Source organism: Falco peregrinus, chromosome 13 (genome assembly GCF_023634155.1).
Source record: "Falco peregrinus isolate bFalPer1 chromosome 13, bFalPer1.pri, whole genome shotgun sequence".
NCBI lineage: Eukaryota > Metazoa > Chordata > Aves > Falconiformes > Falconidae > Falco > Falco peregrinus.
The window spans coordinates 22,039,614-22,100,561 of record NC_073733.1 but is presented as its reverse complement, the minus strand read 5'-3'; the positions used below and the strand labels follow the sequence as shown (position 1 = coordinate 22,100,561).

General features: G+C 41.6%; 1 long non-coding RNA gene across 1 annotated transcript; it reads right to left on the bottom strand.

Annotated features, from left to right (window-relative positions):
• Positions 1 to 2,780: 2,780 nt before the first annotated feature.
• LOC129785614 (uncharacterized) lies at positions 2,781 to 23,528 on the bottom strand. Its single transcript, XR_008749755.1, has 4 exons — positions 23,456 to 23,528; positions 7,866 to 8,162; positions 5,173 to 7,744; positions 2,781 to 5,028 (listed from the first exon to the last, which is right to left on the bottom strand). It is a non-coding gene; the product is annotated as an uncharacterized LOC129785614 (long non-coding RNA).
• Positions 23,529 to 60,948: the final 37,420 nt, after the last annotated feature.

The following is a 60,948-nucleotide window of genomic DNA, read 5'->3' as shown; positions in this document are numbered from 1 at the left end:
AAAGTGGGATACAAGCGACTGCGGGTGGGGGGTGGGGGTGTCCTGACTATAATGTTTCTTTGAGCAAATAATTTGAGAGTAGTTATTGTGATTTCGAAATGATCATAGATTTTGAATACAAATATGGCTTCATAAAATTCCTTTTAAAACTTTTGACAGTTTCTCTCTGCTCCAAGCTCAGGCTTTTCCTTGTAGCTCCTTCTGGTGCCTGGTTATTTGGATGCTGTCTCCTCTTACACAAGATCTCTGCTTCATATTTGTGGGGAAAAAATCAGCGGCTGTTTTCTTGACCTTCCGATAAAATTATCCATATGAGGTCTCAGTTTTGATGAACAATTTTAGTGTAACATCCCTTCTGCTTGCTGGAAGCAGCATCCAAACTATCTCAGAAATCTCCATGCTTCCCATCCTTCCGCCACACCAACCTGTCCAGCATACGGTCCTATTCCCATCGCATTTTATCCAAAAGAAAGGGTGGAGAATTGTTTCCTAAAGGAAAAAAAAAAAAAAAGCATAAAAATATGAACTGCCAATGCCCTGCTCTTTCTTCAGCTCTGCTTCCACGCTGAGGCCAAAGACAACTCTTGAATCAAGTCACGCAGACAGGGACGTTTCCGTCGGTCAGAGCAGTGCCGCAGGGTGCATGCCGCGCTGAGCCTGGGTGAGCCGCAGCACCCAACCTGCTGAGCTCTGCTCCTTGGGCTCCACGCAAAAGCAGCCAGCCGCATTGCGCTGTGTCTTGCAGATCATTTCAGACCGATTAAAACAGTTATTTAAGCCCTTCGTACCAACTGATACGGAATTTCCCTTTGCCTCTTGCCCACCGTGCAGCGCTGCTGGGCATCTGTGCTTGCAGCTGGGGTGACCGCAGGACAGCCCCCTCCCAAGTGGCATCACCATCGCCCTGCCTGCAGCTTGCCCGCCAGCCCAGGGGGAGCCCAGGCAGCGACAGCACCTGCCAAGCACCTCAGGAGTCCTCGGAGTTTCAAAGATGTTTTTTAATTATAGATTTGGGCATTCAGTAGCCGACAGGCTGATCCAGACACCCACATCTCTAAGGACTTGTTAAGACTGGAAATCTCAAGCCCCCCCCTGACTGTTACCACATGTGCCACTGCTTCAGGGGCATCCCTGCTTCTTGTGAAAATGGTACCTCAACACCGCAGTCAGCGGTGGAGTTAGGAGCACAAGGAACACAGGCTCAGGTAAATTTTGCCTTTCAAATTCTAATAATAACACATTTTAATATATTTTTTTTTAATTTCACCTTCTGAGAAACTGCACAGAAAAGAAAGTCCAGGACTACAACAGAAAATATTCATAACATGATCCTCTGGAATGTACCAGGTTAGAAACTCTGTCAGTGTTTTTAACCATCCCAGAAAATTCCTTAAAAGAAACACAATTTTTGTTAAGTCTCATGGAACAACCTAAACCACAAGTAAAAAATGGAAGTTCTGGTGGATTAACACTGAAGACATGATTCTAACTTTATACATTTAGTTTATCAGAAGTACGATACCTTTTCTAGCCAATTCATCAGCACACTGGGAAGGTGCCACGGTGCTGCGGGCAGAACACAGCCACATTCCCCAACACCCCGTTAATCTTGCTATTTGCAGGGTAGCAACACCTGCTGTGAAGAGCAGGAGAGTGATGGCTCTGGATGTTCAGCTTTGCATCCTGGCTCCTGGCTGGTTCTGGACCAAACACAACCATCAGGGCATCCAAAGGATGGAGAAGAAATGAAGAAATGAAAAAGGAAGAAATTAGAAAAAAAAAAAAAAAAAGAAAAAGAAAAAGAAAAAAAAAAAAAGGTGGTGTATGAATGAGAAATGTCATAATTAAGAAAAGCCAGTTAACCAGGGACTGGTTTAACGAATATAGAGTAGTTCTACATCTCAGGAGGGAATAATACTGTTACAACCTCAGACAGGGCCTGAGGCCCCAGTCACGAGGAGTTTACAGGCTTCAGTCCCACCACAGACAATTGGACTTAAGCACATATTTAAGTACATGGCTGAGCGGGGATGGTTTGCGAGATCTCTATAAAAGCACAACCTTCCATTCTCCCAAACCATATGGGTTTGACTTCCCATATGGAGTGACAAAATAAAAATATATTCTAAAAATAGCTCTCAAAAAATGCACTGGCTGAAGGCTGCTTCCTGTGCTACAATTTGATTAGCCTTGTGTTTTATTTCTTCAGCAGCGATTTCAATTTATCTCTGATTTGGAGCATGAAAAGCTGCTTTTATAGTTGTAAGCGGAGGAGAAAAAGGCATCCGGGAAGCAAATATAGAGAGCTCTTCTGGCTTTATAGTAGCTGCAGGAACAAGTAAAATGATTTTAGAGCAACAGAAAACAAAGTGATGCTGGGAGATGATCTATCTTTGCAGTCTGTATTTAAGTTCCCTGTCAGCCCCTCCGCGAGTGCAGAACATTACATATTCTGTGCAGCTCCAAAGTAACCTAAAGGAGCCAAAAATTGTCAGTGCAGAAATCCCCTCCGTGGAAGGGATCTCTGCCAGCATGGCTCCTGCCCCGCTCGGCGCGGCGGCCGCACGCAGCTCCCTGACAGCTCCTTCTGTCCACCGCAACGAGAGGAGCTGGAGGAGCTGCTCCCTCAGTGTCGCACCGTTGATGGATGGTATCGAACACGAAAGTTCCCACTTGGGCTCTGCTGTAAGGTGCCTTCTGAAAAATCCTTTTTTTTTTCTTTCAGAAAAAAAAAATACTGGAAATTTTAAATCCCTTCCCACTTCAGCTTCAGGGAGCAAACCATCAACCAAGCGCCCAGGGATCTGCTGGTGGTACCTAAGACCAGACACCACTGGCTTTGGAAGGAGGGAAGATCAGCCTTGGTGGGAGTCTCCCACCACCAAGTTCCCACTTGAAGACTCAAGAAGTCTCAATCTGGGCATAAGACTCGATGCTGGAGGACAGCTGGGCGATGGCCCCACAGCACAAACACGTCAGCATCCCTCAACTGCAGCTGGATCTTGACTAGACAAAGGGCCAAGGAGCCCTGTGCTGTCCATGGGGGGGGGTTGTGTTCCTGGTTTCACACTGACACAAGGTGTCTCAACAAGGATCCTTCCTTTGGAATCTGATATGAATCTCCAGTGACTCCAGAAGTTGCCCACAAATGCCTGGGCGTTGCCGATCCCTGGTTTAGGTTGCTGCCTTAGGCTGAAGACTGGGATTTAACACCCACCGCCCCTCTGCAGCATCAGCTGTCATTTGTTTTTCTGGGCTATACAGGTCTGCCTAAACCACACCCATCCCTGTTGCCTCTGAGAACCCAAGGCGAGGTAACTGCTCCAGCTAGACAGATGTTTCTCGTTATTTGTGTCTTTTGCAAAATAAGTAAATAAATAGTTAGATAGCAGCTAGACAGATAACTAAAAACATTTGAGTTCAACTTTCCCGGATGATTGAATAAGTCATCTCTTGCTTTTCCAGCATTTCAGTTTTCCCACATCCATGAGTTTGCTTCTTTTTATGCAAATAATAACCATAGCTTTCCTGCAGGCCTCTGACACTGCTTTAACAACACACTCTGGGAGAGCTTTCTGTCCTGTTTCTGGGTTAATATTTGTTGCTGTGGTTGCAAAAGTGAAATGCAACCAACAAAAAATTGTGTTTGCGAGAAAACTGTGTCCCTCTCCTTGGCACAGGAGGGAACAGTGAGCACCGGTGGGGGGGCTGGAGGGGGAAGAGCAGCACCCGGATCCAGTTCAGCCCAGAAGGAATGAATATGCAGGGAAGGGGCAAGCCCTCCACCAGCCGCTGGCACCAAGCAATTATCTGAAGAGAGAAACCCCCCCAGACCGATGGCCAGATCCCTGCTCCAGCACTGGCCAGGCGCTCAGCACGTGCCACCGAGCCACAGCCCCAACACGTGCAGCAGGTCGAATAAAACTCTTTTTTTCCCCCCCTTGTCTTTCACTCCAGTTTATTAAAGCTTTAGGAACAACTTTTACAGTCTGAGCAAAAGCTCTAGATTTACCCGTACAAGAGACTTTTATAATATCTAAGAAATATTAAAAGCTAAACAGGGAAAATAAAAGATATCTAGAGTGGGAAGAAGCTGAGCTGTAAAAGCTTTGGAAGAGGAAGGATTAGAAGCCAGCTGTTCTCTAAAGAATTTATATATATATATATATATTAAAAAAACCCACCAAAATACTTTGGAAACAATTATTTAAAAAGTTCAAAGCATTTGGCAACCTTTGCTTTGGTAAGATAAGGGGTAACAAATAACATCCATAGTGGCAAGGAGTTAGCTCAATTACTTCTGTCAGCAACACTGATTTTACAAAAAATACATTTCTTCTAGGAAGAATACTTTTCTTGCTTCAAATTCATTTTTACATTGCTAATAAGTCTCTTAGCAGTAGATTTTAAGTGCCTCTTCAGCCAGGAACAGGCAGATCGCCCTGAGCACAGCCAGCAGTCTCTTCTCCAGAAAAAATGTGATTGCAGCCCAGGAGAATTTCACCTGAGGAGGTTCATTGCAGGTGTTTGGTCCCGTGTCTGTAACCTGCACCACTACAGAAACTGTTAATAATTAGTACACACTGCTAATCTTTAGAAGCATGATCTAGGACTGCTCTGACCTTCTAACCTCACCTTGTTTCTAGAAATGAGAGGGCATTTTTAGGGCTACATGCCCAGAGAGTAGAAGAGTCCACCTGCCTGACAGCCTGTATAAGGCCCATGAACCTTAAACATTTGTCCAAAACGATCCACAAACCACCCGAAGTATCCTAAACCTGGCACCTGCTGAGCCAGGTAAACCCTTTAAGGCAATGTAAGTCCAGAAAAATTTAACTCCAGCAAAAAAGTGATGGGTGAGAGACAAAGGTGATCAAAGCCAGCCCTCTCCAGCTGGCATTGATGGTCCCACTGCACTGAGCCTGCAGATGCAGCACGTTCCCCAGGGAGATGCTGCAAAGGACCCGGCTCTGCTCTCCAGCGCTGGGTGAGAGCGGGAGCTGCACTTCGCAGGGAGATGAGTGGTGGCTATGGGAGACAAACGGAAAAGAAAAACTTTTTGAGAGAAGAACAATCTGAAAAAAAAAAAATTTGTCTCTTTGTGGATAAATATAGTTATATTGAATCTACTTGAAGGTTGTGAGAAGCCCCAGGTTGCCCTTGGCACCTCACCTGCACAGTGGGGAGCTCATCTCTCCGACACCAAGGAGCCCCTTTGGTGCCCTCTTCTGTGCTGGAAGGGGCAGAAAAAATAAAAAGGGGTTTTAAAGCTGATAAGAATTACAGGTGGTAATGCCTGTGTGGAACAGTAAACTGTTTTCAGGGAGGTTGTGGTCAGGTATTGCCCGCTCTGCAGCACTTGGCACAGAAGAGCATCAGAAGCAGCGCACCTGGAGAACCTGCCTGCAAAATAAATGCAGTATCTTAATTCGCCCAGAGAAATACTTACCCGTGCAAAGGAAATATTTAGATGACTAAGATCAGCTTCCAGCTTTGAATATTCTGGGCAACGGCCTGTTTGGTTTGTGCATAGGCACCTCACTGAAGAACTGAGATTAGAGGTGTCAATGGCCAGTCCAGACATTACAAGAAAGCATCTGACAAAATTACAAATCAAAATACGGCACCCAGAAACAGGGCTAAATTCTTTCAATCAAGTTATTCCCTTTTAATTCCTTGCTTTCCTCAATTTTTTGTTCCAAAGGCTTTGTGGCAATTCATGTCAAAGAGCTAAGTACAAATTTTGTCGCACTGTGTGGAAGATGATGTCAGGCAGTGATGGAAGTGAAATACTGACTTTGTATAACTGTTTGTACCTCAGATAGAATTGACTCATTTTTTGAGATTATTGAAAATGCATTCTGTGATTATATATGCCCCTAGAGGCCTCGTAGAGGTGAGATTATGCATCTCACAATGTTATTTTTACCAGGAAAAAAATGGACTAAGTAAATAAAAAATCTGCAGGATGTGACTTCATCATGCACTGTTGACATCTGCTTATATGATTTAAAGGATGTTACTATGAATATCGTAGTAGCTAATGTAAATGATGAAGAAATCCTAGGTCAATCATATAATAATAAATATTAGCATAGGTTTCCCAAGGCCAGAAATGGCTGAAACAGTAATTGGAATTATGATTTTACTCTTGAATTATGTGATACTGAAAACACTTTGGTTGCTGCTGCTTTCCTGGAACTGCTCCATTAAAGCCAAGGAGGTACATTCTCCAATCTTTCTTATTCCAAGAAATAATGTCACCTTTTCATGAGGATTATTTTTCTTTCACATAGGCACCCACTTCCCCCTGCCGCCTTACGTTGTTGTGGTAGAGGAGTGTGTTGAGCTGTACGTATGTGGTCCCTATTGCCCATGCTGCTGGTCTGAGGTGCACCCCACCTCTGTCATCTGGATTAGGTACCTCGGGGTAAGGTAGAAAAAAAGGAAAAAAGCCTCATAACTGTACTGTAGGCACAAAGCCAGCATCTAACCTTGTGCGCAACCACAAGCCGCTTCCCTCTTAAACACGGAATAAAGTGCTCTCAAAATGCATTAACGCAGTAGCCAATATATTAAATTTGATGAAAGACTGGTCCAAACAATATGGTTTAAATTGACAAAATACCTGAAACTCATGGCAGTATTTATGACACCGCTGAATCACCCTGGACACACAGAAGACACAGAAAAACGTGACTACAGCTTTAGCGTCAGTCGTTTCAGAGTTATTTGGCAACATCTTGTGCAGCAAAAAATCACCCCAGCCAGCCTGTGGTTGCCGAGCATGTGCTTTCTCCCAGGGGGCGAGGGGGCCAACAGTCATTTTAAAGCACTGACGTTCTTCACCTGCTTTCCCCAGCTCCGTCCATCCCTCCCTGCGAGGAAGGCTGCATCAATTTGTCCCAGACTGGCCTCAAAGTCAGAAGCTGCTACACAAAAATATTTTAAGTAATAGGAGTTGTGGGGTGATTACTGTATTGAGAGGGGATTCCTGCCAACCGCTGCATGCGGCAGGGTTTGGAAAAGCTGCTAAATCATATTCTTACAGGGAAAAAAACCCAACCCACAAGCTAATCCTGTAATGCCACCTGAATATTGTTGGGCTGTTTTCTTTCAATGCTTGAAACTCCTTGCCGATGGGAAGCCCGTAGCTGAGCTCATGCTCTAGCTGGTGTCTAATGCTGAAACACTCTGTGAGAAGGAATCCAGATACGCCACCGGTATTTGAGCGCTGTTACACAAAAGTCTAAAATTAGGTCATAAATTATATAATCTTGCAAGGAAACAACAAACTTAATGACTGTGTCAAACCAGAGATAAAAGCTGAGGAAGGAAATAGCATCTCACCCATTAAATATTAAGGATCAGATCCTTTCAGAGGTTTTCCAGTGACGAACTCTGCGGGAGTTTGGCATCTGTATTTGTGTGTATTCTATAGAATGTGCTTATACATCATATACAAGTGCTGAATGTGATTTATGGAGCACACACACATAGTAGGTATATTTATAATGCATAAATATATTCCATCAAGAGGAGAGAAGGTGATTAGTGACAGTTTCCTGAGAGGTTTAATCAGATATTTTGAGGGCTTATTTCCAGTGCTGCTCCAAAAGCGTTTTTCATTGCAGAGCACTGAGAGGGAGCAGGTAGAGGCAGCTTTTTTTTCACACTTACAGCAGCAGCAGGTATCACAGCCTTAGAGATCAGCTCTGTGCATCCTCGGTGGGATTGAAGAACCCTGTAAAGGAAGAAAGATTATCAAGTTATAACAATGGATTTGAAAATTCCCTGCCACCTTTGCATCTCCCCCTTCATGTTCCCGTGCCCCAGCCTTTCTTCTAACCTTACACAAGACAAACCTGATTTGATCTATTTGAAATAATGCAGGGGTGAGGTCTTGTGCGTCTTCCCTTAAAAGTTTTGAGCAATTCCCCTGGGACCGATGGCCAGTGCTGATGTCCTGGGTATGTTAATGAGGGGGAAGCAGAATCTCTGATGGAATAAGCCAGACAGCGCTCCCGTCCTTGCTGTCGTCAAAGCCTCTCTGATAACCATGTCAGTTTTTTCAAAGATTTGAGTCATTTGTGGATTGACTATATAATCCTTGTGCTGAAGCCTGGGAAAACTGCTGTTGATGCCCTTGGCAAATTCTTATCCTAAAAAAAGCATGAAAAAGAGTACCAAGTAATTTCAATTCCATAAAATATATTAAATGCAGCACACAGGTATGTAAATGGGAAACTCCGTAACTGTAATTTGCCCATTTAGAACCTGATCTAAAGGCTATAAAAGTTAATTTGAAATCTTTTCATTGATTTTAATGGCCTTTAGATCAGGCCCATACTATTCACTGCATATCATGTTTGTTTCACTGCAATACTGTATTTATCTAAAATGTGAATTATAAGGATTATAACACATACAGAACTAGTGCTTCTTGTCCAAAGGCAACACTTATGAAATTTGTTGACTTTAGCAACAGATGTAAAAATCTAAAAATCAAAAGAAAGTCCCAAATAATGATTACACTTTTTAAAAATGAGATAAAAAATGAGGAGGCCTTCTCTTCATTATATACTAATACAATCTAACTGTATTTTAAGCATCATGAAATCCAAATGGAATTTCTCACAATTCCTCATTTCTGACTGCAGTGGTTCAACAAAAAATTACATGTAAATGATTCAAAACCTCTTGAAGAAACAGCATTTTTCTCTAATTTGAGGAGAAAAATAAAAATGTTTCAACCCAAGCTCAGCAAGGGATAACAGCATTACAGTTGCTGCACGGAGAATTTAGCCACTCATAATTCTAAATCCTTCTCAAACGCTTTATTGCTATAAGGTGGCTAATACCAGCCTCTACACAACAGGACTCCATAGCATTAACCATGAGAGATAGGCTTCCAGAAAGAAACTATAGCAAAGTAATTGTAAATCTCTAATGATGCATAAAACCAAGCTGAATTGGTCCTGAATTCTCAGCATAAAAGAAATGAACCATCAGAAGAACCAATTCTGGTGGCAGTATAACATACCCCAGTGTGGAAACTGTTTATGGTGGTTGTTGCAGTGAAAATATTCCTACTAATATGCAAGCAATACAAATTCATTAAAAATGCCCGAATGCTGCAACTTCTTGTGATACCACATGTGACATTAAAACCAAGCCATTAGCCAAAAAGAAAAAACAATTAACCGGCTTTCTCAGTCATAGCCAGTTTTCCATACGATAAATCCAGTGGGTTCGGTGTGTCTTCAAACCCATCTTGCAAGACTTTCAGGGTGGTTTGTCTGCCATGCCAGACCCTGCCTCACCAGGCTGGGCTGGGCGGGAGGTGCCCACCAGGACTGCACACCCCTGGGGCTCAGCTGCGCCCACACTGACTGTGTGGGCAGGAGACCGGCCCCGAGGCCCATTCCCCTCCGCTGCTTTGCTCGGGCACTGCGCTGGGACCTCCAGCGATGGCCTTCAAGGCTACAGAGCCATGGCCATGCACCGGCAGGGCAAGGCTGTCCCTGCTGGTGTGCCAACATAACCCCAAAACTTCCCATTTTCTTAGAAAATTTAGTCAATTTCCACCGGATAAGCATCCAACAAAATATTTAAATCCATAATTAATTATACCATTGCATTAGTTCATGATGCAATCCACAATCTCTAACAAGGAACCCAGCACATTCCAGAAACCTCAGTGCACAAACCTGGACATTCACCCGTTAATCCATCAGTGTCCAAAGGCAAGCTGCTCCAGAAGCAGGTCAGACTGATTATCCCAGAGACCAGAAATCACCTACTCATGCACAAACGTGGCACAGCAGGCGCGGAGGTTACGCACGTTGCCCCATGCAACCTCATCCAGGAGCTTCAGTGTGGCCATAAACACCATTTCTTTTGAGATGAGCAGGCAGTCTTACTTCTGCATGTAGAAGATCTCTAGCTTTTTTTAGACACTGCCAAAAGGTATTGCATGGGATGATGCTTTTCTAGCACCAGGGCATCTGTCCACTGAGAACTAGATTGACAAGGCTGAAATGGTTGGGTTTGTTTGTTTTATCATTTCACAACTCTAAGAGCCAGACATCTGAAAGCTCGGATACATCATTGCACAGTGTCAAAATCGGCGAAGGCACAGATTTGAAATCTGCATACATGGACAAAAATAGGGCATATCTGAAATTAATTAAAATTTCTAGGCACTACCTAGAGAACAGTATTTATCCATAGTAAGCATGCATCGATGTATATCATATTTATTGCATGAGTTTTAGTGAAGCTGCAGATTTCAGGTCTTGTCTACAGGACTCTAAAGCTTAGCAATGACTTTTCATTTTATAAAAGCATTTTAAAGCATTCCCATATAAAAAAACAAGAAGCGAATATTCCTGATTTAAAGTCAAACTGAAATAAAATGGAATGCAAGTGACCCACTGAGGCTTTCCATGATTGCAATTGCAACTACCTGCACCACATACTACATGTGCGGTATAAAACATACCATAACTACATATAGGTGTTACAGCTTTATCTATAATCCCCATGGAAATTATGGGAAGAAAGCGTAAACAATTTTGTGAGGGATTTAAGAAAAAAAAACCCACATTAATCTGTTGTGACTGTGGTTAATGACATTTTTAACACTGACAGCAGTAGAAAAAGTTAGGCTAAGGATAAAAGATGAAGAAATAAAGTTTCCCTGTTAAATATCCTCCTTGTACATATATATAACAATAAAGGAATGGAGAAACCGATGAAAGAGGGGGAAAACACTACCACGCATAAAAGAGAAATGAACTTGTTCACCCTGCCACAAACTTCACTCACACTGGCAAGGTGCTGGCACCATGAGGATCTTCTTTATTTGCTTGTGAGTGAGGGGTCTTACCCTGTAAGGAATGTTTATGGCTGCTCATTTTGGAAAAAAGTCCAAACTACTTGACCCGCTGCCCTGAGGATCTCACAGCAGTAAGTGCTATCCGAGACTCTCCATCCGACACCTCTATATTCAAAGGTACCTCCATTTTTTCCAATCAAATCAGAACAACTAATTAAATTTAAACAAGAAGCTAAAGTGAGATGAATGGTTTATAGGTGCTTCATGCTTCCCTACATTGATTAATAGACAAAGAATTCATACGTCCACCAAATTAGTTGACAAACCCTGCTGTAATTTATCCCTTGTACAAGATGATCTGTAAGCACAGTGCACTCTAGAAGGGACTGAGCTCCAGCTCCCTCAAAATATATTTTGTGCTGGTTGGATGCACCCACCAGGCATTTATGTTCCACCAATCTTGTCTTTGTATTCGAAGTTTCTCAATACGGTTTTCATTTAAAATTAAAGTAGTAGTGGTTATTCTTGCATAGAATACCATTATTTGAGAATCAGGTTTTCAATGCGGGCAGCTGCATTGGACCATGCTATTTCTCGGTGCCCAAAGAACCACTCTGTTGAGTTTTATTTTTCCCTTTGTTTTCGCTGATGTTGCCTTGCATATTACTTCGCTCTGTAAATGAGCAGCAAATGTAATTTTCTTTCCCATACGGATGAAATTTTGCTAGAGCCATGCATCTGCTGCTTCAAAATCAGGCTCTTTAACCCCGAAGCTGATCCAGGAGATGCCTGACTGCTTGCAGAGGGCAGCATCACAAGAAGGCAGCATGCCTGGGGCTGCACCAGCTATTGCCTGCCTGCCCCGGCCACCACAGACCAGGCTGGAGCCCTCCAGACATGGGCTCCCACCTTTGCAGGTGGCAGTGACTGACCTTATTTTTAAGGAGTTTACTTTTTAGAATAACGCAGTTCAGGTTAGGGTATGAGCCATCAGCTGGCAAAAGATGTATACGAGGCTTAATCTCATTCATCAATAACTTTACAGTTCAAATTGTGTAAGGGGCTTCCAGTGCTTCAGACAGATACTCCTGTGTCAGAAAAATGGAAATCAATAATCCATTCAGAAAAACGTCATTTCATTTTTCTTCTTACCCAGAAATTGAGATACAGGCATTTCTCCCTCCCCACTCTTCCCTGACTTAAATATATCCTGTTATATAAGTAATTGTTTTGAACCCACTCTAGGACACAGTCAGAGACATGACTCCAATAACACATTATCAGTAAAACAAAGCAAAACAGTTTCATGTCCCCGCTGGGTTTGTATATACACTCTTAAATGAGCAGATTCTCTCATTATTCACCCTGATCTGGTCATTGTATGCTTAGTCACAGCTGTCACAACAGGTGCCCGACCATCCTCCCCCTTCATGGCACTGTGTTTTCTCTCTAGAGTTTGTTGTCAAATTCCTCTGCTGCCTTTCTCTGGTGGCTTTGCTGTTCCCTCTCCGGCTCTTCCCAGATTCAACTATACAATCACTTCTGAAATCATCCAGGGCTGGCCAACTCTGGGCGAGACAACCCTTCATCTTAAACATCAGTTCTTCTACCCATCACATGAAACCGGTTTATTCATCAACTTTGGCCACGCTTTTCTTGCCTGGACCTTTCTCCATCTTTCTTGATGCCTCCAGTGACCACTTCTCCTAGCTGCAATGCCCAACAATGTATTGCAGACTATATTTTGGGACTATGCAGCAGCTATAGGCTGATTCCTCCGCTAGACCAGATTACTTCCCACTATGCCAAAGGACAGCAGGAGTCTCCAGTGACTTGAGGATTTCTGGGTAGGTTCTTGCCTGACATCACACTTCACATGAAAATTCTTTGAAATTAACATCTATGTCCCAAGATATCATCTATTCACTTTTGTTTCTCTCTAATGTCCTTCAGCAGTGGTTTGGGATTCCCAAAACGGAGTGCAGACCCGCTCCCCGCCTCTCCCAGCCCTCTCACTGCAGATTTATGTGCTGCATTTTCCCACTGAGTTTAGCAATCATCGGGGATCTTTTACTGCTGAAAAACCTGTGACTTCCTAAATTATCAGCATCGTGCCACTGCGCACTAACAAAGTTTATCTGATGCAACAGTATATCAAACATTTTTTAGTTCTGTAACAAAATTTTTCTTAGCTGGAAGCAAGTCTCCTCTGATATCAAAGTACCTTCAAATAAAGAGACAATTTTATATGATTTTTTTGCTATTGTCTTAAAGGAATATAGTGTAGGTTGAGAGCAAAATATACACAATTCAACCTCTTTTATGTATTGTAAACACCAGAATTTAGGGCCAGATTTCCAAAATGCTATAATCCATCAGTCCTGCTGAATTGCAAAGGCTGGTGAGGGACAAAGTAGTCGGAAAGCCAGCTATGCAACCATCAATCCCCTGCAGCACTGAAAAGATTGGACCAAAACGTTAAGGCAAAAGCTTTCTATAATTTTACTTAATAAAATTACAAAGGAGCAAGGAAGATACCCAGCTTTTGCTTCACAGAACAAATAGATTCAGTACAGCACTAATATCATTTAGTTTGTTTTCTCCCTAAAAAAACATCGCTTGGGTTAATATGTGCATTTGTATCTCAGGTTTCAGCCATTTCAGATTGAAATCTTTTTTTCCTAATTTACCCGTACAGCGCTGCCTTCCCTGTCCTACAGCACAGTATAACATCTCTACAGAAATTACAACTGCTTGCAGTTGAGAACAAAATATTACAAAAATCTTTAATGTGTTGCCACCATTTTTAATGCAATTTATTAGCTGACAACCAAAAGTAGAAGCAGTGCCATGTATTCAGCCAGGTTTCTGCTGGTCACCTGCGCTTTAAAGAATTCACCCTCTATATTACTATACTTTACAGCTCTTGGGACATATTAATTAGCATGTTGAGCTAAATTGACTTAAAGTCTTGCTGCTTGAAAATGGAACAGAGGACTCATTCCTCCCTCTCTTATTCCCCCTCTTTTCCCAGATTACTTTAAAACTGAAGTAATTATTGCTGGTGTGAGCGGCTCGACCCTTCCCAGGATGGGATTTCTCCCAGGCTTGCATTTGATCACCCGCTAAACTAGAATGGGAGCAGCTCATCTGCTCTGCTATGGTGCCAGTCTGCCTGGTTGCAGGTACATACCGATCTTAAAGAAAACATAAACCTACAACAGATGCAGGGAAATTAATAGAGATGAACAGTAAGGGGGGGGGGGGGGGGGGGGTGTGTGTGGCAGGGAACAGCAAACCGGAACTGAAAGCCAGTGCACTGCAAAAGCAGCGGTGCAGAGAATGGCGAGGGAAGGAGCTTTGCCATGGGTGGGGGTGGGAGTGGGTTGTTTTTTAACCTTGTTCTTATTGCTTTAATTTGTGGCTTAACTTATTTTCTCAAAAAATAATTGGCCAGAATAAAAGAAACCTCAATTGCTGCCAAGCTGCAGCTGACTCCAAAGGGAGGGACGCAGTCACTGCCATGGGGCAGAAAGCAGGAGTTTGGAACTGACTCTCAGCCTGACACACCATTTCTACAGCTGTAAAAGCTCCATGTTCCATATTATCAACCTCTTTCTATTCAAGGATCCGGAAAAGGTGGCTATACCAGCTACCCAACCTGAAGTTCAAGACCTTTATAGGTGAGGCAACATTTTAGAGCGTAATAACTATAGAAAACCCTTATCAGAGATCGTCAGAGAGTTGGAATTACCGGTGGTTATCAGTCAATAATCGTTAGAGTAACTGATGGCTAAGCAGTAACCCTTCACATGCAATTCTTCTGTGGGAATGAGAAAAGCAGCTGGAAGGAATTCATAACAAGAACCTCACAGAGCTCAGAGAAATGCGATGTATAAACAGATCATTATTTCCTATGGATATTGATGATAAATGAACTGGATTTGGTATGTCTGGGAAATATCACCTCACTCTAAGCCATCTGAACTACGAAAACTCGGCAAAGAGAAAGCACCAAATATCTGGGTCACTAGAAACACAAAAGCTGAACATTCCTCTTGCACACTTTTCATTTAATTAACCTTTCCTGTGGGTTTTCAGTGTAATGAGTCATTGATTATTGCAAGGGGTGCTTTATAGGGTAAATTAATTCATATAAGAGAAACAGTAAGAAGTGCTAAGTAGCCAGATAAAAAAAATAAAATGCAAAGTGTATTGGTCGTCTGGTTGCAATTCTGCCCCAGAGGACTCACATTTCTGTAAATCAGCTACTTGGTGAGCACTGCCAGCGCAGCTCCTCTGTCCTCATCTTCATCTATACCTATAGCTTTTATAAACCAGGAAAAATCCCCACAGAAAAGCAACAATAACCAAAACTGTGTTCCTTTGTTGAAAACTAGATTACCTATAATGAGATGATAGCTAATTACATGAGAAAACATATACAAAAAATGGCTTTTCCATTTAATTTAGAGAAAACTTCTATTCAGTGCATGGTTACTCCATTCAGGGTAATAAATGGCATTTCTAAGAAGAAAACAAAGCAGGAAGAGTAGAATACCTACATTTATGGTTAAAAAGAGAAAAAGTTGACGTTTGGAGAAGATAGTTGTACCTGTAAAATTAATCTTAAAGTACCTTTGTGGGCATGGGCCAGTCTAAAGATATTACCTGGCTTTTCACAGTGCTTCCAAAAAGATTAAATTCTAATGACAAAGACACTGAAACAAGAAACATGCTCAAATGCAAAGAAAGATGGAAAAGGTGCCACCTTCCTCCTTGGTTCATCTCTGTTTCTTCTTTAGCTTAAGTCACATCAGGCATATATCAGGATTTTTATGCAGCACATGGCTTACCAAACCAGTCAGCAAAGAGTAAGTTTGCAGCTGGCTTTCAAGAATTACACACGGGGGAAAACTACACTAAAGAAACAATATAATTCCTCATGACCTTACCTTGAAACTAGTCACACAGCGAACTAGCTTGGATCACAAAAGATTTTGCACCACTAAAAACATTTTGGAGATGGCGGGGTTATAGTTTACAAAGATCCCAAACTCCCTGCAGTGTTAAACTGTATAAATCCAGAATAAATGTTGCCTCGTATTTTGACTGTACATGGAGCTACAGCATACATGCGTATCTCAGCTACTTTGATGGTTTTTAACGTTGAGAAGGGTTCCCATCACGCTGTGAGGATACTTATTTGCATCGGTCTCAGTTTGTCTCTGCAAGACATGCCCTTTGTTGTCTACAGCCTTGGAAACTGAATTTTAGATGTTTGCCAGAAACATGCCATGAACATCCAAGCAAGGAAAAGTAACAACCACCTCGGTTTGCAAGTGTGTATTCCTTCAATTCATACTACAGAGAATGAGAGAAAAAATACCTCTACATGGGAAAATATTCATAGAAACCACAATCTAAGCAGGGCCAAGTGTTAAATTCAAGAAATAAACTAATCTTTTATAATATGCACTCAGATCTAGCCCGAAATGTGCTATTAACTCACTTTACAGCACAGACCTCTAGGGGCAAGAGCTACATCTTCCACTACAGGACCTGCACCGTCAAATTTAAAGCACGGTCACAGTGCTCCCCAAGCATCAGCGCCGTAAGACGGCCATGCTGAGCAAAGTCAGAGCCCTGACGGCGTAACCTCCAGTTGTGTGAGGTCCTTCTTACAGCGACCAGCAGTGATCAGGCTACGTAAAAGCTGCACTGGAACCCCCAGTTTGAAATACAGTATTTAGAAAGTAGCAAGGAGTACTTTTCCTCCCTGGAGATCACTGCTTTCCCAAACAAACAGATGGATTATAACAAGCCATTGTGTATTATTTTCTGTTTGCCACTGACCTACTTCCCATGTTGTCTGCAATACTGAGATGGGAAACGAAAGCTTGGGGGTAGATCTTCAGCTGGAGTAGTTCAGCCCTGCTCGCTGTGTCAGCACACAGCAGGCAGAGAGCATCTCCCAGTGAAGGCACAAAAATCAGGAAGTTTCGGTCCTCGGCTCCACTGAAATGAGAAGGATGCCTTCCCAACGTCAACAAACAGGTGAGTAGGGACATATTTACAAACATGACTTCAATGACAGAAATTTGCTTGTTTGACAACTCACATGGTTGGGGTGCATTTCTGAGAAGAATGCATAGATTTTAATTTTTGACCTGGGACTGATTACCTGATTAAGTTCATATGGCTGTTGACATCCAGGTTTGTTTGATGATTACAATTAATAAAAGCATGCAGTGAGAACATTCACAAGAAGAGCTGCATTCTGCCTTATTATTATCTTGGTAATTTTGGTGTTTTTTTTCTTAAAATTGCGTATGTTGCATACTGATGATACTTGCAATGCCTTACGAATAATGCATTTATACATCATTTAGATCATACATTATAATTTGTAGGTTAGTTACTTTATTTTGGTGTCAATCAAAATCGCAAGCTCTATGAAAGAGTCTCGATTAGGAGAAAGAGGTTTTTCATGGTAAGCTTTAATAAACTAATGATGATATTATAAGAGCTATCACAGAAAAACATGCCATCTAATAATAAGCTTGTTCCTGTTTATTTAAATGTTCCACCTTGCACTTGTTTGTAAAAAGTTAATAATTACAGCATAGCTAAACTTATGTAAATAGGTGAGTCCGCACTGGATAAAACCTGCAACGCTGAGCTGCAGCCTTACCTAAGCAGAGAAGACCGGAGACAGAGGTTTCAACCAGTTTTATTGCAGCACACAACATCCTTCTGAAGAGGTATTTGGTGTTTTGCCCAAATAACTCCCATAAGACTGGTGGGCTGAAGACGACCACCCAAGCCCCATCCCGGCACAGACACAGGGATGGTTTTGAACCACCGCTGTCTTTGCACAGACTTGTCTAACTGACATTGCTGGGTCAGCACAGAGAACGGCACATGCGGCAGCTGAGAGAGAAGGCAGAAAATTGCTGTAAAGTAAATTCGTCCCAGGTCTGTCTTGCCTTTACCCCACCAGGCTGGAAGATCCAGTGGATTCCAGTTGTCCACAGAGCACACATATGAGGTGTTGATGGGTCCTGCAAGGCAGCCGCCTGCTTTCTTGTCATCCGCAAGCTAAAATACATTCCAAATTTTTTTAATGAAACAGTTTTATTTACATTTCCTTTCCTGTACCTGTCACCAAGATCTTACCAAACCCCCCAGGCTGAGAAATGAGCTGCTGTCAAGAAGCTACCTTGTCCCCATAAAAAAGTTATTCCTGAGGAACCAATTCTCCCAACTCCGCAGATCCCAAAACATTCCCATGTGCTCTGACCCCAGGGGAGCACGGTCATCCTGACCGCTCCAGGCGGAAGCCTCCCAGCAAAGGCTGGGTCCAAGCGCCAGTCGACGGCTGCTGGGGACAGTACGAGCACGACGGCTGCTCTCTGCTTGCTGCCCACGCCGCCGCGATGAAACGCTGACACTGCCTGCTGCCTCCCTCCTACATGGCAGACCTCTGGCAGCTGTTGATAAATGCGATTTCAGGATGGGCCTTGTTAGATCACGGATATTTGTACTTGTAAAGCTGTCTCCTGCCGTGAACCAGCCAAGCACAGCCATATGGGCCGGTGGGAGCACCGCTGCTTACATGTGCGGGCGGCCCTGTGGGCAGGTTTGGCAGCAGCACTGCCCAGTGCCCCTCCACACTGCACAGAGCCACCTCCATAAATCACGTGCTACTGTGCACCTCTCCAGCGATCTGGAGCTTGTTCAGCTGGACCACGGGCACAGACCATCCACCTCTTGGCATTGCAGTTGTGGGCGAAGGGGCAACAGTAGCCATGCGGTTTGGGCAGCACAGGATGCTAAATGCGCTCTGTGGTGATGGGATGTTCTCAGAGAGATGCAGGGCACCAGCTCATCATCTCAAGACCTACACGAGCCCTGGTCTTTCCACTATCCTTAGAGGAAACTCAGGGGAACAAGTCCATCTCTAATAACATCAGCTTTCTGCAGAGCGAAACCCAGGTGCTTGGAAAACAAACTTTCTTCTTACAAAGAAGAAAACACCTCTCACACCCACCTCTTCCATGATTTTTGCTGCCTAGAGCAAATAGTTGTTGTTGCTCTCCTGCACCAAGGGGCAACTTAGCCTATACAACTTTGAAATATCATTTGCCTTCTTCCCGCAGTTGGCAAACTCTTTGGTTTCTGCCACCACTAAACTTACAAATAAATCAAGATATGATCTGCTAACATATTCAGAATGATGTTTGGCCTGAATTTTTTTTTTAGCTTCAAACATCAATTTCTTTTTGTAATGAATACATGCTGCATCTCATAACATTTCATTTTTCATACATTTAGCAAAATTGCTTAACTGATACTATTTTTTTCCAAAGCAGCTTTATTCCTACCCTAAAAACATGCAAATCAAAGACTCATGCACTTATATAACGTGCAGAATTCCCTACTGCTGGTTCAATCGCTAAGTTATAAAATAGTTACAGTATCTACACTTTTTTATTAAATGAATTCAGTATCCTGACTTTTTTATGAAAACCACAATAAGATACATGGACAAAATTTTATAGGCGCCTCTGTGCAGCTCTTTCCATTTTTATTTGCTCCCCTCTCCGAAGGAGAACCTCCCCAGCACCCACCACACGCTTTGCACGCTGGCAGCCTTATCGGAACCGCCGGCGAGGCACATCCAGCCCTCACTTCCTAAGCTTAATGCCCTTTGCAATTCTTGTTGGAGCAGTTGTTAGCTGAAGACAAGAAGACTTATTTCTATTCATTCCCTGCATAATCCACCTTATGAATTTACACCTCACCTACCCGCACACTCAAGGACCCAGAAATACAAAATATTTCCTACTGTGTTTTAAACCCACATCCTCCTGGATACAAGATAAGAGCTTAATAGCTTTGACACAGCGCTGTTTTCATATTCATGCATAAGTTATGGATACAGCAACAGATCAGCACTTCTTTGTGCTTCTCATTGGCTCTGGTTCGCTGCCTTAAACTGTCTGAGTCAAGGCCATGTTTTAATGCCATAGACGCTCTATTCAAATACCAGTATGACCACATTTTAAAAGCCACCCTGTACCACTTCATTGCCGCAGATGTCCTTTACATCTGGCAAGGGCCGTTTCTCTGCATGTCAACAGTAATTCAGTTTAACAGCTGTCTCTTTTGACAAGCTTAGTGTCAGACTCTAAAATGACAGGGTGACAGTTTTCCTTTTCTTTAACAGAACGTAGTGCAAATTAACCATTTGAATGCAGGATCACTGAACGCCTCCCGAATACAGTTTTCAGAGTTGACTGAATAGGATTTAGGAATTGTTGGTATTAGCAGCCAAAGCTGAAAACCTGTAGGGTCTGACAAACCAAGGCACATCTCCTGCAATCAAGTTTCTTACCTGAAATCTAAGTGTTTGACACCCAGAAAACCTTACATTGAGTTGAAATAGGTGTCAGAGGTAAACACTGGGCATTTGCAAACTGGTATGATAAGTACTTTTCCTGCATTGCATAAATACACAGGAGAATTTTCCATTTATTTAGTTAAAGTGCTCATTAATACAGTGGCTAATGGCACCGTGTGTATCAGCTTTCAAACGGCACGCTGCACACACACCTCTTCCACAAATGCCAGACGGACAAAAGCACCTCAGCACAATTTCTCTAGGACTAAAACTATGCCTGAGATAATACTGTACATCTTAATGATTGAAACCTTTAGTGCAAAACCCAGCTTGTGGACAGTAACAAAGTGCCACCATGATTTATGAACAACCAGTAAATGCTACAAAGACACCGCTTTAATCTGGTGCAAGAGTGAGCTTTATGAGGCTGGCTGTATTAGGCTCACATAAAAGTGAATTTAAAAAAATATAAACATTACACTATGGATATTTAAACTGCGTACTGATGTAAGTCGTACGGTGAGCCATTTCACTGTGCTAATATTATACCATAGCTGCCCTGGTGAGGAGGAAGGATGCCTGCCTGATTTGGTCCTTGTTCTGTTGAAACCAATGGCAAACCTCAACATAACTGCAGTGGGACTAGTCTCCAGCTCACACAATTCGTGTTATTTTAAAGAACTGTGAAAGCCTTTCTGCTGTTTGCTCCTGGGTAAGCAGTAACATCTGAAGCACTACCAAAAATACTGGGCTGAAAGGATGCTACAGAGAGCGTTACGTGCAAATGCCTTAAGTAATTGCTTTTGTTTGCTTATTTATACATTGCTGTAAGTATTTGTATGTGCTACCCATTGCCATAGCATCTGGGCATCTCATAATATTTAGAAAGATTCACACTCAAGTGCCTATTACTATCTGTAAGAGACATGCCCATTTGTATGAGCTGAAACGGAGATTTATCATTTCTCAGTCTCATAATACAACCAAGTTATTCCTCGTTCATTCAGCCCTTTTTAACACGTAATTGGCCATGACATGCTGAAGAAGTAGTCACTTATTCTCAACCACTCTGTAGCCAGGTCTCTCATACAGTAAAACTTGCATGTCCCTGCTCTGCAGAAGCTGGGACAGAGATGCTGATGGTGCTGACCTCCTTAATGGCTCCCTTCTTACCCACATACCCCGCCTGCTCCTTTCCATCTCCCAGGAATTCATACTTCCATAGCCAAAGGTGAGCCTCTGTAAAGGGAACATATCACTAGTATTTTATTAATGTATCATGAAGCTAAGTCAGCTGCAAACATGTATTTTTAGCACAACATCAGTCCCACAGGAGCGCGCAGGTTGCTGGGCTTGGAGGGGAAGGTTGCTATTAGTACTGCACGCTTAGCTCAGCTACACAAAGCATACAAAATAATTTCAAATACTCAACCTCCCCAAAAATCTATCATATGCCTGAAACACTAATAATTCTATAACTTAAGCTAAACAGAGTAGTATTCAGCTGTAAATTTTATGGCTACTCTCTCCACCTCTTATGAAGTGTGAAAAGAGTCTTCATATCTGTCAGTCTTTTCTCAGAAATGACTTTCGCTGATTACTTAAACTTTCGTTAAATAAGCTTTCCACAAGCTGTAAAAACAGAACACAGTAGGGAAAAAATTGGCTCTCTTTTAAAAGTGCTGTAAAGTCTCTTTTTGAATGAGTAATTAGAAATGTGTAAACTCTTTTATGGATATGTGAGAAGCACACACAAAAAATTTGACATTCCATGCAAGTATTTCTGTGTGCTATCAAATTTCATTGTATTTCACAGAGACCAAAACTATACAGACCCAAAATACACATACATTAGTGGACATGGGTTATTTGCCAAGAAGGAATTTACATACAGTACAAGTAAAACATCCTAATTTAAATCTCTGACAATGGATACTCACATTCTTAAAGAGAAATCAGAGTTGTTTGTCTTTCCACTCATACTTATACAGATTGCAAAGCTGTTGACAGAGCACGATTTGAGCTGGTCCTTTCCAACTGCTTACTGTTATTTTTATTGCCATTGTCAGCTATCTTTTCCGTATCAAGAATCGAGCTCAGATGAAGATGTTCCGATTCCCCCACCCCATGCACGAACACAAAGAGCCACCAGCGGCCAGGCAGGGAGCGGGCAGTGGGGAAACCTCAGCCCCCTGCTGGCCCTCGCCCCCTTGAAAACTCCCCAAAACCCTTAGGTAAACCAACACACTCCTCCGTCTTCATTTCTCCCCACACACACAAGTGGTCTGCCCCCAAACCAGACTCTGCAGATGCTCTGCAACCCCCTTGTACTTCCCTTGCTTTGGGTCCCTCTCCCTCCTCTTCAAACTCATGTTATTCGTGCTGAAAACTTGCTTTGATTTTGAGCCTCATGATCAGCTCCACAGCAGGGGGGCAAGTATCTTCATCGAAAAGGAAGGGAAAGCAGCCTATCGACATGGGGAGATGGGTGCTACCCCTGCGTGATTGCCCACCTCCCTGGGAGAGGGGACAGGGCATCTCGGGGACACCAAGATGGAAAGCCTCCCCCCTCCAAACTGGTGGGATATTTGCTTGAAAAGCCGGTGGATGTCACGCTGTGTACACGTACTGTGCACTATAAATAGTAATGTCTTCTATGCTCCTCTCCATGGAAAAATCTGCAGGAGGGGAAATAGTCTCAAATCTGTGTAGTTTTCAAGCCAAAGAGAGACAGCCTCATTCTCTCCTCGGTGGGGAAGCTGTAGGTAGGGGGTATGCCCCTCCAACCCCATAGAGTCGGAGGAGCCAGAGGAAAAAACAGGTCCCAGCTTATGCATCTGGCGGTAAAAAGCTGCCCCCTGCCCGCTCCCAGTCCCGGTGGGTCCCACTGCCATTCACCTTCCCCCTCCATGAGCAAACTCAGCCCCTCCCTGAGGAAGATGACAGTCACTGCAAAGTGTTTACATGGCATCATTAAGTAGGTGGCATGAAGTGCCACAGGGCTCCTCGCTCCCCAAAGCACCCCCGTTGGAGGGGACTGCAGGCGCCGCTCCCACTCCGAACCTTATCGATTTCCAGCATGGAAATGGTGCTGAGGACTCCCGAGGAGAGCAAAGAGCACCGCCACGTGCTCTCCCTTCTCCCAGTAAAGGTATTAGTGCCATTATTATTATTACTTTTAAGCCCCAAGACAGCGATTCAGACCCCACCTGCGAAGTTCAATAATCCTGTTGATAGCCGAGCGATGCCACCGCTCCCTCTCCCCACGACGTTGCTCCAAGCAAGTTCTCTGGCAAAGCACTCACAGGCGCAAGTCGGTGCCAAGTCTGTTATAAAACCAACCACGGTGCAAATGTTTTCGGGTAAGAGAACAAAAGTATGAGAAAGGGAAAGGCTTCACACATCTTTAGCGTGGAGAATGTATTTAGTGCTCCCAGAAGCTATTAGATCGGGTGATACAGGCAATTTATTGTTTTGTCAATACCTTTTATTTTGATTTAATAACTTACAAAAGCTACGGTCTATCTGTAGCGCAGCCTCAACTTTCTTTACACAACCCCACTTAACTTTCAAACACTTTAACTTTCAGGTCAAATCTCTGTCATATTGATAAATGGGTCTATTTAAATTTTTATCACTGCAGAATTCTCTCCAGTGTCTTTTTCACTACCAGATTTCATGCACAAAATAACAGGATACTCCTTGTTTTTGTTACCCACCACATGCAAAAAAAAGTCACTATAGAAAGCACAGATGTAGTCATGAAACGTCTATAATTTGTCTGAAATAGCATCATTCCTACTGACTTTTCATACAGAGAGAGGTACAGTACTACAAGAATAATGTGAAAAAGCGCAGGGCAGAAAAGCCTACCATGGGGTATATACACTTACACGAGCTGCAGTCCACCCCTGTGCTAGCAAGTAAACAAGACAAAGTATTTTACCCTCACGAGGCACTGCTATGCATGATAGAGAGGCCCCAAGTGGAGTTTAATCTTATTTGGCTATCTGACCATTGCTTCATTAAGGTAACTAAGAAAACTGCTGCAAGGTCAACAAATTTTTAGATACTATTGTAAATAATCACCTGGTTTCCCTGCCAATAATCAGGACCAAAAATATAAGCCTTATAGCCCTAAGTATGCTGTATATGTTTAACCTTTACTTTTAAACGGTACTAAATGCTGAAGGCTGTGGCTACTGTAAAGATAGTACAAACAGATACTGCAGGAATACAGCAGTGTTTAATGACAAGTTACAAAGAGTTCTACTGAAAGAAAAGCAAGAGCCAGAAAGGTTAAATAAACAGAAACCACAGTGCCTCCCATCTTTCGTGCATTAACTTTCAATAACTATAAAGTAAAACTTCTGCTATACGTGATTTGATTTCCCAGATCTGTGCATTAAATATTTACTTCTAACTATAAACTTATATGAGACCCAAACAAAAACTAATTTGCATTATTAATGATGCAAGAAATGTGATGCTTAGTCCCTTAAGATTCATAATACAGAAGAAAATGTTAGAGATTTACTTTCTTTTCCATTTTAAAAGGCAAGTTAAAACGATAAAACTTATTTAATTAACAGAGACTCTATTTATGAATTAGTCGTTTCTGCCAGCAAGAATGTTTAAAAAAAACAAAAACAAACCTGTCTGAAATGAGGCTGAGACTACAAAGAGTCCATTTTCAGCTTGGAACCTCAAGGGAAAAATCAAAGGGTTTCTTTCTTTCAGCGGTTTGGGTGAGATGATATTTTGAGATGTTGACAGCTGCCAAACTGCAGAACCAGTGAAGAACTACCAAATTGAAATTGTTTTTATCTTTTAGAATTCTTCTCAATATTCAGCTCAACTTCCTTTTACAGCTCACAACTGAAATTTCTACTTGGTTAAAAGGTTTTTCCCCTCCTTCAATGCTTGTGTCTACTGCTTTGGACCAAAACCAAACCCTCTCTTTTCTAACATTAACCCTAAATAATAGAGAAACATTTTTATTACCTTTAATAGTGTTTCTAGTATAGTAAAGTACTAATTGCTGTCCTTTTCTTCTGTGCTCTGTGTGGCACCAAATTTCAATGGTTAATCACCTTAATCATCTCTATCCCACCGAATGTTGTCACTATGTTTACTTATAAGATATGAGCAAAACAGAGCTAACAGTCTTTGCTCTAATAAACAAAGTAGAATTAAAAGTCAACTTTTACAACTTGTTTTCTACTTTTCTGATAGAAGCTATTGGTAAGATTCAAAACAAGCCAGCCTTTCGTTAATAATAATAATATAGTAACAACGTTTTCCATTCAGCTCATGCTACTCTTCATTTGACATTTTGTTGCTAAATCCTCTTTCCACTGCTAAAGCCATCCCTCTTTCTCTATCCACATCTTCTCTATTGGTCCCACGACCAACCTTGTGGTGGCTTCTCATCTGCTTCAGACATCTGCCTCACGCTGCCTCTTAAAGCCTTTTCCCCCACAGACAATCAGCCCGTGCATTTCTGTCTTCATCACATATTCATTAACCAAATCAAAGTCAAACAAGCCCTTTCCTCTTATTGTTCAAGCTGTCAGCCTCAGCAGCAGCCTCTGCTTCGGCTTCCTCCACCCTCCTCTGCCTCATATCTTCCCTCTTGCTGTCACATCTGTGTCTTGAAGAAGACCTCTTTAATCTTCTACCAAGCAACCATTTCTAAAACCTGTCCTTCAAGAGCCTGTCGCTGGCATCCCTCCGTTCTGTCCCCTGCCTAGCCCTGAGCACCCTGCCCTGCCTGAACTCCAGCGGTACCCGTCTCCTCTTGCTTCGCTCCTACCAAAACCAGCTCTCGCAAGGCCAGACTGCGGGAAGCCAGGAGCCATCATCCCAAAGAGGAAGGGCAGAGCCCTGCTGGGGGGCGAGCCCCTGGCACTGCTTCAGCAGATCCCATTTCTGATCCATTTTGCCATCATAGAACTGACCACGGATAAGCATCTTCCCAGCTTGTGACCCTCACCACTGTGATACAGAGGACCTTCTGGATTCCTGTAACACGGCAACTCCACACTCTGCCTTGTGAGCTCTGATGCAGATGTTTTTGGAGATAGCAAGCCTGACTTCTGCTGGCACAAACTCCTCAGAATTCAGGTTAACTGCACTTGGGGGCACTTTTTTATAAAAAAAACCTTTAAAGTTTAATTTAAAAATAATTCAAGAACAGAGGTTCAAATATTGGCCACTGCAGACATTGAACATCTTTTAAAAATACATTTTCTTATGCATTATAATGAGAGCTCAATGCCCAGCAAAGATAGTGATATGAGAAAGAGAACAATAACCCCAGCTGTACTCACAGACCTCTTCCGATAAGTGATCCAAGGACTAACTCTGAACAGATTTACATCAAATTATTTTTGTTTTCGTATTTGTTAGTGCAGAAGGCAGCACATAACTGTTTTGGGAGAGCTCCTGTCAACACTGAAAGAAAAATATTCTCCCCTTTCAAGGAGACCTATCCACACCATTATGCTCCTAAACTAGTAAGACACAATATACAAAGCCTTCCTTAAATCTGAAAATAAGACAGATATACATACAAAGATTACTGGTTCAATACTTCTAGGCTCAACAAAACACAAGAAAACTCTCAAAATGATGCCTCTTAATTCAGTAACCCCAGATCTAACTGGGCAACCCACACAAGCAAAGTGGATGTCCAGAGGATGACACAGCCTTTCACTCTCCACTCATCAACATTTCTGATATCCTGAGGGGGTGACCCTCCTGCCAGCACAGGATGGAGACACTGATGGAGAGTGCGGTGCCTGCATCCCCTCCCTGGGGCCAGCAGCACCATTGCCATGGCCAGCAGCAGGGCAGATCATGACCATCAGGTCCCAGTGATGCTGCTCCCTCACGACCAATGCTCAACATCAACAGGAGTCAAACAAGAGTTGCATTTGCCTCCCGTTATTCCCCTGCCCTCACTCTGGACATTTACATTTGAAAATAGTATCTGTCACTCCCATCAACCGGGTATTTTTCTTTTCTGTTTGAACCTAAATGAAAAAAAATCCAAATCCCTGGGTGTCTGACATCAAAGCTTGGTAGAAGGAAACTGTTGGGATGGTGTTCTGGCATTAAAGCGGCACTAGAAAGGAAGAGCAGATGGGCAGTGAGGAAACAAATCCTGTTGAAATATGATTAAGTGACACTGAAGATAAGGAAAACCATGAAAAATAAAGGGCAGGTAACAGGATTTTAAGTACAATATAAAAGGGGATTTGTGGCACATGTAATTCCTCCTTTATATGTTAATTAAACATAGATATTTTTTTGCCTCTCAATTATAGTTACAGATCACTTTGTTTCTGTCTACGTTCTCTACAAGCATCGGTGAAAGCTGAAGGTGCTCGGCACTTTTGTATCTACTGTATATTTATGTTTCATTCTTGCTCACTAAGTATATTTCCGATTAAAGATGAAAACGGGAGGCATAAAGGGAAGAATGTGCCGTAAAGCACCTCCAGCATTCTGAGAAGAAAAGCTCGGCATTTTCGGAAGACTATGGTTTCCCTGCAACCATGCTCCAAATCAAGCTTTGTCAATCGCTATTTGCAACTAGGCAAGCCTGGCTTCCGATCATGTTGTTTCTTACGTCTCATTTGCCAAAGCAGAAAGTCTGCTATAAATATTATGGGATGGAGGACCCTGATTTTATTTTTTTGGTAATTCGCGCTGATGCAATCAGTTGCATATTTCAATAAATCTCTAATTGTGAGTGAATCATCATTCTTAGCATTAACAGAAATAGTTTTTATTCTCACGCTCCTCTGCATGCCCACCTCCCTCGCTCTGCCCTGCTTTGAAGCTCATTTGCAGACCTAAGTGGACTACAAGAACCAGCCCTCCTGTTTCCCCGCTGGACAACCTGCTCAAGAGATGGCCTTTCAAAGGGTTTCGTCTCACCACTTCCATTATTTTCTCAGCCTCCCAGAGAAGAAGATTTAGTTCAGACTTTAAATTTGACAGGAGCCCTGGTGGAGGGGGAAGACCGAGAGGGAACGAGGGATGGGTGAAGAGAGGGAGGCGATATCTCATGTATCTTTTTGGGGCCAGTCCCACGCATTTTACCAAACTTTTCTGCAATCATAAATCCAAAGGGTTCCTTGCACACCTCTCCAAGCTGTGCTGCTCACTCTGCTCCAGCACAAACTCGGGATGAAGGGGGAGAAGGAGAGGCAGGAGCGGGCAGACAGAATGGTTTGCACCAGCACTGCAGAAGAGGAGATCTTCATACCAACCCTGCAAAACTGACATTATACTGAGATAAATTAAGTACCATTCTCTGGATATCGAATCCACATTTATTTTTTTCTTTGCATGGGAAATCACAGCTCGTGCCTGTGGCTGGGATTGGGCATGTGTGGTGTGCGTTCATCTAGTATTGCTTGTGGCCAGTTAGAAAAATCATATAATCCACTGCAAGTTTAAAACATAATTTAAACCTGCCAAGTCTCATAAGTTCCAAAGCAGGCAAACTTACCATAAAGAGAAAGGTTTCCACTTACTAGATTTTATATGCAGATCGCTGGCACACAGGCTTGCCACCAAAGAAGTCTGTTATGCAGGCACATAATCAACGGAAGCCTTCATTTTCACTGCGGTTAGATTTAATGTGATAATGAATATTCCAGTGTCAGACCTGGGTAAATGGTTGGGGTTTCACCTCAGATTCCCTCCTTTAAATATCTCAAGCAGGCACATGCTGGCTGAGTGGTAAATAATTCAGCAGCACCAGCAGGACACTTGAGGTGTGTTCAAGATGCAGGTGTATCTACCCTGCTCGTGTCCTGCCCTGTGTTCCTGCTCTTGTAAACAGCGCCAGTACCGCAGCGAAGAGCGTAAAGGCTTTATCACCTATTTACACCTGCACCCGCGTGCAATGGAGAGCACACGGAAAAAACGCACGGCTCCGGCAGGCTGCTGGTGGAAACATCCCTCCAGGTGCACCATGGGCACCCATGGATCACAGAACCAGTTAGGCTGGAGAACCCAGCTGGGCTCAGCGCTGCTCAGCTGGTTCAAGTGGGATGCAGAAGGTCTGGGCCAGGAGGCTTGGTGGTGGTGTCCCAGATTAACGCCAGAGCCCTGAGGAATGCACATTTCCTAATTAGCAGCATTTATTTTTATTATAATTTACAGAACTACAGATGATATTTCACATTCATTTGAAAGTCTCTCTGCAGTTTGCAAACATTTACCCACCCCACATGAGGCGAATTCTTTCATGCTCATTTTATGGACATGGAATGCGGCTGAATTAATATTACTGTGAAAATCTTCGCTGCCAGATTTCCCCGCCATATTTTGGGGCATAAAATATGTCACCGTATTTTACCCTCATTACCTAACTAGGGCTGCCTGGGAGAGCAGCTTTCCAACAGAATTGATAGGGGTCTGCTATTTCTTTGGGCTTTTCACCTATTTTGCAGTTACTGGCTGATGTTTTTCCTCTCCTTCTTCTTTTTGCCAGTTTCAAGTTTCCACTCCGACACCAAATGCTTTCCTCTTTCTCTACCGCTGTTAACACTAGGCAGATCAAACAAACACAAAAGTGTTTTCTCAAAAAATAATCATTAAGCGTATCATGTAGTTTAATTCAAGTGACAGCTGAATATTTGTTTCATTAATAAGTAATTTGCAATTAATTCATGGAGTCATTTCTAAAAGAACATTGTGATGTTTCCATGGTTTTAAAGTGGCAAAACACTACTCATTTTTTGACAAAATTTCAGTACAAATTGCTCATATGCATCCACTGGAAAAATCCAACCACTGACAAGAAGTGTCTCCATAATGTGGGAATATGGCTTCCATCACCATTAGTGGCGAGGCACCCACATACAATATGCAAATACATGCAGTATTTAGGATTTGAATTTCAGGTGCATGAGTGTTCACAACGCTCCATTCAAATAATTAGTAATGAATTATTAGAGTTAAGGTTTTTTCCATTTAAGGCTCATACACAACTCTTCTCCATGCTGGAAAAATAACAACTTCTCCCATACAAATTGTTCAGTTGATCTATTTTCAACAAAAAGGCTAGAGAAATAAACAACTGTTATCCTGCCATTGAAACCAAAGACGTTCCAGCTCACAAAGGCTCCTGAGGGTCTAAAATCATGCCAGGAGTTATGGGCCACCACTCCACTGGCTGAGCATGTCTCCTTGGAGGTCCAAGGGGCTCCATTCGCAAACCTATGAAGGTCATCTTTTGCCTGGGATGGAACAAGCACTGTTTGCACTGACATTTCATTAAGAATTAACTAGCAGTTTACCATCTTTCACAATGTTCTTTCTAACCTTAAAGACTGGCACGACTTGGGAATAAGTAACACAGGGAAGTGTCTTTAATCCAGGACACCAACACCACTTGCACTCTAAACCCCAGGACCTGATACCTGGCCAGCAAAGACTAAGGACACTTCTAAGCTGCCGAAACAATTACAACTGTTGCCGTATCACCTTCTCAATAACCTTCCCCCGAAATTATAAGGTAGAGAGTTGTCTGTTATCATTAACTGCCTGAAGGAGAGAGGCGCATTACCAAAGCAACAAACCTCTAATCAACAGAGTGGGAGCAGTGCAGAAGAGAAAAATATCTCCTAAAAAATCAAGTTGCAATAGTTAAAAAAAAGAAAAAAAAAATCTTATTTGGCACATATAGTTAGCACCCCATAGTTGCAAAATTAAAATTTTGGAACAAGTGAACATCATAAATTTGTGCCTACTTGGGAATGTAATTTGCTAGAATTACACTTTTGGTGGAAGACCTTACAGGTTTTCACATTCAGCAGCAAGAGGACCAATTATATTAACGAACTGACAGCTCTGAAGTGATGCAACAGAGAGCTGGCAGAAAAAAAAAAAGTTATCATGTTTGGTTTTCAATTAAAAATGAAGAAAAGTTTTGGTTGTTTTTTTTTTTTTTTGACTGAAACAATGCCCAGTTTCAGGATATCCTAAATGAGATTAATAGATAGCTAACTTGGTGTCCGGAAAACAAAGTTCTAGACCTTTTAAAGATTTTTGTAACTTGGAGGGGGTTTTCATTTGTCAGAAAGATCAGGTTAAAATTCCTATTTTAAAAGTTGCTGCAATGCCATAACTTATGAGCTAAAAATTAATAAAGTTGGATAAGAGAATCTATAAATTATCCAGCAAGAAAATCTGGAAACAATCAGTGATTTTGTGTCTTCCATCAATACACCATGCTTTGCGACACAATGATTTCCAGGATAAGATGTGACTTTGCCTTGAATGCAATTTGCAACCTATTAGCTTGATCCAGTTTCCACTGGAGTAAATTAAAAGATTACCATTGACTTCAATGAAAGCTGGATTAGACTCTGTTCACATTCACAGTGGGAAAAAAAAAATCTTAATGATTATTTATGCCAGAAATTCCAGTGTAAAAAGCAAAATTGGTGCAAATGTGTTGAAGAATTTGAAGAGAAAAATGAGCACAGTGGATATAAAATATCATTCCACTAAAAATTATAAGATTACTAATTACTCTGAATAAGCTTATAGAAATGCTATAGATGTAATTAAATGGCACAAATACACTTTGAAATCCAATTATAGCAATGGAGCAATGATTATGCAGTTGCATTAAGAGTTAAAATAAAATATGATACCAGATAAATGGCTATATTAGAAAGGCATTATTAGATTTTCTTGCATTTATTCACCATCGAGTGCCACCAGCCCTTCAAGCTATGGACAAACAGAAGAAAACAGATAGAGGAGAAAGATTGAGTTTGTTTGCTAAATATAGTCAGGAACAACTGAGGTATTTCTACCAGAAAAGATAAAAGGAGAGATACCAGCTACCAATACACGACTCGCACAACAAATCAGACTACCCAGTCTTGTGCACAGTCCTACAGTTCCACCAGAATTATCAACTTTTGTAAGTACCAGACGATAAAAGAAGTAAAACTTGGAAAGGATTTACTGCAGAAAGTTGAAAAATCCCCAAGAAAACACAATATACCACAAACAGCCAGTTATTGCAACCATCAATATTCAGCAGTGGGCTACCAGAGGAAAAGAGATGCAGATTCAATTAGGAAAAAATACAGTCATGCCTATCATTTGGCAGAAGAGCATTACTGACAGGAAAAGGGACACTCACTTTATTTGTAAGTTTAAATAATCATTTGACACTTTGCCCATTATGTCAAGAAATTAACATTTAGAGGAAACAAATATATGCACAGTGTCACAGTGAGTCCCTTCTTGATTTAAAACTAAATTAAGCAATCCCTTGCTTTACTCTCTCTTGTCCTTGAAATTCATATTGACTTTATATATATACATATATATAGTACATTACAGGTTTGCCAACTTTTGAAACCTAAGGGAAATATTCACCAATTACCAGAAACTTGTTAAAACCACTTACAACCTCACCTGTTTTTAAAATCCAAACATAAACCAGGCACAACTTGCATGGGGGTTTTTGTGAGAATTCCTCTCCGGTGAATTGGTAAATGCTTCTTTGGGAGGTTTCCCATTAATAGACACCTGCAGTTTGTCCCTATTTTGCAGTCTCTTGGAGAGAGCTGGCATGGGTTTCAGTTTATAAGGTCACACAGACCGTACCTGCCCCCCCAGGTACATGTTGAGCCATTAGCAGAATAAAAGGAGGGGGGAGAAAGAACAGAAAAAACCACCTAAAAATAGTATTTCATTCTGCTTTTGCTATAATATTGTAAAGACAAACAGAAGCATCCACATGCTCAGCTATGCCTTGGCTAAGCAAATCTCATAAATGTCTGAATTTCCCATTATGACCGTGATTTCTACAGGGAGATGAAATCTTTACCTCTCTCTAAATTGATGGGAGTCTCCCTCCTCCCTTCAGACCCCAGAATATGGAAGTAGAAGACTATGCCTCTGAAGGCTGTATTTTATAATACTCTGATGAGATGGATGCCTTTTGATTTAGGGTTTGCATGAAAAAAAGAAAAAAAAAAAAATCCATGTAGTCTGCCAGCTCATCTAACCCAACTTTAATCACTTACTGTGTAGACAGCTATATCTGAGCTAGTCATCTAAAATCCCTTTAAAGTCAATGGTGAGAAATAGATGTTTTTAGGATGCAATTAATTGATTGGAAGGAAAGAGGAATATATCATATATGGAAAAGAATTGTGGTCCAGAGGGTTCTGCTTTTCCCCATTTACTTTACGGGGAGTTCACACATCTGCATTGTAGTAGTCATCCAAAATAGGTGAGAAGAATATCACCAGTCTCTATGAACTAACCTCTCTTTTTCTTTTCTTTTCTTTTCTTTTTTTTTTAAAGATGTCTTTTACTGTTACTCTTCCCTTCTGTTTCTACTCCTACTGTCTCCTGGGACATCAGTTCTATTTCTTACATTATAAGCCCATTAACTGCTCAAAGAAATAGGTTTATTCATCTGATGGTAATGAAAACTTTTGGATCATACATGACCACTCACCTGGGCCAGAAGAACTGATCCATCAGGTTTAAGAAATGCATTAATAGATAGTTTCATGCAAGTTGTCACAGAAATATTCAGAACAGGACAGAGAAAACTTCCTATAATTTAGGACTCTCCCACAGAACCCACATGCCCTTCAGCTCCCACGACTCCAGGTCAATCCACAATGTACCATCAAATTGCAACAGTTACCTATAGCCTAAGGACCTGGGCTGGGATCATTTTCGTGGAGACAGAGAAAACATATTCCCCCTTGAGAGGACATGGCATATCTGTCAACTTGAAAATATAGCAGACGTCAGGGGGAAGAAAAATTAATAAATTTGTCTGCTTCAAGTAAGATCCAATGAAGTCCACTTAAAAAAAGTTTTGCCGGGCTGGAATGTTGTGGATACCCCCAAACGCCTTCTTTTAGCCTGATCTCCCACCCAACGGATAGCCCTGTGCAATTTTGTTCTGCTGTTACAAGCTGGTGAACCAGCCTATTTCCTCTCACCCACCAAAGAGCAACCATTGTACTGAAGATCTTTGAGAAATTTGCTGCACACTCTGACATAAGGGACTAAGTTTTGTTTCATGTTTGCCTTATGCTGGGGCATTCATCTTCAAAGTGCCTCACACGCAACCGGGGAGCCTTAGAAGCGTATCAGGGGCAATTCAAAGAGCTTTGCATGGAGCAGGAGGGGGGTCCTGTTCAAAGCTGCAGCCTTGCATCTGCCAGAGAAGAGCAGATTCAAAACCGAAGAGGTCACTTCACCTACCTGTAGTGGGATCTCATACTCAGAAGACTCCAACTAAAAATAAGGGATATTCAGAGAGTGTGATAACTGAAACCCTCTTTCTCTCTCTCCCTCACACACAGACGCGTACAGAGCGACGTCTCCTTTCGAAAAAAAACCCGGAACTGCAGGAGACATAATGGCCTCCAGAAAGAAACCTTACTCGTAGATTAGCTCCATCTATAGCATCCTCCTGGTTTGAGCACAAAAGTTTCCCATGAGCTGGACCACCACAGACCTCTGTTCGAACGACCTGAAACAAGGAAACTAGAATAAGTGGTTGTTCAGTGTATGCTGGAGTGGCAAGAAAACTGATTTCTTGCAATTGCACCATTTAATGCCATGCAGAGGAAATACTCCTCTTGGTTCAGAAATTACAATTATCTGTTCTGTAGTTGGACCTGGAAGCCTCTGGATATCACAGGAGCTCTGCTAGGATGGGCACTGTCAGAGTAATACAGACCTGTTTTCCCCATAGTTTATCATTTACAGGGGAAACAGAAAAGCATGGAAGAAAGCATTGCTCTCATTTAATACATGGAGAACCGAGACAAGGAGAGATGTAGGTTCACATACAAGCAGATCAACAGATGTTTAATATCATTGATGAGGTTAAGGCAATCAGAAGTGGATTTTTAAGTGAAGCAGAAGTATAATGGTCTTGCAGATTATCTGTTGAGGCTTTGTATCAGGCACTTTTAAAAAAAAACAAAAAAACAATGTAGATTAGATCTTTGTAACGCCTGTTTTTTGATAAGATATAAGTAGCTCTGCATCTGCAAGGAACTCTCATGTTTGATACTGAGAGAGGATGGCTGCATCTATGGGATTTAATCCCACTGCCCCGAGCTAGCAGGGTCTATCCCTGCTCCCATTGCCATCACACGTATGATGCTAGCCACCTCCCTCTTCCTTCAAACATCCACTGCTGCAGATGCAAACCCCAACTCCGTATACAGTTCCTACCATCTGTAATAGTTCGTCAGTACCTACTGCCTTCAAGGACTTATTTTTCCTTTTTTTAAATAGTAAGTTAACATGCACAGCATCCTACACTGCTTTCTCAGACTCCTCTTATTTATATTGCAGTTGTCTTATTAAAAGCTGTAAAGCCTTTGGGACAGCCTTTGTCTGAATGGCACTTCACATAGACAGTTACATTACTCCCTGTGTAATTTTTTTATTATTATTATTAGAAGTACCTGGTTTTGTTTTTCTTTTAAACTCAATTTAAACATTGCCTCCTTTGCCACATGCTTCATTTTGCTGCAGTGCTGACTGCGGTATTTCAGATTCAGCGTGTTTACTCCAAGTTCAGTTTATAACAGCAGGCCAAGATGGATCATAAACTTTATGTCTGATTCCACTTCTTATGTAACATTTGTGGTTTTTCCAATTTTCCTACTTAGCAAATGCATTATTCCTTTAAAGCACCTGATCAAATATACTGGGATCTAGGACATCATTCCAAAATTTAATTTAATTGTAAAATTATGCATGTATTACATACACTCATGTGTAGCATAATTTGCTACAAGGCACCTCTCAGGAAGAGCTAACCATTTTGAGACCCTTTTGTACTACAAGGCAGCTAGGACACACACTATGCCATACAACCTGCTTTCAGGTGATTTCAAAGCCTGCATTTGCAATGTGTTTCCTTTTTTCCATATTTTATCCTCACTTTTGCTGCTCTCGCAGTGACCTCACCTGGAGCAGCGCGGCTGCAAGCCCTCGCTGTCTTCACAGAAAGAGCAATTGGTTTATGCCCCATATGTTTTCCAGGTTGTAAAACAGCATAAAAGTACAAATGAAGAGCCTCATACTATTTTTCTTCCTGCTGTGTGCAATCAACCCAGAAAGTATCCCTTTCTCAGAAAGAACCTGCAAATTACCTCAGCGTACCTGACCCGCCAGCGGTGATACAACATTAGGACTGTTTCCCCCCACTCACTCACATCATCAGTGCAGTGCTGGCTCTTCTCCTGCTGAGCTCCTCCACCAGCTCTGTAATGCTGCCTGTCTCCACAATGCCTGGTTTGAAAGAAAAATCCTGAATGTGAATGAAATACAAACCTTCGCCACCGAAATACGTGATTTTTTTTTAAAAGAACTTTACAGCACTTTACGTATTGCAGAATTGACCCCATATATCTGGGAAGTCTGAAACTGAAATAGATTTAATGCAGCTAAGAAATAATCACGGGAAAGCATTTTGGATGCAGCCAAGTATGAAGTAAGGCAGTCTATTTTCTTCAAAGAAAGCTGCACCTACCTTTCATTGCATTCAACTACATCAATTACATAGAGCTTTAATGGAAAAGGATTAAAAAGCACAAAGGTAAAACAAACAGCATTACTGCGATGACCAACAGGATGAAACAACATCCTTACATGGTAGGCACGTTACAGAATTACTATAAAAAGGAAGGAAGGGGGAATGGAAGGAGGGATTTCACGTCCCTTGACCAGACTCACTGCAACAGTGACAGAAAGGCAGGCCACTGCAGTACACACCCTTTGGAAATTACCCCCCACATCCTCAGTCTCATTGCCAGAGCTCAGATATGAACTCTCAGTTTCTGTATTTCCTATTTACCTCTATCCAGAGAGGTACATTATTTCATAAATGCAAAAGTCTGGACAATCTTGCATTTCTTTAAGTCTCTTCCAACTGTGTCTGTACCATCCCAGATCAATGGAAACTATTTACTCAGTCTACTTTCATCCACATTTTCATTTGCAGGATGCGCGCCATTCAGCTCTATATTCCTTAAAACTTTTATATCAACTTCTTCATATGCCTAATTTGGGCTTAATTCAAGGCTGGGGTAAATCGTTACAACTCAAATGAAGTCAATAGGACTGTAGCGACTTACATCAGCTTTGTGTCAGTAAATACTGACAAGATTGATCTCAAACTTTTTCAGAACAAAAGATTTTTGAAGATGGATTAAACAACATAAATGCTGAGCTGTTTTGCTAGACTGCAAATGGCATAACACATGCTTTGTGTGACATCTCTGAATTATCCCTTCGTGGTAATGTTGACATTACATGGTATTGACTCATGGAAGAAGCTTAAATACCCTTTTAAGTTTTCAAGACTCTTTGACAAAGCACTATTTCATTAACAAAATGTTAATGGAATCTAGGAAGCTTGAATATACAGTATAGCCTGCTGGTTTCAAGAAGCTCCGTTCACTGGCCAAGAGATGTGACTGCAACAGAGCAACGTAATTCTTCTTTTCAGGCCAACAGAAAAGGGAGCATCTCAAGCAGGGCGTTCAGTGGTTGAGAAAGGAAGACCCAAGGCTATTTCTGCAGTGCTCCACCAAAGGGCTACCACACCTTCTGCTGGAGAAGGGCAAAATAGCACAGGGGAGAAAATACATCTTACAAGGTAAACTAGGAGAGGCAGCAGGGCTGGCCTTGGCTTGCAGCTAAGGCTTCTTGCTTGTGAAAAGGAGGAAGACCTAGAGAGCATTGCCAAGCAGTGGGTGCTGGAGTCACGTTTGGGAAAAGGGTTATGTGCCTACAGCTACAATCATCAGCTGGAAGTATGCTGCTAATGACACGAGTAGCTCTCAAGTACAGGGCTTTATATCTGATGGGCTTACTGCTAGGAACAGAATTCGTTTTCAGCTTCTTGATCTGCCCAGTAGAAGGCATAGTGAGAAGTTATCTGGGAAGGGGCAGAGGTCTCCAAGATACATTTGTATGCATCCATGAAATATATTTAAAAAAAAAAAAAAAAAAGTCAGCTGCATATACAAATAACATAATCAACCAAACATGACAAAACTGTGAAACAAGCCTGCGCTCGAGTACTGATGGCTGGACCGAAGGGTGAAGTTACGCAGGTAGTAATGAGCCAGGAGTCAGCAGGACTGCGCTCCACACCTGCTGTCACCAATGCTGTTGGCAGCATTGATGGGATCAGGAACAAGGATTATAAAATGAGAGGGAGATCCTCAGGTGACACGTTTGACTGATGGACAAAGGGCTTGTTCGCTGGCTGAAAACAGGTGTTTTGGTGCAATAGCAAAGCTTCTTACACATCTACCAAAGTCCTACGGAACCAAGTGCAAAGTGATGCTGACGGTCACTGCTGTTGCCAGGTTAATGTTCTACCTAACAGCTCCTTACCCTATCTTTTCTCTTTTAATTCAAGTCAGATTACTTTTGCCTCAAGAGGTGTACAACAACTACAATATTAACTGCAGTCTGATGCCCCACAAAGAAGAAAAATGCTCCTATTGAAAGGGATAAAAGATTTTGTGCCAGGCTGAATGCAAAGTGCAGATGATTCATCTCTCCAAATACCTTGCTTGCTCTCAAAAGGAGCGGGGGAAAGCTGTGCTGCCTGAAGGGTGCCTGGCTGCACTGCACCACGCAAAGGAGCCCTGCAAATCCTCTGCTGGGGGGATTCATTCCAGCACAAGGCAATTCCACCTTTCAATTAATTCACCACCAAAATACAAGAGAAAACTGCTCAGGGCACATCCTTGGCAGGCAGATCTGCCCCCCAGCCCACCCTGCAGACATGGCAGTTAGAGGGCTCTCCTTCAGCTAAGAGACTGTCCTCAAAATCTTGATATAACTAAAATAAAAATAAAAGATTGAGGGTCTTCAAGAACAAGCAAATAAAGTCCTGAGTGGTTGCTACAGTGATGATGGCCACACCAGAATCGGCGGAGCTGAACATCTGCACACGATGGGTGCAGCCCATGAGCAGAGGATCCAGGTGGGCTTTCAGGGCTCAATGACCCTACTCGTGTGGAAATACAATAACCTAATAAAAGAGAAAGCAAGAACACACGGAACATTCCTCAAAGGTTTCTTGGAGAATACTGTCACTTTTGGTATAAAACAATTTAAAGGACTTACAGAAGAATCGAAACTCAAGGAAATTATAAGAAAGACATTTCAATCTCGCCTGCGAAGTATTGCACTCAGTCAAGGACACTGAACTTTGTGATCTCACTGGGGTCGCAAATTTTCCACATGAATTAACAGACGTCCATTGAGCTGCAGCAACCAAGCAGGATTTTTATCTTGGCTGAAGATCCGCCCCACGATGCTCGCATCCCATTGCCAGGAAAGCATCTCCCACCCTTCAGATAGCATTGGTCAAAGCTCTCTGTGAATAACCACTTTATAGTGTGAGACACTTACTATGCAGTGGGTCACTGGTAGCAGGGTTGAGAAAGGGACATTCAGATCTAAAGTCACAAGCCTCTATAGTCAACACTGAAAGAATTAGCTCTGTCTCAAAGGCTCTCATAGACCTAGGAGGATCAACGCATGCAGAGAACAGATTGCTGCAGTACGTTAGCAAAGGTTAGGGAAAGCTGAAAACCTTACGGTCTTGCAAATCAATCTCTGTATCGCACAAAAGTTTCTCCTCTTCTGAACCTGAGACAAACGCAAATTGTATTTGTCATACTTTTAGAAAAACCTTTAATCAAAATCTCTCACCCTCTCTTGAACAAGACTACAGCACTCCAGAAACACAAAGACAACTGGAAGGCAGAAGCTCTGCAGAAGGGCCATTTCACTGCTGAACCTCCACTTCATCCCCCTCGTGATTACCCAGGTTTCTAGCACCCTCCCAGCTCAGTATACTTACACCCATCTCCTTCTCCAGCTGCCACACATCACCATAAGTACTGCAACCGTAAACTACAAAAAAAAAAAAAAAACAAAACCAAAAGCAAAAACAAACTACACTTCAAAAAAATTTCCTCAACTACATCTGCAATTGCATCAACATAAAGCTCACTAGGCGCAACGGGTGCTACAGGGTAGGATTTTTCGTTCCCATTCATAGGGAGGAGCAGAGCTGCGCTGAGCGGAGCTGGAGCCCACCCTCCCACCTGCCACTCAGGCACCCTCTCACCAGCTGCTCCTCAACAAGCACGTTCGTTACTCCAGAAAAAAAAAAAACACCTGTGTAGTATCAGGTACTGCTGGTTTTCTTGAGGTAAGAGAGTATTTACTGTCTTTACAGTACAATTATAGGAATCAAACTTTTTTTTTTTTTTTTAATCTTTGGGTCTTTAAGCCAAAAGATTAAAGAACCAAGAAAAGTTATACAGAAACTGATAATCTCAACACAGAGACCTTCCAATCATAAACACTTGTCATTCTTAGCATAATATGCAACCTTCAATATACTGTTCTGTTTCAGGCACATTTAAGTACCCTACAGAAATTACTTTATGCTGCTATTATTCCTGAAGAACTTCAGATGAATTTGGATCCATCATCATTCATCTTGTCAGCCACTCTACAGATAGTTACACACACTTTGTTCAGTTTTATCAAATAGCTAACCCTAGGTTTTAATAATTTTAACTGGTTTGCAGAAATTACAGAGCCCTTATGCTTATTTATAAATTATATCCTAACTTATACCCATTTTCCATGGAAACCAAGCAGTGCTTTAGAGATACATTTGGTACTTCCATAAGAAGAACATCCCAAATCTTGCCTTGTTTCTTGTAGCTTAGATTTCTCTGTCATTTCTGTTTGCTGGGATTTACACTTAAGGAGGAGCAGGTTTTTGTTGTTGCTGCTAACTGCATTCCCAAGGGCAAGTAATTGATTTGTACGGTGGGTCTTTCTCTTTCTGGATGTTCAGCAGCCTGAGTTGACTTCAAACCTTTTATTCTTCAAACAATTTTACATCTGTGGGATTAGGAAGCATCCCTATCTAATCAAAGATAGAGAGGATCTGAACTCCTCTTGTCATGATAGAGAAGGAGAGAAAACCAGTGGCCAGCATATTGTTGTCACCATCCAGTGTGGGGGTTTGCTCCCTTTTCCTTGAATCACAAAATTTTTGGAAGAGCCGACAGAACTGTCTGTTACAGAATGCAGCACACTCCAGCAAATCCGGTCAGAGCAGGCTAGCCAAACCCGAGCTGCAGGGCTGCTAGTGAGCAGAAAAGATGATGTTCACCGGAATCTCATTCAAAAACTTTTCCTGAAGTGAGGTAGAGAAAATTACAGTATTTTAGCAGGGTACGTGCAGGTGTGGCACGCAGGGCCATGGGTTAGCGGTGGGCTTGGCAGTGCTGGGTTAATGGTTGGATTCGATGATCTCCAAAGTCTTTTCCACCCTGAATAATTCTGTGATTCTAATGTGGCAGCTTTACCTGTCACCACGGACCAGATAGCTTTGTGCAGGCAAACTGGGAACTGGTGGGAAGAGCCACAGAGGTCTCAAACAGGCACGTTACAGCTCATGTACACGAGGCTTCTGAGAACAACAGGCTAAAATTTTAGAGGGAGGATGGAGCTGTTGGACATTTGATGTCAGCAAAGGGCTTCCCGACAGCAGGCATGTCCCAGCGTATGGGTATGCACAGGGTGAAGCTACAAAACTGAGCAAAAATCCCCAAAGTGGCTACAGGCATATTCCTCTTCTCAACCAGGGAGAAGTATCTTCATCAGGGACATGATGGGGCTCTGCTGAGGTATATAACAACCTCCTAGCATCACCAAGATGATAGGCAGCATGAATTAACTGCAGTCCCCAAGGGTTTTCCAAATGCTCTCCCCTCCCATAAATTCTATTGTATACTATTTATATACCTATATATATGAAAGTATATAAAATATCCACTTATCTAGCATGCATAAATCACATTTCAAATATCCGTATGTAAGCACATGTACATGTTAAATCAATATGATTTTACTTTCTGTACTTCCAGTGGAAATTCCCCCTCATTTTTGTCAAAGCCACAATTGTTAATTTAGCAGTTCTACTGTGAATAAAGAAAAGGAAAAGCAGAACAAATATTTATCATATATATATTCAAAATATCTTCTATGTTTCTTCTAGAATGTTACTTTATTAGATTTTATGTAGCACTTCTCCTGCTCTGTGAAAGCTGTGCAAGAGGCGCAGCGTAAATCAGAGCAAGGCCTGGTGCAGACAAGCAAGGCTGCCATGGCACCCAGAGCCCTGGCCCGGCACAGCCGCCCCGAGGCCATGCAAGCCCTGTGGGGCATCCACAGCATCAGTCCTGCGAGCCCATGCTTCGAAGAGACAGCAAAACGGGGAAGTGCCTGCTCAGGGTGTGGACCCCACTGAGGTGGCTTGGGGTCTGCAGCTCCCGCGAGCCTCCCTGCCACACGGCCACCTTGGACCACCTTGGGCCGCCTTAGGTGTCCCTGGAGCCAGAGCTCCCTGCCGCCCTGGCAGCTTCACAGAGAGTCCCGAGGGTTTCTCCCACCTTGAAACACTTCCTATCGGAGCACTTCAGCCACCTGTTCAGCACAGAAAAACACCCCATCCATCTAATGAGGTTTCTGGTAAAATAATTCCTTTGAAGTCCCTCAGACCATGACAGCAATTAACTCAAGACCCATCTTCACTTTTGTTGTTTTACCTCCTCTTATTCAAGATCAACAGCATCACTGATGGTGCAAATTATTTCCCTGCATAAGCAGTAAGGGACTGTGTCTCGCATCCAGCGGTTACAGTCAGCTGGCAAAGTGACCTGATTGCAATTACAGCCACAATGTGCAGTTTCTTCAATGTCCCTGGGCTCTCCGGATTTTTTTTAATAACCTCCATTTTGCAGACATAAGACTGTAAGGCAATTCATAGTGTTTCCTGATGGCAGCATTTAGATATGTAACCTACCATACTTATAGATGGGGTGGGTAAGGATGGCATCGCAGGAGAGCGATATACACAACTGGGATCATGAACCTTGGCTCCTCTAAATAAAACTGTTCCCAAGAGCATCCCACTTCAGTATTACATATACATGCATATATTCAAAAACTTTTACCCAAATGTATGCAATGTGTATTATTTGCATCACAAATTGTTTATAATGATGCACACTTAAAAGCAAATGTGACGTCAAGTGGTGTATAAATAAATATAATTTTAAATAAAAATAAAAAAATCTGAAATATGAGTTTCTCCACATTAGAAAACAAGGGAAATAAGAAATGAGGACAACAGCAAGCAATAGGTACACAACCAGAGATCGTTAGTCTAAAAATGCCCTTGGAAGAAACTTTTTCAAGGTTTTCTGTTTGCTTTATTTCTGTTTCTCTTTTGTTGGTTTTTTTTTTATTATTATTATTTTAGTTGCTTTGGGTTTTGTTTTTAAAGTGAGCAAGAATAAGGATAAAAGGAAACTAATTCCCCGCTACAGGGCCTCCTACGGCCCAGGCGGGATGGCCTGCTGGCTCCAGCCACAGCGCCGTAACCTCTGCCAGGGCAACACGTCAGCACACACACCCCGTCAAACGAGGTTCAGGACAGCGATTCTCACCGATGGCAACACAGATGTCACAGGGAAAACAAAAGGGGGTCCGGATCCTTCTCCTGGTGTACGTCTGACAACGCCACCTGCACCCTATACATTAATCTGTTGGCCAAAACTGCACCTCCAGACCCCTGAGGGCCGAACAACGCACCACTCCAAAGCGAAAAAGACAGGAGAAATAGTCGCAGCCTGGAATTTCTGTTCCGTGAGAAATTCCAATATTTTCACGAGTGCAGAAGGGAAATGAAATCTTGAAAGATTCCTGAGAATTGAAGTTATGAAAACATGTTATGGAAATGTTACGTTTTCATAATATGCAGCAGTAGTCAGAAAAATGATAAAATTACCCAATTGTAACGAAATATAAGACGAAGCATAGGCTAAACATGAGAACTACACTATAAATCAAAAAATAATAATAATAATTAAAAAACCCCAAAAAACTCAACTACAACAAAAAATAAACAAACAGAAAAAGAACCCTGAACAAATTAAAACATTTTAGCATCAATAAAATGAAACACTTCAACATTATACCAACAGAGGTGAAAGTCAAATGATGCATTGGAAGACATTTTCTCTCAAAAATTGTTATAACCAACAAAATTCCTATGGAAAATTTCATTTTTATTCAAACTGGATCTCAGATTCAGAGCTGTTTGAACATGTTTTGACTACCTATACCCCAGAAAACTGCTGCCACCCTGACCTTCTCTGCAAAGGTGATGCAGGCAAATGAAGAATGTTACTCATTCTTACCGAAGGAAAGCCTAAACCCCATGTTTTCTATAAAATTAGTGGGCTTGGCTTATTTCTCAGCAAAAATGCTTTAAGGAGAGGTAAAGTAAAGCTATTGTTACTAAGACTTTCCTACTGTAAGAAACCATACTACAGTGCATTTACTGGTATGCTATGAAATACCATAAATCATTCTGACAACATGATACTTGTCAAAATAAAGGCATAAAATACATCTTGGAATAAAATATTTTCAATCTTATTTATTTGTTTGCTCACTCATGCCATTTGGCTTTTCTCAGTGGGTTTCCCAATCGTTAGGGTGAATTAGTGAGATTCTGCTGTAAAAACATAACCATGTGCATATTCACAGGCTTATACACACTGAATATCTGCATATAGCACTGTACAGTCATTCAAGAGAACTAAAAATAAAGCTTTCAAAGGACACTTCGGCTTTCCTGCAATATTTTTTCCCTTTTCCAGCATTTTTGCCCCCTCCTCCCCCACAAAATATTTCACTAATGCTCAACGGTGGCATGGTTTAAAGGAGTCCTGCATGGAAAGCTCCTTCAGCTGCTTAGCCCAACAGCATAAATTTGATCTCGTAATTAGTATTCAGCTCAGCATCTTGGATAGAAACCAATGTTACAGCCAAGAGGTGGTTTAAATCACATAAATCATAGATCAATGACAGAACTCTAAGCACTGGATAGATTACAAAAGTAAGCTTTAGTTAAAAATAGATTAACCATTTCCCTGCAGGAATTCCTTCAAAAAAGCCCTGAATATAAAACAAATAAAATTAAATCTGATAATTTTTTTTTCTAATGTATGCATATACTAGATGAATTGTTCTTTCCCTTGACAGTTACACACTGATTAAAGAAATGTGTTAACATGCTATTTCAATGGAAAATATTGTAAATGCTGGAGACTTTAATTTTTTTAATGAGCCTTTAATAGCCAGAAAGAACTGTACCACAGTGCTGTGTACAGCTAGGTTTACAGCAAATGTCACAGCAACTAACAGATACTTCTTTAGTTGCTGTTTTTATAAAAAGGGTAAAAATCCTTCCCAAGCCAAGAAAAATATTTTTAAGAAGTGGTTTTAAAGTGTTTTGTGTTTTAAATGTTAGCTAATGAAGCACCCATTCCTAAGAAGTATCACGAGCCATCTGCTGTACTGATTTAAGCGCCCATGGGGGTACTCAGCATCTTGAAGGATTTTGCCCAAGATCACCAAATTATTAAAAGTTCAGTGGAAGGGGAAATATGGGGCTGAACCTCTTCCCCTTGACTAAGGAAGAGAGGGGACCTTGGCTCCTGCAATCAAATTCTCCATCGGTGTAAAGCAACATTGCACCAAATGGGGGTGTACCAAGGGATGCAGATCGTGTCAGCCACAATCTGCCCTGCAATCTGAGAACTGCAGCACACAAATCAGAAGTATGGGCTTGCTCCTGTATATTTTACTGTGTTTTCCTTCCATGAGCTCTGATGTTATTCAAAAGGAAAAAAAAAAAAAAAAAGAAGAAACAACTAAACAAACAGCCAAACACAAAAACTTTTCAGCATCCGAAGGAGAATTTGCATGTTTGTTTTCTTAGTTGCAGAACTGAAAGTGAGAAATGCCTCAGCAGCACCTCAGTCATTTCTCAGGTCAGAGAATTGCGCAGTTCCAAGCCGTCGCGGCTGGAATAATGCACTTGAATCCCTCCCGTTGACTGGCAGGCACACAGGAGGATGAGAGCCTTTTAAACACGCACAGTCCAAGGCAGCTCAACTGACATCAAACAGATGAAAAGCAGCCTGAGCATCAGGCACCCCGTCCTGCCACCTCATACGCCCTTTTAGACTCTTTAAATGCAGCTGAAAATTAGTTAGTAAATAATGAAACAACTTGAGAGAAACCCAACATTCTCTATCCCTGGACTAACAAATTCTGATCAAAGGGAAAACAGAAAACACAGGAATTCACCCTAATAAAAAGTTGCACGATTCTTGAACTGGTAAATAACTGTTATAGCCATGATACAGTGAAACCAAACATCCTGAACACCAATATCTGGCTGGGTATTTAACTTTCCACAGATCACAAAAATATGAATATGATTGTTGTTGCCATATCTAGAATTTTCAAAATAAACAATTCCGCTTTTACAGGCATTTACATTTGTTTTCAGATACTTCAGAGCTCTGTCGAAAATACCATTCTTAAACTTTTAGTGCTTTATGGAAATTACTACTCTCAATTTCCATGGACTTGTTTCACTATGAGAAGAAATAAAAAAGCAAGCTGCTCGATGGCTATGTGAGGAATAACATGCAGATTTCAAAACTGGCACCCTGTGTGATAGAAGACTGCAATATATGCAATCAAGAGATAGATTCAAACAATAATAACTAGCACAGGCTCCAGGGCATAGCAGAATGTGTCATTTACTCCAGACCCCATCCTTTAAACATCAGTCCTATGAGTAGTTCAGTGGAAAATAGATGGGACCACTCTTGTAAGTATAGACTACCCGTACAAGGAAGTTTTCAAAGGCTCTACGTTTTCTCAGGTGCTGCAAAATGTATATCAAGTTCAGTAAAACTAAAAAAAGAGGGAAAAAATAACCTCTTGTAATAAGCCAAATTGTCAGAGAGATGTCAGGGTTAATTTTTAAAGGCACATTTCCCTCCAGCAACAATTCTTTTTAATTATTTCAATGTGAAACACATTATCAGACATGTTCGTTCCCTGTTCTCAGCTCACAGCGGCTGACACAAGATAGCTACAAGATGTTAAACCCACTCCAGCGATGCTCCCACACGTAGGTGCCAGGCCCTGGCCCTTGCTGGCTCCTGTGGGAGGGGAGGGTGGGCAGCACCTGCTGCACCTGCAGCCTCCAGCTCCTTGCACCGAACTGCTGGGGCCACAGCACCACAGTCATGACACCAAAGGGGGGAAGGATATGGTTGAGATGAAGCCGCAGGATTTCAGAGTATGGCCCTTGAGACGTAAAGAGGCAGCAAGCGCAGCAGGGAGCCTGCAGTCACCCTGCTTTAAGGGTTATCAGGTAACCGTAACATACACCTGACAGCCTTCCAGTCTATTTGCATGGCAATTTCTCCAGATATTTTTTTTCTTTTTTATTTTTTTACTTTGAGGTTTAATAGTTGTGTGGAATAGATAGCACCAATCAGGCAAAGTCCAGTGGGAAAGCTGCTGGTGCAGTTGAGGATATGGTCACATAGGACACTTCTTCAGGAGTTTATGAGAAACACTTTACGTTCCTCCCAAGCTGTAAGGGACGCTGCTTAGAGACCCAAAAGAAAATATCATCTCAAAACCACAAGTGATAGTGGTTAGAAGTATAGATATGCAGAAGAAACCTTGATCTAATATTGAATGGACTCAGTGTTGCAAAGCAGCACGTTTGATCAAGTATTTCAGAGGGTGAAGGTGAGTCTTCCATTTTCTAACATAATTTCAAACTGGAGACACATGTATTTAAAGTTCTTAAATATGCCAGAAGTCACATCACACTATTCAACCCTCATTTTGGTGCAAGCAAAGTCTAATCCTTTTCGCGAGCAGTCAGGCTGGAATGGAACAGGCTTCAGACCAACTCTACCAGATCAGCTGTAATCTAATGGTCTTTTTTATACCACCTACAGTAAAACTCACTATATAGCTAGTCGTAAGATTAAAAGCTTTTCAAGTTGCTATCTTGGGAAATTTCTTTCAAGGAAATTACTACAAAGCCTTGTTTTAGTGTGTTCCCCTACTGTGTGTCCTACTGTGTTTTTTTAATAAGGAAAGCTATCCATCCATAGAGGTGTATCCTGTTCTCCATGCTTGAGTGTCTAACAGCAGGCACATACAGTAGACACTCTGATGTTTTGCCTCTTTAATTTTCACTCCATAATGTTGGTGCCTGATTTTCCTGACTGCACCTTCAGAGCAGTTTAATTATGGGTGTGCACAGAATTTTGAGAGGGGATTTTCAGCAACAAAATTCAGATGGTCGGAACAAGTTTAATCCATAAAGATACTCAGAATTTTTTACCATAAAATAAAATCCTGCTACGCAGTTATTACAGGATGGAAAGCGGATAAAATTACCGAGAGAAAGTAAAAAAACCACTTCATGACAAAAACAGAAAAGGGTATAGAGATGCTTCATTTAGTCTTTAAAAAGACAACTGTATGCTAAATATGAAAGCATGGCAGAGACATCACCATGCTTTCAAGCAAATAGGACACAGTCATAGGTTTCTACACTCAAACTCCCAACCAAATGAAAACAGCTCATGGCACTGAATTTATTAGCCCAAGGATTTTAACACTGATTTTGATGAAATTTTTTAAATCAAGTCAAGCAGCTCCCTGATAAAAGGTTACTGTACCACTCCAATATTAGACTTGAAACATGGGGGGGGTTATAATAACGGACCAGGTACCGGGTTATAAATGAGCACTGCTCCATTGACTTCAGACAGGGTATGAAAATTGATTCAATGGAGCACCATCAGTTCTCACCAGCTGAGTATCTGTCCCTCTAATCACAACTAAAAAGATTTTCTTAGTCAATTAAAGGCTTGAAGCCTTTACTCACTCACACAAAATCCCTGTTGAAGTCGGTGCTAACAATACATTCATTTAAATCTTAACAAACTGCAGTACACGCACTGCCTGGTGGCAGTTAGTGCTATATATTGAAATACGCGCTCCCACCATCTGAAGGCATTAACGGAGCAATACGTACCATTCCATACTGTCTCACGTGGCCCAGAATAATACCTGACTACCCTCCGATTCTGACACGTTTCTTTAGTAACTGACAAAAAAATTAGCACATTCTTTATTTTTGCTAACAGGAGTATGAGCTATATGAAGAAAACATGTACCTATGCTGACAGAATAGGAGTACTTTAATTTCCAAATTACATACATAAATAAACCAAGCCATATAACCTGATAAATGAAAGATTATGAAAATAGTAATATCCCGCAAAATCTTGAAAGGCATCATAATTCCTCAAACAATTATCTTCTGTCATATTTGTGAGTAGCCCATGTAGTTCAAGAACAGAAAATACAAATGTGCTCCTTTAAAATTCATGAAACCACTCATTCTGTCATAAAAGCAGGCATCTTTCATGGCTACTTATTTCACACAGTCTCATAACTAATACTGACAGATACTTGGAATGCAAAAAAAAAATGAGCACTGGACAAAGAACACGAGCTGCTCAATTCTTACATTTTAATGCTTAAAAGCGAAAATAAAATCATATATTACATACCGCTTCAGAATTTCTGGTATAATTAAATTAAAATTTGTAGATAAAAATGAGATTGTACAAAGACTGGTGGTATACTGCTACCAGGATTGGGCTGTGCTGCATCCATGACAACAGGATGGAAGGTTGCTTTTAATACTATTATCTTACATACCCACAGCTGAATGCTAATGCAGCTATACTGAGGAAATCAAGTTTCAGATCTGTATCCACTGAACTTACATCCACTAGGCAGGGAGTTTAAAAGCCAGGCTAGCATACAAAGACTAATATTATAGCTCTGTCAACTCCCCAAAGGTCAGATATTTCAAAAGGTATACACAAATATTAATTGTCAGGTAGTTTTGTACTGAAGACCAGAAATGAGGCAAAAATCAGGTTTCGTGACCATAATTTTCTTCCAATTTTATTTTATAAAATGGAGGTGCAGAAGAAAACATAGAAGATTAACTCTGATCACTTTATGTTCTGCACACTGACACAGGATGATGCTGTTTCTTACAAACACTGCCTCAGAAAGGATTTTACCTGTTTTCCTCAATGAAGGAGACAGAGAGAAAATGTGTGGGAAAGCAGCTGGGCAGCCTTATTTTCCAGTCGATACCAACAGCTCATCTGGCCAATCCTTATCCCGGCTGGGGGACAGAGCTCCCGATCCCAGCCTGCCCTGTGCCTGCCCAAGGAACCCCTGCTCTTCCCAGGGGAACAGCAAGCTCTCCCATGGGCATCTCCATATCTGCCCAAGCTCCTTCTACAGACATTGTCTCCAACTTTGCAATTCATCTTGGTCTGTATTTAAAAACACAGTTTGCTATAAAACAATTTTTTTAAAAAAGTTACTGTTTTCGAAGGCAAGTGACACAGTATTTCCCAAATAAAAGAATTCTGAGCTGTTGTGCAAAACCAATGCATCTCTTCCTCGTTGGTGCCAACAAAACCAAAACAGATCAGCAGGTCCCCGGGTGAAGCAGCCCGCTAAAGTCTGGTTCTACCAGCAGTGATATCGTGACTGGCAACATTGATCCGTCTCCCAGAAGGTGAAGAATGCTTCACCAACACTTCGAACTCTCCTTAGCGCACAGGTAATTTTCAGACACCTTATGCCATCTATTTTTCCTTCTCCATGCCACTACACTTCTAGATGGAGAACTAGCTGCGCTATTGACCACTTTCTTGCAATGGGCTGTAACCTGTTGCTGCCCAAATCTGACTACTTTATAAACACTGGCTCACGCGCTGTCATACCCTGAGCAGTTCATTTTCATGTGCAGTATGATGTTGCTGCAGGGAACTCTTGCTCTGTCGTGCTCTGGCTCCCATCTCCTGTCCTAGTCAAGAGTGTGGACATTTTGGCAGGTAAAAATGACTCCTCTTTTTGTGAACGCGCTCTTAAGAGTTACTGTACATGAAATAAATACAATAAAATAAATAACATATAAATAAATATGATAAAATAGTCCAAACCAACTGAATTAAAATACTGGGAAAAGGCACTCCTGGTGAAGGTTTCTCACGTCCATGAGCAGAGCAAGCCAGCTGTCATGGAAATGAGGGTTCACTGACAAACCACTGCAGAATGCAGTTCCCAAGGGGTTTTTTTCCCCTGTGCAGAGCACCCTTTCTCTGCAAAAGCATGGCTTAAGTGGGGCAGCAAAAAGATGCTTCATCTAAGGAAAAATAATAGGTGGCAATAACGGTCACAACAACAAAAGCTTTGGCTTCTAAGTGGCAGAATGACAAAAAGTTGTAGTGTTTTACAATATGGTAATTGAAAAAAAGTATTAAGTTGTTAGTGGAAGTGTATTTAAGAAAAGCCCCACACGTGGATGTAATAGAAAATTAATCCTCAGAGCCCAGAAAGTCCCTGAGGATGTAGAATCCATCATGAAGTTAGCTCCTGTCCCAGATTTTCTTGTTGCTTGCCTCTGCTGACAACAGTTGTCTTTTCATTAGAGTATTTGATATCAATTTACTCAGACACCAGGGGCAAAAAAGGATTTCAGTTTCTTCATCTGAAAGACACTGATCCACAGAATTAGTACTTTGAACAGACGCCAGAGTAAAATAGTGACACATTTTCTAAACTAATAACCACAGGTGGCCACAGCAAATTGTCCAAAGCCTCTCAGGGCTGCCCAGGCAGCTATGACTCCTGAATTTCTGGATTCTGGTACAGACAATATCTGATTGCAAAGGTATCTCCTTCCAGTGAGCTCTTGCTGTGGTTCATGATTCTAAAGTAACCCCATAAAGATATGCCACCGTTTGTGCTGCCGTCTTTCAGATAGTGCCCATCCTTCTGCAGCAGGGAATGCAAGTAACTGCTCTGAGCGCATTCATTCTCTGATTAAAAATCTCACAGAGGAGGTTAGCCTCCATTTTGGCATGTAAGTGTTACATCAACTTCACATGATACAACAAATAACCTCAGGAAGGGTGTCTGCCCCACCTAACTTGACAGAAGCATTGGCTACCTTCTGCCTCTAACCGTTTCTTGCATTGCACGACCCAATGGAGCAAAATGCCTGGAGAAGCAAGAACCCAGTCGGCAGTAGGTTCTCACATGGCTTATTCCCAGCTCACTTGGCATCTGGTGAAACTGGTGGTTCACCCCAAAGACGGTGTGAAACTTTGCCCACTTAGCAACATTTTCATGGACTTTGGCTCATTTCTCTCTCAAGCCTTGATTAAATTGAGGATTTATCACAGAAACCCTTACAAAAAATGAACTGCCCTGAAACAACTGGCTCTGCACCCACAAGGGACCTGATTTCGGCGCTCAGGTTGGAGCCCAGCCGCCCGGAGGAGCCCCGGCAGGGAACAGCCTTGGCTGAGGCGTTGCAGAGCTGCGCTCCTCACCCTGCTTTCTGCACACCCAGAGTTCGGCTGAAGCAAGAAGCTGACTCTGCAACTGAAGAAACGCTTCTGGACTTGCAGCAAGCCGAGCTGGTGCTTTGCTACAGCCAGAAGCGACCTAAATTGGATATCTAAAATTAGACAGCATGAATTTTCTCCTAAGCATCACTGCATCTTGGTGAAAGAGTGGAAAATGAAGGCAGAAACCTGAGAGCAGCAGGAACAAACCCCTCTGTTTATCAGCAGGACACCTACACCACAGGCACAGGAGCCTCTGTACTCAGCACAGCACTGACCTGCAATGATCCCTCACACACGGCAAAGATCTGTCAGGGTTTGGACTCGATGAGGCTTCTAATGAGGTACAAAAAAAATTGTTATTTTTATCAGCAGACTTGGGGATCAAACTGAGACAACCAATTTATTCCAACAGGAACCAACACATCACCTGAGAATACTTGCACAGAAGGTTTCTCTCCAAAAATAGGGAGCAAAAGGAAATGCAAAAGCATCGGTTACTGCTGTTCCTCCATCATTTTTTTATCATGTTACTTTGGGGCTCAAAGGAGCTTCCTCTGACCCCACCACCTCATGGCAGGTTGCTGTTAATTCGGTACAAGGTGCGAAAACCAGCCCACGAAACTGCGAGACGCTGAGCGGAGCTTCCCTCTGATCTGCTGCTAATTCAACGCCTTCACCACAGCCTCAACGCAGCCCAAATGTGGGACCCCCGCTTTCTGCCTGCAAGGAGCCGCAACCGCATCCCACAGACACTGCAACACCCAAACCCATGAATCCAGCTCCACTCGGAGGGAAAGCTCGTGTCCTCAGCAGCAGCCCTGGGCTGGGGTGGGTGCTGTGGGCAGCAGAGGGAGCGATGACCCCAGTATCCCCCCAGCCCACAGGCACAGGACGCTCCTTGGGATGCTCGGACCAAAGGTACGGGGCTGATCCCATCCCCAGATGCCGTGGCTCTGGCTGCCAGCCCAGGCAGGAAAAACACACCACAATTAAATAGGTTCGGACACCACATTTGGGAGGCTTCACTTGAGCCTCAGTTTCTTCCACTGAACATTAGGCTTGATGCTTCTTCCAGTCAACTGTGCCTTTTTGGAAAAAATTAAAGACTAAAGAAATTCAGCCACTTTTAAAAACCAACCTTTAAAGACAGTTACTTGTTATGTTTTGGAAGCTTGTCTGAATAGTTGGAATAAAAATGCTCAAACCAACTTAATACTTCCTGTATTTGAATAATTTGGGTATGTGGGCATATAATGGTCTGAGTATTTTTATTGGCTGCTTTAAAAACAGATATATGATTTAGCTATGATCCTTTAGTATTAACTTCAGAAGAATTCTGAGGTCATATTGTTGTTTATGAGAAAAAAAAAATCATGTTCTCTCAGTCCAATAGTTTTCCAGTTGCCAGCAGTTAATGCTGTCTTCAACTCAGGTATTCAGTTTTCATTTAAAATTATCTCTCTCACATTTTACTCTTCCCTAAACGTATTTTCCAAAGACACACCAAAAATTAGTTGTATTTCTACGACTAATACAGAAGTTTTACAAGACAGGGAAGTTACAGGTAAGATAGCTGCTTGGGCTGATGCTGAGTACCTTTGAGGAACGCCCTCCACAAACATAACATTGGCATCGTTACAGCCTCATAAAATCACCGAGTCAAATTCTGTAAACCCGAAAATACGCAAGTTACTCATTTATCTGTGCTGCAAAGTCAGTCACTTGTTGCTGTGTGGCAGCACACTCCGATTGCCGGAGCTCAGCCCCCCAGCCATTCCTCTGCCCTTCCCTGCGTCGCTGAGGAGCTTTGCATTTTGAGACATAAACTCAACCTCCACCCAGTGACTTCAGATACAGTTCTCCCATTTTTGACCAATTCTCTATTTTTCCAATAATTGCCTGGCAGGGTTTTTCTCGGCATCATTTGCCGGGTAGAGCCGGGCTTTCCCTCCTCCTCCGGCTCCCTGGCAAAGAGCCCATCTGGCATCCATGTGGCAGCGTTTGCTACGTGGGATCTGGCGGAGAAGTGCCACATTACCAGTAGCAATCACGGCCATAAACAGCACAATGACACACAAAGAAATGACTTCCAGATTATTCATTTTTTTTCCCGGAAATGTGGAGAAAGGGTATGTATAAAGCATCACACTTTTTTCCTTTTCACTGCAACTCACAGTGGTGATAATACAGCACCGGGCTGCAGTAATATGTTTTCTTTAAGCCACCCGTTCCCCTCTGAAGGCTTAACACCACAAGGTCTTGCCTAAGCTCGGCTCCCAGCTGCATCGCTGAAGGTGCTCGATGCATAACGCATCGTAGCTTATGATCTAAAGAGCAGGGAGAATACATTTGCTATAGCCAAGTTACCCCAGCTGAGAGCTGTTTGGGTTTAATATATACCCTTTAGGATTCTCTGCATTATGGGGGGAAGGGAGCTATACAAACAGACTTGGGGAAAAAAAAATGCATTGCTCACATTTTTTAAAAGTTGCCTCAGGCAGTTATAAGTTACATAAAGTTTCTCCTGTTCCTGTTGCAGTTATGCCAAAGTTATCTAAGGTGACTAGCATGAAGTGACAATGCCAAACTTGGAAAATAAAGGTTCCTAAATGGGGACTCTTCACATACACAAAATCAGAATATAATCAACAGCCCACAAACTAAGACATGACTTCAAAATTTCATTGTAATCATGAAGGCTATTCTGAGATTTTTTTCTTAAATATACAAAACATCTATACTTAAAACCAGAGTAATTACTTGTAGATTAGCAGAGTCTGAAAGAAACTATTCTTGTTTCCAGTAGTTGCATTCATGGAGTTCATTTAGCCTGACACTCGTGTAATAATTTGAATATTTAGCTTTTCTGAGTATTTATTCCTTATGCTCCTGAATTCTAGAAATCCTTCAAAATCTATCACATTAGAAAAAGAAGATAAAATGAGAGATATTCCGGGGAAAATTACTCCCTTTTCTTAACATTCTTCTTCCCCCCCACACACACATTCTTGATTTCCCACACACATTTTTAAGGCGCTGCAATGCAAGTTTTCGGGAGATAAATCTATGAGAGAAATCTAAAAGAAAGGATAATTTTTAAATAATCAATACAAAAATAAAAAGCATCCCTAACGAAATACAATGGTAAAAAGTTGTACATCTTTTGTGTCTTTTATGAGAAAGGAATGATTAAAAATGTACCAAGAGCCACGAATGCCATTTTACTGTCATTTCCTTTGATTAACCTTCACCTGACCTCAATCCCTAAGGCAATTTCAGTTTCTTTTTGTTCTTCCATTTAAATTCTTCAGTAAACCAGGTGAGTACAGCTCCGTCACTACAGAACGTTCACAGAGAGCAGATTGGTTTTGGGGAGGATTTCACAGAAAATGTTTTCTCTGGAGAATTATTTGCAAAAAAAAAAAAAAATTAACAAGGACAAAACCAGGTCACAGTTACTGCAAAACTGGTGGTTTTCTAATCCCTGTGGAATTATATAATGACTTTTTCTAGGTGTTAGAACACAGTTGATCAAACCCTCCCCCCCAGTTTACACCAGAGCAGGCCCTCGGTGCCTCTGGGTGGTACAGACTTACCGACCCCGTCACGCCGGCAGTCCCCATGACATCGCCGCTTGCAGATGCAATGGTGTCTGCTTCCACAGGAGTTATAATGTGGAACTTGCCCACTGGAATGGGAAAAAAACCCAACATGAATAAAAGCTTGAAAAATAGATTATAAACTCTTTGCAGAAGGAATGGATCTGGTGTTCAGCGTTTGCACAGAAATCTTGTAGTACAGTTCTTTCTTATTTTGAAACTCATTTTTTCAGCGAGTCTCATGATCTTGGGGGTTGGGTAGAAATCACGAAATGTTGCATTCTTTCTGCAAACTTTAAACTGTATGATAAAAAAAAGGACAAACAGGGAAAGAGCAAAAAATATCTACAAAAATCATAGAAGGTCTGTAAAGTATGCCTGATCATGAAATGTTAAGGAAGTCTGACCTATTTAGTTCATCAGTCTGACTTAAGGGAGGAGTCAACCCTCATCCATAAGAACTGATATGATATGATACTGAGGCTTCTGATGGCTCATTTTTAATCCATCAGGAAAAGAGAAGAGATTCAACAGTCAAATTAAGCCTAGAATCAAGGTGCATAGTTTTGGCTCTTAAGAACTACCATGACCCACTGTACCAACTTATTTTGGGATGAAAACGTACTACATCACACTTGACCTTTATTATCATTCCAAAAAATATTCTATTACATAAGCAGAAGCTCTGGATTCAATGTAGGCTTTGCTCTTCTTTACTGTCAGCCAAATGTGTGATCTGACTGGATTCAGAATATCGCAGTTCCATATTATTCACCATAGATTAATTTTCAGGATTTGAATTAAAAAAAAAAAAAAGGTCCCAAGCTGTGACACAAAGCGTCAACATTTCTTGCAAACCGCCATCCAAAAAAAGTTCAGTTCAGACTGAAATTTATATGCATAAATCATTTTGAAATGTTTTATTTCTTCTGGCCTTTGGCCTTTTTATTTTTCATTTTCTTGCCCTCTGTAGGTAAAAAAAAAATATGAGATTAAACACAAACCTGTTGGGTTTCAAAATGGTAAAATAGACTACCGTGGCAATTTCCAAGCTCAGACATTGCAAAGGAGGTCATTCATTAACTCTGATCCTCTCCTGTTAGTCATTTTCTTCTCCACAAACAGGCACTTCCTGACAACATGAAGCAGTTGCAACAGAAAAATCCTGTTGATCTCAGTCATGATCCTTTTCTGATCTCAAAAATTTAGTAATACTCATCAAATAACTAATATAGACTCTTAAAATTCAGCTATCTCCAGCTGCATTTATGCAAGCCCTGCTTCCTGTACATTGCGAGATACATCCAGGCAGCGACACCAGCCCCGCACATCAGACTGGGTTGTCTAATCCATGACAGATTCTGCCGTTTGCCATCCCAGCATCTCCACTGCATTCTCCAGGAAAACGGCCAGCCCTGGGATGACAGCTGTACTCACCTGATAGAGTGCAATACTTAAATGGAGGAACAAAAGGATCTGAAACTGCCTTAGGGAGGGAGGTCAGGTGAAGGTTAATCAAAGGAAATGACAGTTCGATGGTATGCACGGCCCTTGAGATTACATATGTGTATTTTGTTGGGAAATTTTTAACTGTTTTACGTCTATTTAGGAAGAAACTAAAATAAAGTGCATATATGAAAAAAGTGCAGGAGAATCCATAGATGCCTCTTAGCCCCACAGAACTTGACTGGTGGGATGTGAACTCACCAGCCAAGGGGCAAAGAAAGCCAAAAGATGACAATTTTTCACGTGGTTTCACTATTATAAAACCTTTCACTATTGTAAAATATAAAACAGTAGCTGGGGAGCTAGGGACATCCAGTAAAGCTCTCATTTACCTTGCTCCCATATTTTTCCCTAATATTCAGTAGTCTTCTCCCAAAGTAGGTGCTGGAGTGAAGGAGGGAAAACTACAGCTGGAAAACACTGCTGAAGTCTACAGAAACTTGTTTGTGTCTTGTAATGAACTTGGTTTGGCCATGTTCCTGCCTCATTTGCATTTCCTTTCCAACAATTTTCATGCACTTGGATTTTTACTTTCAGTAGTACTTTCAAAAACTGATTTGAAGCTTGCATGCATGTAGAAAGGCATTTTTAAATACACTCTACTCAAATATTTAATCATGAAATTTATTCTAGTATTTGTCCTAAATTAATTGGGGAATTAAACCAATACCGCATGACTTACCGATCACAAATAAGGAACACACCCTGAATTCTGATTCCTAGTTCTGATTTTAAAAAAACAACCAGTCAATAGAACTTGGGAAAAAATTTTGACAACTATTTTTTCTCTTCCCACAGAATAAAAGGCAAAATTTGCTGAATGAATTATTAATTATGAGTTATTCATCCAGCTCTACTAAAAACTAATCTGTTTCTTTTTTTAAGCACCAAAAAGGTCTTTCAAATATAAGTTGCAATAATGAAATACGGCAGTAGCTCTTGAAGAGTGCCCTTCCCCAGTCTGCGGATACGTAAAAGGTTACGGTACCAGAGTTATTAATCCCCCATCGCTCTGACAATTGATTTTGAACAGTCTGTTGCAGTCTTTACAATGCAGGATCATAAATGTTCAAAACTAATTTACTGCTCTTTGTTCCACCTGGCAAAAATATACTGTCAAACTGAGTTGTGTTGACGCAAAGATGCAGATGAGTATTTAAGCCTTATTTTTATCCACAATAGTAAGTTTGTTTGCAATACCTGTGTGTGGTTAGAAACAGTCACAAAGGAGCAAAGAAAGAGGAAGAGATTATGCTGCCTTTAATCAACAGGGAATATTTACACGAATAGCAAAAACGTATTTATCTTAAAATTAATGGTGAAGAGTCATTATTTTAATTTCTTGGAATTGGTATTTTTGGTTTGTGTCAGATTTTCAAAAGTACACATGTAAAAGCACTTGCTCTATGTGCATATTGCCATACACACCAGGCAAGGATTCCCCACAAACCAACCAGGGATACGCAAAGCCTTTCATCCTACATGGCTTTTTTTAAAAAAAAATAAAAATCAGTAATTTCAAAGCCTGAACCAGTTCCATTCATACTGAAAATTCCTGAACTCTCCTTTTCTGCATTCAGCAGTTGCCACCGCTCCTGCCCATGCCAGGGAAGTACGAACCTCCAAAGAAGAACAAGCCAGAAAAGGAGGGGAGGAGGGCAAAAAGGGAGAAAAAGATCCACTTTTACACTGACCTAACACATGCATTTGTAAAGATGAAGGCTGTTTTTTAAGGATCAAAAAGAATATATTATGAGGAAGTTTATTTTAAGAATAAAATCCTGTCCCGCAGACCAAGCATTCCATAATGAATGAATTACAAGTTTTCTAAAGCCTACTACTGAAGCAGGGAGCACAAAAAATAGAGACAGGGAAGAAAAACAGAAGAGTGTTTCAACATCAAAAATATGCCTACCCAGAAGCTGTTTCTCAGAGTCTTTAATGTATTTTTTCCCAGTAGGAAGATGAACCTGTAAAATTACTCTTCTTTTCAAAATAACCACATAATACTTCTCTAATAACACTTTTCAGTTTTATAGATTTTAAAGACCAAGAACATAAACTTCATCTTTCCATTATCTAGGGCCACAGTCATTTAATCGTCCTGGCAAGTTTACTCCTTGTGAATTATTATTTTTACCACGATTATGAAGTAGGAGAGCTACCTGACTGCATGCTAGAGCTGCTGCATTCATGACTTGTAGACATCTGTATGATATTGAAATTAATTTCCAGTATAAAACAGTTAACAGAATAACCCTAGATAAGGGCAAGTATAATATTCATTTCATTCTTTTTCTTGGCAATGTTGTAAAGTCTGTTGCTCAAGTAAAGAGCACTTTTCTGAGCCACATACAAATTAATTTTACCATTCTTCTTCAAATACAAATTTTAAAAGTCAACTAAAGGCTACAACAGCTTTGAAATACTGCGGTGATTGTTTTAATTACCTATCATACAGCTGTGAGACACTGTGAAAGGGAGGGATGGAGAGAGAAAGGGACAACAACACCTGGTGTATTAGCAATTGGTTTTCTGTCGTAAAGAAGAAAAAAATAGTTTCCAAGCATTCAGACCAACAAAAAGCTCAGCAAAGTCAACACAGATTTTTTTTTGTCAGTACATTAATATGGTATTTTTATTCCAGACTATGTGTTTTTATTCTGTCAATAACTACTTTCGCTGTTAAATAAAACCACCAAATCTCCAAACTTTAAATATATGAATTCTGACAGCTTTTAAAGATTGCTTTTCAACCCAAAGTTGATGCACACGCTACACTAAGTTGCTAAAGGCACACATGGGGCTTATTTCTAGGGCCTTGTTCTCTAGCAAAAAAGCTCACTGCACTTTTACCGCAACTGCACAAAAAAGGTGCATTTTTTGTCATCCCAGCCCTTAGCAGAACTGGGATCTAGAGGCTGTTAGGACTTCTGATGGCCTTTGACACCTTGGCTTCCAGCTTCAGCAATCAGTCAGTGCTGGGGTAACAAAAGACCACTCAAACGTACAGTTGTCATCCCCACACTACATCTGTTGGCCATGCTGCTAGGAAGTGTTGACCCCATCATTTCACCGTAAACACTG